The sequence below is a fragment of the Callorhinchus milii genome, unplaced genomic scaffold (genome assembly GCF_018977255.1).
Source record: "Callorhinchus milii isolate IMCB2004 unplaced genomic scaffold, IMCB_Cmil_1.0 Scaffold5, whole genome shotgun sequence".
Lineage (NCBI taxonomy): Eukaryota > Metazoa > Chordata > Chondrichthyes > Chimaeriformes > Callorhinchidae > Callorhinchus > Callorhinchus milii.
In genome coordinates, this window is record NW_024704746.1 from 14,003,669 (window position 1) to 14,075,757 (window position 72,089).

A 72,089-nucleotide genomic window follows, 5' to 3' on the forward strand; every position below is an offset into this window, starting at 1 on the left:
ACCAAGAAGAAACCTAGAAGTTCAACAAAGTTTCAAAAACATTTTTTTAAAAAGCAAATGTGTCATCAAATATCACAAATTCAGATGTAAACTGTACATTGCTAAGTTTAGTGACTGCCAGTTTGTCAATGCTGTATACTAAGAGTCCATTATTACTACTACACCATATTAAAGCTGGCTGAATCAGCAAATGTTCATTTACTATTAATATGGTTTTGTGAGGGTCCTTTGGCTAACTTTATGTCCTAAAAATCTGCTGGAAACCCACAGCAGATCATTTTATATTTGAAAGAGAAATGTATGTGGTCCTGTATCAGAAATGGCCTTATTTCATGTAATAATAATAATAATAATAATAATAATAATAATAATAATAATAATCCTTGCATTTGATATAGCGCTTTTCACGTCGGGAGGACGTTCCAAAGCGCTTCACAGAACACACTGTAAAGTGAATTGACTGTATATTTGTGGGCGAACGCGGCAGCCAATTGCGCACAGCAATGTCCCACAAACAGTCGTAATTGAAAATGAGCAATTTAATTATTGTTTTTTTTTTTTGGAGGGATTATTATTAGGCGTGTGGAGTAAGGAAACTTGCCCAAGGTTTCGCCCTGCCTGGAATTGAACTCAGGTCTCTAGCTTGCAAAGCGAGTGCTCAACCACTGAGCTACAGGACTCCAATTAATGTAATTATTAATTCAAAATATCATTCAATCTGATGTAATCTATGTTTAGATGCATTCTGTAGTTATTGCAATGAGTAGCTGCAAAACGATGTGTGTTTGGGAACAGCACAATATGCATCTGAATCCATAAGCTCATAACAGCTGAAAATGATAAGTGATAGTCATAAAATCTTCTCTCGAGTGTAAAAATGTCTTTATTTTATTTGTTTCCCCCTTGTAGACTTCCTGCTCTAATGTAACATATCTGAATAAGTGCTAACCTCGCTGTGTGAGAGACCATTGTGACTGATCTCGGATTTTGCATTTCTCTGGGGAAGCATTGAACTTGAGTTCATTCAACTGTGTGGATGAGATCGCTTTGCTTGTTTACAGCTGTGTACCACAGAGCATGTTCATCAGTCCGGAGAAAGACCAGTTTTTGGCCCTGATAAATTATTCACTGTATTTAAAACTAAATCTAATATCCTATCTTTATTTACAGGATACATATTTCTGCATTGTTATCAGATTTTCAACTGGAGATTGATGGTCATGCAACAGGAGCATGAAGGACCTTGGCCCCCATGTGACTGAGCTTTTGCTGAAATTACTGCATATCTAAATGTTAACAACCATCTAGTGATCCAGCAGAGCTGACAGTACAGTTGGTCTGGGACTTCTGATTCATAATGAGCTTGCGTAAGAATTCACTTTTATGGCGACTCAGTTCTTACTTTGATAGCATGAATTATAGTGCATCTGCCAGAGGAACACTTTGTCAGCAGTCAGGATTATTTCAAGATTATCTCAGACATTGAGAAGCAAAATGACAGCTTTCTTGAAAATGCAGAAAATCTACCTCTATCACAGTTCATAGTTACAATGGGGTGAAGTTATTTCCCATTCTTCCTCCCACTCATGCACAACCTTTGCCCCGTCCCACTTAGAAAAGAAGAAGTACAGACGGTGGAAATCTGCAAATCAGCATCTGAAAGCAAAAGATGAGCCGATGTGATTGAGTGTGCTTCTTCATCGGAATGTAAGGGAGTGTCGATGGTCAAATCCATTCGAAGATGTAAATTGTGTCAACAGATGTAAATCGAGAGTGGTTGGGTTGAAAGGTTGATGGCAAGGAAATTGGATCTAGATACTCGAGCTAGTCAAGTTGGAGAAGGAATTTGTACACAGGTATGCACACTCTGTATTTGCCATTAAAGGCAGAAAAGTTAGGACACCTATCACCATTGTCATTCCATTTCATTTTCTCCATTATCATGACAATCAAGCTAATGATTTCTGTCCAATAATTGCTTTATGTGGATGAACAATATGAGGTTACTGTGATAAACTGGCTTACAATAAAAGGCAATGTAAATAGATTTACATTTGCAGTTAAAAATAAAAGAGTTCAAAGACTGACTGCCTGACTGACTCCACATGTTACATTATGTGATTGATAAATAAGCCTCAAATTTACTTATACTTGTGTAGGATCTGTAAAACTGGGCTTGAGTCTTAAGTCAAGTTTTGCATGTGTCCAGTGGACTATGATTAATGAGTCAAAAGCCCCAACTCCTGCCCAAAGCTGCAGAACGTCTTAGACTTGAAATTCAACCTAGTCTTAGCCTTTAAGACCAAATGTAAGATGATGGCAAATTCTTAAATTCAGTTTAATTGAAAAGCTGATTTACTGCTTTTCAATTAAAAGAACAAGCCTTTAAATCAAGTCTGAATTTAAGAATAATTCTGTGCCATCTTAAATTGATCTTACAGGTTAAAACCCCGAAGGAATTTTGGCCTCTTGTCTCTAAACATGATCATGTCTTCTCAGTGCTCATTGGCCAGAGTCCATTAGGCCAAATAATTACAGCTTTCAATGATCAAAAGACAAATCTCAACTATAAGATGCCTGAAAGAATCTGACACAAATTACATTCTGCACCTCCAGAGGCTGACCTTTTTTATCCACGACTGAAGATTCCCTGCCATTGATAGGTTTCCAGATCCTTATTCATTTAGATTATCCGATGTTACTGCTTGCTGGTTCATACTATTTTCTTTCCTTGGTCCAGGCGTCTGATTGCATTTGTGATTCTCAGCTAAACAATGAAAAGATTTGCTCTTCATGACTGTTAATCCAATGATGGATAAGAGTCAATCGGAGACGAGAAATTTGAGCTTGGAAGTAACTTTGAGCCATTTTACTGGACAGTGCACAAAATCTTGCCCGGTCCCAAAAGGAAATTTATCATATTGCTTCTCCTCATATGCAAGGTGATTTGTCAGAAGAATCTGTCATTGAAGCCCTTGTGGTGAAGTAGGATGAAAGGTCCAGCAGACATCAACCATCCTTCCAACTGTAGCAACCATAGGATTTACAGTTATAGCTTCCAGCTGCTTCTTACCGTTCTTAAGGGAATGAAACAAATAGGATAGACCTGGACCTGTTACTGCTGATGGCCCCAAGCATCATGTGTATATTAAATGAAATCCGAATAGATGAGATTCTTCCCCCAGTAATTCTGATGTCTTTTCAAGGGATCTGAGACAATATCTGCTCTGAACACAAGTCAATAGTGCTTTAGGAGTTTATGTAAATGTTCTCTAAATGAAATGGTAACATAGGAAACCAGATGAAACTGTGTGTTGCATTTGTTGATAGGTTCAGGCAAGTTCTGGCTCTCTGTCTACTTTATAGTGAATAAATTAACTTTGAAAAAGTTGAACAGCCTGATGTAAATTCATCTATAAGCATGGCAAACACACATCCTAAGATGATAATAATAATAATAATAATCCTTGCATTTGATATAGCGCTTTTCACATCGGGAGGACGTCCCAAAGCGCTTCACAGAACCCACTGTAAAGTGAATTGACCGTATATTTGTGGGCGAACGCGGCAGCCAATTGCGCACAGCAATGTCCCACAAACAGTCATGGATTGAAAATGACCAATTTATTATTGTTTTGTTTTTTTTGGAGGGATTATTATTAGGCTGTGTGGAGTAAGGAAACGTGCCCAAGGTTTCGCCCTGCCTGGAATTGAACTCAGGTCTCTCGCTTGCAAAGCGAGTGCTCTAACCACTGAGCTACAGGACTCCTGATACTATAGGCAGTTTGTTCAATTTTAATTTTTACAGGGATTTTTACAACCCAAAAGGAGGAATAAATGAATCATTGTATTCCTTACTGTATTACAATCTCTGTGGGTTTCTGCCTTTAACTGATTCATGTTTTCTAAGTGGAGATTGTGTTATTGACATTGACACTTTACAGGAAATCTTCAAGTGTCCGTTAAGCTTTTGCTTTGTATCCTTGTGATTTTTTCCATCTTTTTATTTTCTTTCATAATTTTAATCTTAGTCTAGTTGGATTTACTCTCCCTGCTTTGGTATACCAGTACCTTTATTCTTAATCCAAGCACTAGCTTCCCTGCTGGATGCAAAGACAGCTTTTACTCTTTGCTTCGCACCCATGAGGCCCTTTCTTTTAGTAAGATGGGTAATGTGTGAAATATGAGGATACTAGTTAAGGTTGAGAAAACTGATGGACTGCATCAACAAGCTGGGGGAAAATACAATCTAGGGATATTTTGCCATCAGCTATGTGTCTATATCTTTACAACTAGCACCAAAGTATTACAACTGTAATATCTTTCTTTCCCAAAGCAATAAAAAATTTCTTCAAGCAATGCTCCAGAAAATAGCTGCTTGCAAGTAAAAGATGACATTATAGAGCATTCGGAAAATGTGTTTACAACAAAGCAATTGTTAATCATAAAGAGATTGATTTCTTGCATAATCCATGATCTGCATTATTCCACCAGCAAAATAAAGCAGGTTTTCTTGAAACAAGCTGCTTATAGAATGGCAACTGCGAAGAAATAATCAAAATAATTCACTTACCTCTCAATGTTATTTATTTATCCAATAGGGACAATATTTTCTGGTTAGCAGAAGATTGAATTCTTGCAAGAGCAGAGAAATTCTCATACCAGCATCTTAAAGGGACATCGGTATCAATCAGGCTGCGTGATATGAAGAACAGAAACCCCTTACTATATATTAATTTAACCAGTTTGTGTGTGGAGTATGGTGGTTGCCTAGTACCTGGCCCACTGTGATCTTTGTTAATCTATTAAATTGTAACAATTTGCAAAGTGTCATTTTCAAATCAGATTCACTAAATAGATGTGAAGCAGACATGCCATCAGAAACACACGGGTACTTTTATCTACTGAGACATGGAAGAGGCAACTTATGTCAGAAATGATTGTGGTAATAATCTATTTGCTGTCTGATAATAAAGAGTATGAAATTAGGTATGGCTATCACGAGAAACTATTGCACAGTTTTTCCTGCAGNCCTTCTTTAATTCTGCATCTCAATTTTATGATTTACATTATTCTCAGTTACAGATTATCAAGGTACATTTCATAAATCAGGAAGACAACACATTGTCCCTGTGATGTATAGTTCCAAACAATCACAGTGTAAATTATAACTAAATGATGACTTTGGATAATAAACCCAAGAAGAAATTGTATGATTAATCTGTTACCAATGATACTTTTTTAAAATTAATTTACTATATTGAGGCTCCAGTCGATATTGAAATTCTTCAATGTATTCCATGCAATATTTAAGATTCTTTAAATTTCAGCTCCTTTATAATAGAATTATAATAGTAGTGTCATTATTTTGGTGAGATGGACATCAGCTTGGTGGCCCCTTCAAGGATACTATGAAAGAACTAGGATTATTAAGATGCCATACCATTAAGCAATCGATAAAGATTTCAAATCGGACTAGTGCAGAGCCTCTGTGCCCGCTATAGCACGGATTAAGAATAAAAAAAGGTATAACTGAGATGTAAGATGCTTTTGAGGTAATTAAATGTTCCTTATGGAAGAATAAATTACCCTGTTTAACTAGCAACAGAGTCCCTCTTCTGCACTGTACCTCATGCTAAGTGTCTGCAGCAGATTGCAAAGTTGCCAAAAGGGCACGAGGATTCCTGTTCAGATATTCATTCATATAAACCCACATGGCATAAATATTAGGCATTGTGGTGTGTGTAATTATCTATGTTACTAGTAACAAGGGATGATACTAACAGGAAGAACTGGATTGGGGTTTGTCATTGTTCCAGTGTTTGGGGAAATATATTTGCATCAGTGCGTGGCTGAGGTGTATGCATTGTTGCTGTGACACCAAGCCGGACATACAGACCTGTATAATCCCTAGAGTCAGCACTTAACATGATATTCACTGCTTAAATTGTTAATGTGCGGAGGAAAGAACTCACTGTCCTGTAAGGTTCATTTTCCAAAATAGTTAAGAGAATCTTTGTCGGCAAAGTATCAGACAGGTGGCAAATGTAATAAAAGATGCCTAAATATTCATTTTAGCTTCTAGCTGAAGGAAATTAATGAAAAATATCTTTTTGACAAATGTTTGCTCCAAATAAAATTTCATTGTGGAGAGATTGCCATTCTAATGAGTTTCCTGTCTAGAAGTCACTGTTCCTTTTATTTGTTTTGCAGGATTTACCTTATTCTCTCAAATCTCCATGTAAGATTCTGTTGTTGCTCCATTACCTCCAAAAATCCATGTTTCACACCTGGATTAGAAGACATGAAGCTGTTACTAGGGTCACTTAATTACTTCAATATTGAAGTTGTCCATAATCGCAAATTCAGACAGTCGCACACATAACGTAACACAAAATTGGGGTCTCGCTTGCCTTTAAAATCTATCAAAAGTAGCTTTACCCACATTTTAACTGAGAGTAGAACATCTTTGTAAGCTCTCTTAGATCTAGTGATAAAACACCTCAGAAAGAAGCACTCACCAAACATCCAAATGAGGACAACTCTTACCAATAAAAAGATTTGGAAATGTAGGAACAAAGGTCAGATTTTGGAATTCGATGAATAGAAATGTAAAATAAAATGGCAAAATAGTGTAATGAAAATACTGGAGAATAAATTGTAAAGTCCCACATTGGTGAGAACTGACTTTTAAAAATAGCTCTACTTTGTAAATGTCAGTAATACTGAGCTCATTGTCACTTAATATCTGAGCAGCTTCTCACTGAAGCATTGATTTTAGTTTTACGGTAACTGTCTGAAGCAGTAATAAATTAATAGATAAAGGCCACCATACACTTCAGTCTGAGATATAGTGACTACAGGAATATTTAATTACGAGGAAAGCTTTGTTTAGAAATTAACTGGAGTGAGACTTGGAGAACAAATCATTAGATCTGCTACTTTTGATCAGGATTCAGTGAAATAACAATTACTAAAGAAATCAACCCAATCCCAGGCTTAGGCTAAAAGATGGGATGAGTTGCATTAGTAGAAGAGAGCTGATTTCTCCTCTCAGTCCAGCTTTGCCTCACACTTCCAACATGAATTCATATAATGCGTACACTTAAAAAATACTCTTGTCAAATAAAATCCCATTAGAGGAACATTTTTTGTGAAGAGACTGTTTCTATTGACTACAATTGTGATCCTTGACTAATGTGTAGGACCTTTTAAAGTTGCTATTTCAGACTAACATTATAAAATGAATATAGCATGAATTAATTAACATAGGAAGAAATCTTCTCGGTTATGTTACCCAGATTTTCTCACATTCTTGTTGACTAACTTGATAATATGATTGAATGGAGTGGAATGTGCATTCGGACAGTCACCATTTGCCTATCTACACTTGCAGTGTATTCAGCCTCAAAAAAAACAAAAAGGTAGATTCAAGCACATGCACATTTTCCTTCCCCTCAATCTTTTATTTGACACCAGAGGAAATTCAGGTTTTAAAAAGAGTAATTTGCATTTTGCAGGTTTCTTCACTTTTTTTTTAACTGCTCAAGTTAAGGACAAGGAGCCACATGAGGTTATCTGCGTAGTGGATGACACAAGGAGCAGCATGCAAAGACTAGCTCTGAGAAAATACCTGCGGGCTGTAGAAACACAGAAAGACGTGACTGAGAGAGTTTGGACCTTTCAGAGGCTGACAAAAATCGAAAATGGTCAGTGAAAGTAATGATGAGGTACGGGCTCTGTGGTATTTTTCAAGAAGTACAAATGCTGCTCAGCATTTCAGAGCTGTCAGTGAAATGGGACTTTTCTGACTTGATCGTTGCTATTTTAGTACCATTGCAGTGATCAAAATAGCGAGGTGAATATTTCTTTCTGTTCTTTTAATAGAACTTGAATAGCCACAATCTTACTTTGTTTAAAAAATATATCTCATCATTGTTATATCAAGTGTTTAGTTTCCTTTTTATTTCCATTGCAGTCATTAGCATATTACTAAACAGCAGAGAAAGGTATTGGGTGCTTTAAAGGTTTGGTGATTATTTCTCACTTCGGTGGCTATCCTACTTGACACACACCGTTTAGCTGAGATGTGTGGGGAAATATTTGTGAAAGTCTTTCTGTACTTTCCTCAAATTTATCCTTTGTGCCTTAGTTTCACTTTTCACTTTCAATAGTGGCCCTTGTTTTTAGCTTTGCTCAGTCAGATAATATCAATGGATATTTGTTGGAATGCTACTCTTCTCTGTGGCAAGCCAGCAGACGAGAACAAGTAAATGGGGATCATTTCCAGATTGTAGTCTAGGCAGAGACCCAAAGTACAGTTTCCATAGGATTTCAGCACAGTCTCTTTTCATGGTGTCGACAGCAACTTTCACCCTGGAAATAGAATGGTCTGGTACCAAGCTGATGTTTAATGGCATGGTGGAGTATTCTGTCACACTAGGACTAAGTCTGTGCTGAATTTACTGCAGATAAGTGTTATTTTCCATCTCTACTTATGTGTCCAGATATCACATCGTTATGTTTTCTACAATACAGCGACATTCTGATGAATTGCACTTCAGTAAAAATAAAAATATCTTTTTCAGGATTTTCAGGAAACTGTGTACTCTGTACTGCAAGGAAAAGAGACATCAGACCTGCTGGGTTTGAGCTTTTGATGTGAGCAGATGCAAGGTGATGAAATGCCACTTTAATCAGCAATAATTAGGCCTGGGTAAGAACATCGCTCAGCCTTCCTTTTCTGTTAATTAAACTGTTTCATAGCCAAAGGCAGTCAAAAATGAAAGATTCCCCTAGGAATGTAGCCAGGGGGAGCCTGTTATAAAAACCTAAATGCACTGCAGGTTTCTGAAATTACAAAGATGTTTCTGCTGCCAATTTAACACAAAGATGGTTCATCGTCTCTGGATATTTGTTCACCATGAATTTCTAGTGGAAAAATTGTTAGGGAAAATAGCTCAGATTAAGCAGGCTGAGCTAGTATTTCACCTTGGGTTCAACAGACTCTTGATAGGTAGAGCTCGCATTATGGTAGTTGCAGAGCTGCACTGTTAAGTGACAAACGTGATGTGTGATATGATGTAGCCCTGTACTAAAAGGTGCACGGTTAGATAGAACTCATCACATTAGAATTAACAGCCATTTTTTATGTGTGTCCAGCTGGACACTACCTGAAATAGCATTCAACACAGTTTAAAAGGCTGCATTCTGATGTTCCCTGAAGATTGCACAAGTAATAAATAATAAGAACTTCACTCAAAAATACACAGTCAATTCACTTTATACTATATCCTGTGAAGCAGTTGGAGCCATCTCAAAGACATGATAAAGTGTTACATCAAATGCAAAGGATTATTATTTTAGAAAAATCCTAGCATTTGATATAGCATTTTACCAAACTATTGACGCAACTGAAAGTGCTCCCCAGTAGTTACTGTAAAGTGCAGTTACTGTGTACTTATAGGCAAACATAGCAGCCAATTTGTGCACAGCAAGATCCCACAAACAGCCAGGAGATAAATTTATAAATTTTGAGTCTGAGGTATTGTTGGCAATAACACTGGGAAAAAATGCCTCTTCTTATTACTGTCTGCAATATTTTTTAAATTGGAAATTGCTTTTATTTATTAAGCAAGGAAGAAATCTATTGTCCTATGTAACTGTATGCCCTCTTTAAATTAATCTTTAGATTTTAATAATCTTTATTTTAAATATCCATTTTTATTTTTAGCCAATTCAGGTTATGAAGTGAAATTCCTAAACACCAATTGAAAATATTCAGTTGAAACTAAATTATATGGCTTTAAATTTCATTAATATAATGTATAAATCACATCTCAAGTGCTAGACAATACTGTATATCCAAACAATATACTAATTTATAGTAAAATAGTCAGGCAACCATTCAGTTAAAGGAATACTGGAGAAAGCATATTATAAATTAAACAAGATTTGCAAGTTAATTCAAAAGAGCCCTTTAAATTTCCCTGATGCGTATTTCCCCATTCTGCAAGTCGAAAATACTTTAGGATACTTCATAAAATATCAATAATTATAATAATACTTATGTTTGCTATATTGCCTTTCACATTGGAAAGATGTCTCCATGCACTTCAGAGGATATCCTATAAACTTTAATGACTGCACTGTGTTTCTAGGCAAACACGAAAACTTTGTCACTTAAAATGTAGTTTCCATAATCATGGTTATTAGCTATAAACCAAAATTAAAACAAACTATATGTGGAGTCCTGTAGCTCAGTGGTTAGAGCACTCGCTTTGCAAGTGAGAGACCTGAGTTCAATTCCAGGCAGGGCAAAACCTTGGGCAAGTTTCCTTACTCCACACGCCTAATAATAATCCCTCCAAAAACCAAAAACAATAATAAATTGGTCATTTTCAATCTACGATTGTTTGTGGGACATTGCTGTGCGCAATTGGCTGCCGCGTTCGCCCACAAATATACAGTCAATTCACTTTACAATGTGTTCTGTGAAGCGCTTTGGGACGTCCTCCCGACGTGAAAAGCGCTATATCAAATGCAAGGATTATTATTATTATTATTATATCCTACGGGCACTTCTGTATATCATGTTCAGACTTTGTGGCTTTGTGGCTCCACGAAGTGGCTTTGTGGAGTCCTGTAGCTCAATGGTTAGAGCACTCACTTTGCAAGTGAGAGACCTGAGTTCAATTCCAGGCAGGGCGAAACCTTGGGCAAGTTTCCTTACTCCACACAGAGCCTAATAATAATCCCTCCAAAAACAAAACAATAATAAATTGGTCATTTTCAATCTACGACTGTTTGTGGGACACTGCTGTGCGCAATTGGCTGCCGCGTTCGCCCACAAATATACAGTCAATTCTCTTTACAGTGTGTTCTGTGAAGCGCTTTGGGACGTCCTCCCGACGTGAAAAGCACTATATCAAATGCAAGGATTATTATTATTATTATTTAGATTTGTTGAGGTTGGACGTAATTAACAGTCAGTGTTACCAGCTCATCACTTGGCACAAATGGTGCTATTGACTCAGTGTTAATAAAGCATGCATCAAACTATTTAAAACAATCCATTATGTCTGACTATTTTTACTGGTAAAATCTCTATTTCCTGTATTACAGACTGATAATATTTCCTCACAGATTTGCTATTTCTCAGTTGTAATCGATGTTTACTAAAATCACACATATCATGTCATGGTTAATTATGTAGGAGACTTTGTTAAGTTGTATTTCATGATAAGAAAATTGACAGTTTTACCGTTAATAATTACTAACCAAACTCTAAAGTCATGAAGAAACGTATGCACTGCTGTAATAATTAGAGGAAAATTCATATTCCAAATTAATGAAGCTTGGAAACCCAGTTAACCATGAAGAGCAGCGACAAATTAGATATTTCAATGAACTGGAGTCAGGAAGTGTCAATGAGAATTACGTCTTTAACAGACATTAGTAAATAAGAGTCATGTAGAATAGCCACATGTAATGGTGGAAGCAGAGGTTCCTGAAACTGAAAAAGACTCTTAAAAAGGTACTTCCAAAATCATTGCCTTCACACAACTTAATTGAGGAAAGCTACAGTGAAATTCAATCAACGGTAGCCAAAAAGGTTAGTTTATACAACTCTGCTCAACAAGCAAAAACATCCGTCAAGAAATCAGCCTTCATCGAAAGGCACTTAGCAAAATCCAATGATTGGAATTACAAAAAAAACAGATGAAACACAATTTTTTTAATTTATGGAAGCTGCCTCACTAAAAGACATAGCAGAATCATACTGACGAACAGGGATCATTTTCTAAAGTGTCTTCTTGAGAATTTGGACAAACTTCTTAATAGACCTTCAACTATGATGTCAAATCCAACTTTGAATATCATTCAGTAAAAGTGGCTAACACGTCACCTAATCTGAAAGAACTTCATAAACCAATCACTTAGATAGTGTTTTACCACAAACGCTATTCGAAAAGAGATGGGAATTTCTCCTGGTGTCCTGGCCAGAGATTCCCCTAATAAAATTAATCATTTACTTAATGACTGTTTGCAGGATATTGCTGGGCGCAAATTAACAATATATTTGTTTACAAATGCATAGTAATTTCACAGAAACTTTTGTGAAGTACTTTGGGACAAATTTATCTCTCTTAATGCCAGATTGCTATAATCTACCAGAGAGAAGAGGAAAAATCAGGGTCTGTTTTCTGTCGAGGAATCTCTCTTGTGACTCTAAAATCCTAGCCAAAATAATTGTGAACAATTTACTAATGTCAAGAATGTGAGTTCTTTCAGAACTGCAGTGCGGTGTGCATCAGAGGAATCTGTCTGTCTGTCTTCACCAATGCATTTGACATTATAGATAAAGGTCTATGGAAACTGTTCAAGATACTGAGAAAGTCGGGAAAACCTATCAGATGGCACTGTAATAATAATATTGATATTCAGATTATGGATGTCTATGCAAGGATAAAAAAAAATTTCACCATCAATAATGATGTAAAGCAAGGACACATATTTGCTCCTCTTTTTTTTAGCCATGCTTAAACTTGGAATATTTTCTAGGCACTTGCATTTGAATAAGACCTGACTATATGTTTACAAGTAAAACTCAGAGGACAGGCATTCCGGTGTGAGGGTTTCTTTCACCTGAATAAAGTGCATTTTTGATACCTATAGAAGCTGAGTGACAGCATATCAAAGTCTGCTTCTCCACAAGATCTGCCGCATGAATTTAGCTATCTGATGCAGAGAAGCAATAGGACACTATTCTGGGGATAAAGTCTTACCTCAATGTGTTTCTGATCAATAGTAGTTTCATTACTAACGCCATCTTATGCACAGCACACTTTTAAAAGCTTAACATTTCTTATGTAGTCCATTGAGCACATAATAATTTTAATACTGGAAAAACTTGGAGGGTCTGCTGGCTCTTTAACTTGAACTTACATTGAGGACCCAATTAACAAAGTACATGCACAGAACTCTGCTTCAGTTGCTCTGAGACAAGAGAAACCCAACTGCCTTAAAGATATTCATCCCTCGGCCAACACATTGCTGGTGCAGCAAAGCAAGACATGTCATGCCAAAAAAAAATCCCTGTCTAACTCCAAGTATGCATGATCTTATCTACTGCCTTCGCTTCACAATATTTCATCAAAGTATTAATCTGCCTCAGTGGTTAATGTTGTAACTAAATATCACACTGTTAAGATTAATATTCCACAATTTCATCTTGAATTAGTAAATCAAAACTATTTATCAGTAATAATATTCCACAATTGAACACAGATGTAGCAGTGTGCTATTTAAAAACAAATCAGGCTTAGACTCCTCATTGACTTTCTCTCATATGTTCCATGGCAGCACATCTCAGTCATGTAGTGCCAGACAGTGACATCAATGTGATCCAGATCTGGATATTCCCAAAAGCAGTTTCACTACAGAGAATTGTGTCTAGTCTTGGACTTATTCAGTTCTTTTCAATTATCTCTCACTTTGGAGTACTGTGAATAGAGAGCTGCAGGGTACCCTTAACAATAGGCAGAAGTAAATGTTTCCTAAGGGATCTTATAAAAGCAATGGACTGCAACATCTCCAATCAGCGAAAGCAATATTGTTGGCCTTAACTGTGCATAAAGGCTCTTGTGACAACAGGTTTCTCAATTTATGTATTTATACTTGGTGCTATTGTGCAGGAGGGCTGAGAAGAGTTGGTTGCTACTAGCTGACGTGCAGTGTTTTTCCAGCTGTCATTTCCATAGCACCATTTAAATATCATATACATTATGAAATGCACAATTTTCTTACAAGAGCAAAGTCCAATTATAACATAATTAGTTTATAATTTTTGGATAGAGCACTAGGATTCATTTGCAACACTCCTGTTTGTGGGGCTGCCCACAATCAGGCTTTTCTGGCCAGTACATCACATCACACTAGGTCCCAGTGATCTTCAGGGCTGTGAAGGTTGCTAGGCACTATGCAAGTCAGTGCCATCCAATGCTTACTTAAAACAATGCCAGTCTGTTATTCAGTGAACCACCTCAATGACAGCAATCTGACATTGAAAGTAGCTGAGAATTTATGTTTGCACAGTAGATGGTTATTAAATTTTTATACTTACTGTTAAGCTTGTTTATTTATAACGGGTTCCTCTAGCTGTGAATGTTTGCCTTGAGGAATTTTAATCATATATTAAGCTACAAATAGCAAATCAGCACCAAAACATGATGAAGAATTAATGAGCACATAGCACACTAAACTACACAAAGAATATTATGCTGAAATTAGATATTTTCTCTTAATTATCCTGCTTTTATTTTTCTATCACCATACACAAATTCCTCGTTTGTGACAGGAATATTAAGTTATTATTCCCTATTTAAATAGGAAAGAGAAATTGGACATGTGTGCATTGTCTGCACGTGTCTCATTGACGATGTCTTGGCTCACCTTTTATCAAATTGTATCCCTCCCTCCCTCCCCCCCTCCCTCACTCACTCACTCACTCAATCAGCATTTTGATTTCCAGTTTATTAATGATTCTCTACTTTTTGGGCAAAACTGAACTCAGGCAGCATTACTTAATGGTTTGTCAATTAATTTACAGCTGATGTCCATCTTAGTTAACTGAGTGGACATTATGCCCCACTCAGGCAAAAGGCTGAAGCTAAAGTTTTTCAAAAATAGTTTAATTCATCTTCACCAAATGTTCTCAGGGAAAGGCTACAATGAGCTCACAATGAGACTGCCTTACTCTGATGTGATGCTCATGTGTCAAGCCAATGGCATTGTGCTTTGTGACACAGCTTGTTTCCATTGTACAACACATACCCACCTTCTTGTGAAAATGCACATCTCAGGTTATAGCTGCAACATCAAGGGTAAATACAATGGCTTAGGGAGAAAAAAAGATTTTATGATACAACCATCTTCCTTACCATCATGTAGGCAATCAATAAGCATTGGACTCATTTGACTGACTGTGCATACTTTAATGAACAACATATTTTTAAAAATACAGAATTCATGTTGATTGGTCAGGGATGGTTTGAGAAGATGCTACTTGATGGCTGAGGAGGGTTTAATTTTTGTCCTGAGCTCTTCCCATTATCCAGCTTTTAGTTTAAAAAACAGCTTGATGATGCGATGGTAGGTACAGTAGGGTGTACATTTTGGAAGGATGAGGGCCCAAATCAATCTTGTGATCTTATGTCAAGGAGGAGAAAATGAAAAGAACTAAAAGAAGGAATTTCAATAAGTATAATTAAAAGTTTATAGGCCATAATTAAATTGTGACTGTCAGAATGTAAAATATCCATGACAGAAACAAAGGTACTCAATTCTACGTTCAACGTCAGAATTACTTTATGTAAATCACAATACTTTACTCAATATTTACTTTATCCTTTCAAGCACCTTGCCTACTCTTCATAATGAATCCAACTAATTTTGGAATAAATTTAGCAAAATAGTGTTGATACTCTTTGAGATCTGTGCCTAAGTTCCAAGATGCTATTTTATTGTCCAGTCTATTATCCTCACTCTTCTAAAGTGAAAATCTATGCGTGTGGGGAGATATTTTGCTACGCAAGTTTGTTTTCTCCCCTATGGCTTTGACAGACAGCCAACTGGGAGAAGCTACATATAGATTTGGCCCCTGGGAAAACACAGATGATTTATAAAATTGCAAATTTCCTGTGTGAGGTTAGCAATTTCTTCTGTAGCTAAAGCCTTCAAGCACTATTTAGTGAATTTAGTCAATCCTAATGTAAAACAAATGAACTTTATATAGTACTCTTTGCATTATTAGCATTGAATTTCTATATTTACTTTCAGTGGACTATTCCTGTTGAGTAAATTGTAGTCATTTTGATAACATTTATACTACAGTTCTGTTTGAAAAAAATAATAAACCACAAGATACATTAGTATTCATTTAGAAATAAACTGCAGAAACCTATTTAAAATGGGGCTATTTATCATTAAAATATGTGTCTAATCATTAGAAAAGTAATAACCATTTTTTATGCATTTATATATGGATACAAATTGTATTCATTCAAAAGGAATCCTAAACTGTGCCACTATATCTGTGTTCTATGTTAAATCAATGCTGGCATTTTCAAGTTCAATTGCCTCAATTTGTTGCCCACAATTTCATACTCCATCAGGTTTTAGCAAATGAATGCTACCTTCATCTAACACTGTAACTTCTCAAAGCAGCTATGTTAACAGTGGCAAGACAGGTGTTTAGTAGTGTCACAAGAGGTCTCTTTTATGATGATATGAGGTTGCAGGAATGTGAAGTAAATTGAAATGAAACTCCTCAATTGGACTATTGTTTTGCAATTCACTGGTCATCTGTAACCTTTATAAAGTGCATTGCATTCTATTCATGGGCATCAGTAATTCATCTAGTAATTCATTCAAACAGGTGGACTGGTAGCAATGTCTGTCTCAGCAGTTGGATGCCATTCAGGTTATAACACAGGAAATCTAGTAGCGACAAACTCAACTATTCTTTGTGTGGCTGGTGCAACATTTAAACATTATATATATTAAAAAAAAAGCTGTGTATTTTTTTAATCAAGACGGTAGAGCATACCTAATGATCTTAAACAAGTCCGATACACTGTACACTCAGGTGCTCCTAGACAAGTTCAGTGAATTGGATTTTTTAGATGGTGTTAGTACAGTACATATTTAATAGCACTGAGTGCTGTGTAACTGACAAGAGCCGATTTCATTCCATGTTCTATTTAATTGTAACTCAACCGAACCATGTCATACAAATAATCTAATGTTTAGCTGATTGTTCCTCTGATATCAAGTTGACAGTGATGCTTGAAACAAACTGCAACACAGTCAGTTGGTCCAGCTAGACATTCTTTTGGGAGTTTATATGCACTACCAATAAAACAATAGAATCACACAGTAGTACATTAAGTTGCAGCAAGGAAACAGGCCATTGAGCCAAACGAGTCAATGCCAGTGTTTATACTCAACCTGACCCTACACCTCTCCTAATCCCGTCACCCGCAACCGTCTATTTCCTTTTCCCTCATGTATGCATCCTGCTTCCTCTTAAATACGTTAATATTTTGTACTCCAACCCAAGCATCCGGGAGTGAGTTCCACATTTTCATTTCATCACACTGTCCTCATGTGAAAAGCAGTTTGATGCTGTGATGGGAAGATGGTAGAGTGGATATTCTGGAAGGATGAGATTATCCAAACTAATCTTGTGATCTTTTAATGGTGTTGGGACAAAACTGTTGTTCGCCCACAAATATACAGTCAATTCACTTTACAGTGTGTTCTGTGAAGCGCTTTGGGACGTCCTCCCGACGTGAAAAGCGCTATATCAAATGCAAGGATTATTATTATTATTGTGCAGACATGGAAAATAGTCACATTCTTACACAATCAGATTTTGTTCTTTGTGTATCTGCTACTGCCCAGGACAATAAAAATCTATTGCTCTGTCTAGTCTGATAACATGCATTTATTTTTATGTGGCCTGGTTGTTCCCATTGCATTAAAGAGGTTTTTTTTTTACAATCACAGCTGCAATAAAGACTTTTTTTATTTGATTTATGGCATTCATTAAAAGTCAATGTATAGCCCAAGCTTGTATGATTATCATGTTTGCATTGTAGATATGTCCAGTTCAATTGGATCATGACAATTGCATCAAACCAAGGCAGTGAGATAATGCTGAGAAGTAACCTGCTCACAGTCTTTGTGACTCCATAGTTCCCTGATGAATAAACTCAAGTGTGGTACTCAATGCTGCTGATTAAATGAAATGCCAATGTGGGTGCAGTGAGTTGCTATACTCACATGCTGTGCCTCTCTTTAAAACAAGACGGGATCATGTTTGCTATTCTTCAAATAGATGAGTTACTAATCTCTCACAGGTCATCGGAAGACGTATCATTTAGTGGTGATTTATTTTCCCAGTGGGAGGGAGGAAGAAATAGAAAAAAAAACAGTTTATTCTTTTTTCAGAAGAACTATTAGCTGCAGAGTGGATTTATAACACACCATTGATTCCACCTATAGCTTTTCAAATACTCTGCCCTATGCTATTCCTATATGCTGGAACCTCAATTCATTGAAATTAAGACTTATTGCTCCTTTGCCAACTCATTCTTTCCAGCTTCTCAAGACTTGAAGCTCTTTTCTTCCCTTAGCATTTGCTTCATCTTAAAATTGACATGCTTTTAAAGGTGAACTAGCTGTCACCTAAACAATACTTTTTTGACTGATCATGTTTTCTGCCCATTGATGGTGCCTGGATTGTGACCCTGAACCTTCATTTTTCAAATTTAAAAGAGCATTTGAGCTTGTAGGATGGTCTGGAAATAAAGTTGGAACTGTCCATTGTGCTGTCCTGTCCTGTTTGGCACTGATGTGGCTGGGATGCAGAGATGTATGCATTTGAGATGATTGATAGGAGCCAAAATAATCTCACAATTTCTCAAGAAATAAAATGACTGGACTGGGGAAATCAATCCATGTGGCTGGGGAAGTGAACTGGGACCTGGACAAAATGATTTTTATATAGCGGTGGAAGAAAGATGACCAGCCTTTGTAAGACCAAATCTCATTCCTAACCTTGTGTACAAAATAGTGTTGTTGTCATGGAAGGAATTATAGTTTTTATCTTCAATTCTCCAAATTAGATGATAGAAGTTTAAAATCTTTGCATTTTCTTTATACAGCAATCAAATTGTGTGAATAATACATTCACAGGCACAACACAAAGCTTTAAAATGCTCAGTTATTACAACAACAACAACAACAACAAGGTTTCATTTATAGAGTGCCTTTCACGTCGGGAGGATGTCCCAAGGCGCTGGACAGTTGAGTCGAGCAGGGGGGGAAATGGTCAGGGTGAGGGGAGGGAAGAGAGGGAGCGAGGAGTGGGTAGAGGGTCGAGATGGGAGCTGAAAGCACGGTCGAAGAGAAAGGTCTTGAGACCGGCCTTGAAGGAGGAAAGGGAGGAAGCAAGGCGAAGGCACTGGGGGATGGAGTTCCAGAGCCTAGGGGCTGAGAGACTGAAGGCCCGGCCACCGATGGTAGGGCGGTTGGAGCGGGGGATGTGGAGCAGACCAGAGCCAGAGGAACGGAGGGTAAGGGGCAGGTAAGTAGGGGGATAGTAGGTCAGAGAGGTAGGAGGGAGCAAGGCTGTGAATGGCCTTGTAGGTGAGGATGAGGATCTTCAATTCGAATTAGCCCATTTAATGGATTTGGTGGGCTTACTTTCTGTATTTAGTATTTATGTTTCCCATAATCTGTTCCCCAGGTTTAAAAGGAATGCATTACACAGGCAATGGGAACACACACATATCCGTTGTTCCTTACCAAGCAGACTTGCTGTTTGGTCCTCCTGGGTTCCTATGCATTTAGTTGATTACGCATGTTCATTACATTGAGGCTCGACTATGCAAACTCATTGCTTGTTGGCCTCCCCAACTCATCCCTCCACAGGCTGCAGATCATCCAGAACTCTGCAGCCCGTGTCCTCTCCTGCACCAGGCTCCGCGACCCTATCGCCCCCATCCTTGTCCAACTCCACTGGCTTCCCATCACACAGAGGATACAGTTCAAGATCCTGGTCCTCACCTTCAAAGCCCTCCACGGTCTTGCTTCCCCCTCTCCGACCTCCTAACCCCCTAACACCCTGTTCACTCCCTCCGCTCAGCAGGCTCTGGCCTGCTTCACGTCCCCTGCCTTGCTCGCCCAACTATTAGTGGGCGGGCCTTCTTCCTCTCTGCACCCACCCACCGGAACTCCATCCAGCAGTCCCTCCATCTCACCCCCTCCCTCGCCACTTCAAGACCCACCTCAAGACCCTCCTCTTCAACTGTGCTTTTGATCTCCCTGCTTCCCCCCTCTGCCCTCCCCCACCCCGACCCTCAGCTCGTGTCCATAACTCTGTCTGTCCTGCGCCTTGGGACGTCCTCCGGACGTGAAAGGCGCTATACAAATGTAATTTTGTTGTTGTTGACTTCCACAGGTAGATAGCAAGCTCATAAAATCTAAATATCTTAATGTTGTCCCTCAAATCAATTTGTTACCGACCAATGAACCCACCTTTGTCATTACCTTCTAATACTCTGCAATTATTGACCTAAGATCAGACTAATGCCTCATATTTATATGTAATTATTTATAATTCATATATGGTATCAAATTATAGAATCATAGAATCATACAGCGCTGACGGAGGCCATTCGTGTCTGTGCTGGCTCTTTGAAGACAGTTTTCCAAATCAATCCCATTCCCCTGCATTCTCCCATACTCCTCCAAACTTGTTCTCCCCAAATTATTATCTAATGATCTAATGAACTACTTCACGTCCTCCCGACGTGAAAGGCGCTCTATAAATGGAATCTTGTTGTTGTTGTTGTTGTTTTATTAGTTCTGTAGTCCTATTGGGGAAAAGGCTGGTAAATGGGACTGAAAGGATTGCTCCTTAAAAGAACCAGCACAAACAGGATTAGCCAAATGACCTTCTTATGTGTTGTAAATTTCTATGATTCTGTTTTCTATGAAAATCTAAAACTTTTCCTGAAGCTATTGAAATTAATGGTGTAATGATATGCAGTAAGCATTAATGTAGTATGTTAATTAAGCCTAATTAACAAATTATATTAAAAATTGCCCAGAACTCAAAAATGTGAACACTTTGATTTTGACTACATTAAGAAATGTAAAACCACAACGCCAGTGGGATATTACATGCATAATTTTCAGTGTGACCAGTGGATTTGTCTCCAATAATTGATAAAAACTAATGATTTTAGTCATTCATCATTCAAGGTTTCATGCGTGCCAGCAAGCTAGTGTAAAATTGTTGCCAGTATTATTGATGGAATATTACTCCATACAGGCTTGATGAGTTCAATGACCTTTTTTCATTCCATACTATCTTATGATCTAAGGCTTATAGGAATCCTAAGTGGTTCTTGGAGGCTTTAGATGCTAAGGTAGAGCTCGGGACTGATTTGGAGTCAACTTGTGACTTTTCCTCATTCGGGAAAGACATTACCCTGCATGAAGGCATGAAGGGCGCTATATAAATACAAGTTGTTTTCCCCAGTCTAAGAGTGCAACTAAGTATGAATTATACCTTACTCCTGCGTAATTATAAAGTTATAAATGGAACTGGATGCTGACTAAGGTTTGGGACTGGAAATAATAGCAAACATATAAGACCAGTTGCAAACTATGGAATAAAATGTATGTAAGAATAACAACAACAAATTGCATTTTTACTGCAATAACTACAAATTTGGTCCGTAATTGGAAAAAGCATCAAGGCTCCCTCACTTACCTCAGTACTCAATGTACTGCTCCTATTAACTGTTCCATGTAGCTTCCTGTTCAACTGCCATCAGTTGTGTTTATTTCTGGTGTGAAAAACACAAAAACCATTAAAGTGGGAAAGCTAGTTCTAGTTTACTATATGTACCGTGCACACTGGGATTCTTGTAGAAGGAAAACATAAAGGAATACGACAGATTTTGCTGCTAAAATTCAAAATGGATATTATCTGTGGATACAGTATGGGCTAAGCAATGAAGAAGAGTGTGAAAAGTTCTCATTTAATTATCTTGATTACATTTCTCTTGATATCTGAACATCTAATTCAGTATATTTTCAATTAAATAACAGGTATGCTGAATTACTTTCAGAAACTGAAAAATATTAGCAGATATCTTAAACAGAGTTTAACATTTCTTAAATGTAATTAAAGATTTGAGAGATTCCACTTCTAAGTGAGATATCTGAAGATTATAGATTCTCAAATCATATCCGTAGCCTTTGTGTTTTTTAATATGTTTAAATAATGCAATATAAAATATCTATAATTCAGTTCAGGAGACCTCATAAATGTTAACTTGTAACATTTTTGCAATTTTATTTTGCAGCTCTATAGTATAGAATACCTCCAGTTTCAGTATTCATAATAACAGTAATTAAACTGTAATTCTATCTTATTTTAAAGCATTGTTTAATATGTTGCACTCACATCTTTAACCTTATCAAAGTTAATTTCCTTTTACTGTTTTAAAGCACTAATGCTTTATTGCTCGATTGGTGAAACAGGCACTTTTTTCTGCAAGCTAAATATGGTTTCACATTCAAATGTCACAAGTCATACACATTCAGGGTAGCTGTAAATCAGATTTTTTTTGTTGAGATTCATTTAAGACATAAAATAATTTCAAGATCTCTAAATGCCAATTTGGGCAACCTTGTAAGTAAAACAACATTTACAGAGATCTGGAAATCATTTAGTGTCATCTCAAATACAGTTACAGATAACCCTGAAATGATATATAGATATCCAGAAATGAAATATATTGCTGTGTTACTAAACTAATTACAGAGTTTGTAAATGTCTGCTTACAATGTTACCTAACCTGACAATAAGATAAACTAAAATATTTTATGGATATCTCAACCTCAGATGAGACACTTACACAATTTGACCGACAGTCAAAGTTAAATTGGATTGTTAATATATAATTGTTCTGAACTTTAAAATTGTAATAAAGTCAAATAGTCATAATATATATTATTATTGTATTATAATCATCTTAATATTTCTGATGTAAATCATTCATTTCAAGATATTTCATTCAATTTATGATTTCTGGCAACAATTGCATTTGAACAAGTCTGCAACTCATTTTTTTTAGATCCTGAACTTCGTACAAAGAAATCTCCACTATCTATTCAAATTGAATATTCAGATGTTAAACTGACTAAAAAGAAAGACAGCAAATGTACTCTCATTTTATGCAATTTTCTTTCTTGTTGGCTGCTGCTGACGTGAAGACAAGATAATCTTGTGAAAGCCAGCAAGGTGCATTAAAGATCGTTGTAACTTATTTGAGTTTATCCTTTAGCACCATATGTTTTGTATAGACCATATGCTGTGTTTATTGTTTCTTCTTCTACGACTGTAATTTCAAGAGAATGTCATTTTTTTGCATGCCTAAATGCAAAGCTAATGAGAATGTTCAGCAAATTCTCTTGAAGGAGATGTTAAATTGCTCACAATTAGTAAAGCAATCACAGGGGCTAGAGTTTTCAGCAGCAAATACAGGAAAGCCAGAGATACTGATTGCAGACTTAATTTTCTGGAAACTAACACTTATTTTTAATTTATAAAAGCCATCCTACAGAATAGGCAATTTGAGCATTTTTTGTAAATCAATGTATATATTGGAAACTGTTGGTTGGGCTCAATTCTAGAATTCACAGAAACGGGAATAGGCCATTCAGCCCCTCGAACCTGTTCCACCTGATTCGTTAAAATCTTGTTCACCCATGGGAACTATGTTCCAAAAGAGGCCATACCTTCACGACTCATATTCTGCATGAAGGAACAAAAACAGAAGTCGCTGGGAAAGTCACAAGATGATGGGTTAAATCTATCCCTAGTAGATAGATGAGGTGCTGTTCCTCCAGCTTGCATTATTAACATCTTTTTCCCCCTGTTTTGTTGCAATTCCCCCTTTTGTTTTGCCTCACTAACACCTCTTTAACTCACCATCCCCTGTCCTTTATCCCATGTTCTACTGTCTCCCTCCCAACAAGCCCCAGTTTTGATGAAGGGTCGTGGACCCGAAACGTTGACTCAGTTTCCTTTCTCCATAGATGCTACCTGACCTGCTGAGTGTTCTCAGTGACTTCTGCTTTTGTTTCAGATTTCCGGCAGCTGCAATATGTATATGCTTGTGGCAAAATCAGTACATGGGAGAAAATTGCCACAACTCTGCTCAAAGCATTTCTTTACGACATTGATTAGCTGAAATCTATGCAACACCTCAGGCTCTTTTTGGCATTCAGTTGCGTTTTATAGAATCCAAGCAAGTAACTATTCCACCTTTTGCTAAACTAAAATGTGAAGGTTGCTTCTCCTACTCAAAGTATCTGATTTCTGTGTTACTCTTGGTACTGTCCCACATGGCTTTGTGATTAAACAGGGTTAGCTGAGAAACAAAACAATTAAGTAATAGGATCAACTATGCCAACTCCCTGCTTGTCAGCCCTTCCAAATTGTCGCTCCACAAGCAGCAGATCATCGAGAACTCTGCAGCTCATGTCCTCCCCGGCACACACCAGGCTCCGTGACCCTACCACTCTCACCCTCACCTGGCTCCATTATCCAGCGCCTTGGGACATCCTCCCAATGTGAAAGGTGCTATACAAATGCAATTTGTTGTTGTTGCATATTTTCTCTCAGCTTTTTGTTCATCTTTCTTTATTTCTTTGTTGAACCTGATTCTTGGTTGGACAATCTTACTCTATGTCCTTACTCAAGTCCATTCCTCTTAGCTTTATTTATTTCTTATTAAAAGAGGAACAGTTCAGCAGAAAAGGTGAAATAGGAAAATGTTATTTCAATTTGAAACATTCCTACTTGCTAAATGGTGAAGCACTTATGAGACGTTCATACAGTACTTAAATGGAAGGGAAAATTGTAGGGACATTCAGATTACATTTTGTTTCCCTATGGTCTCAATAAAGCAAAGCAGTTTTTTTTCAAGATGGAAAAAGGAGACTTATCAGCAGCAGTTATTCTCACATCGAGTTAGGAATCAATTTTGGCTTACAGTGGGCGATGAAATACCCTGAAACAGAGCAGACCTAAGCTGTGCAGGGATATCACAGATAGGTCACAGTAAGTGACCTTCTAAAGGTCACAGAACATGTAACCTTTGTAGGTGACTATTTTGCTCATCAGACCCTGGGCAGCTAATCATTGTAGCTTGTGTATTAATCAATAATGAAACAGTGCAGAGAGCAGATTTTACTGAACTGACGAGGCACGGAGTGCACTTTCAAAATAAGGCTCAGGCTGTGCAAGAAAAGATGTCTAAATGTCACTTTCAGCAGAGCTCTTTTGTAACACTCTTGTGTTTTCATCAGTCACTTGGCGCTCCTATGTCCTCTCACGACTGTTCGGAAGTTTGTGATGCCACTTAACTAACGTGGAAGAGCCAAGATTTTTTCAGTAATATCATCTTTTTCCCATCACTGATTTCATGTTGAATATTGGTATCCTGGGAGACATCAATGCACCCAACCATAAGCACCATGTCACCTCAATAAACTTACTGATTTGAAACTCGTCTTGGTGAGGAATGTGCTTTCAGCACACTGGATTCATTTCGAAATGGGCAATGTGGAAATCGTTAACTAAATGTGTGTCCATAAACAATGAATTATCACCTTAATATTTTCAAAAATATTCTTTAAAAGTATGATAGGGTGGAACTTTTAGTTCGCACATTGTTCCAAGAATATAATTAGTATCAACCTGGTAGCACTCTCGCCTCCCACTTCCACCTCCAAAAAAAAAGTGGGGCGAAGGATTTAAACTGTTGTAGATTTTCAGAAGGAGCTGTCAACTAGAAATTATCAATGAAACATTTCAAACGTTTGATGAGTTTTTCTGGAATTGGCAGACATCCCAGAACTAAATGGGGATTGACTTGAATTTAATCAGTTCGGATAACCAATTTATTGTAGAATGTCATTTTGTTGCTTATTTTGATTAAGAAAAGCATGATTTCAATTTGGCTCCAAGCTTGATGCAGTTAGCTCAAATCAAATTGACTTCAAGTATTTGAAACAAGAGCAACCGGCCCAGTCTTCAGCTGAATGTTCACTTTCTACTAATGTCTATAAATGCAGATGTAACGAAAACTGATAAGAAAGTAGTAATTATTTTTGCTATTCAGAACATATCAACGGTGTAATATTTGCTTTAACATTATTTCAAACTGAAAATAATAGTGAAAATTGTTTGTAATTAAGACATAAATTTGCCTCTGTGTATTGCAGTTTTTCTTGTGCTGTGTTAGCTTACAAATCTTTAAACTGTAGCCTGAATATTTGCAATAAAACAACGCTAACCTATTGTGATAAGATTTGTATTTTTTCCTTTCCAAAAAATAATGTGGAACCTCAATCTGAAAAAAACAACCATGAAAATACTGACAATTATTTAAACAAACTGACTGTGTTGGGTCATATATACATAGATGCTGCTGAGCTAATGATTTTGTTACAGCTCTTTCCTGGAACATGTCTGGCTGTTATTGATCACATTATAATACATTAAAATAAATGCTAAGAAATTATATCACTTTCAAACAAACTAAGACAGACAAGCACGCAAAGATGTTATGTGAACCCACAAACACACAGGAACCCAAGTAATAACTATCAGTTGAAATTAGTTTAAAAACCTTTCAATGAACCAATCGCCTCAATATTTTAATAGTGAACATAAATATTTTAACCCGTTGATTTTTTACAAGTTTGCACACTACTGTGTGCAATTGGCTGCCACCTTTGACCCATAAAATATACAGTCAATTCACTTTACAGTATATTCTTTGAAGCGCTTTGAGACACCTTGAAGACGTGATAAGGCGCTATATCAAATGAAAAGAATATTATTATTATAAATTCTACATACCCTCATTTAAGTTGGTCTATGCACTTCTTAACATGAAGGCTAATATTTTGGTTATATGTTTTGTCTTCACTATAACTTTATCAAATATGTATGTAGTGACTAGCCTCAGTCAACATTGGGCATTTTGTGGGATACTGTATGCAAAATTGACTGCCTTATTTGCCAACAAAATACAGTCACTACACTTTATAGTATATCCTGTGAAAGGCTTTATGAAATGTAAGGATTATTATTATTGTTGTCATAACATTGCCTCAATGTCGTTTCGCCCACAAAATATACAGTCACTGCACTCTACAATATATTCTGTGAAGCGCTTAGAGATGTCTCAAAGACGTGATGAGACACAATATTAAGTGCAACGATTATTATTATTCATCCAGCTGATCCTTATTTGAAAAGCCGAACTGCTCAGACCAGCTTCAATATTGGCCACCGGTGGTCCACCAGTTTAGATGCTTTGTAGTGACACCAGATTTGGAATAGATGATTAAGGTGTACAAGGTCAGTATTAGACATGATCTGTCTGCCCATGTAATCTACGTAATGCCGGTTGAGCTCTAAGATAATTCATCAAAAGTCTTCAGCTTATATATTTTTTATTTAATATTTTTTCTCTTCCTGATTTATCTTATTTCTTCTAAAATGAGGGACGACCTGCCAGGCAGATTACCTAATCCTCTCCAGAATATAATCTTGTTCGGGTTTTTGACTCTTATCCCTGCATTTTGAATAATAGAATGCACACAAGGAAGCAAGGGCATATCTTCTAGGATTGGGATCTATGTACAGTTCTAATGCGTTTCAATCTGTATTTAGTGTCAGATTTCATTAAATAATTTATGAAAAATGTTAGGAGCAAGTGATAAAATCGTTTGATGTAATCTTTAATTTTTAATTATGTTTCTGGCGAACATGCATAACTTGTTTATTTTAAATAAACAGCCTTGTATTGCTTAACTGCTTTAAGCATTCTCATTTATGTGCCTTCTCTCTTTGCCCTTATTCAAAGCTTCATGTCTCCGCCTGCAGCTCTTCCCCTTCATCCCCACTGCCTTCTGATAGAAGTGGGATTTGTATTTTTTACTCATTTTGCCAGAAGATTATCTTGACACACAAGATTCAACTTGAATGAAAGTATTCTGTGCAGAATTGTATAAAGCTAGCTGCTGAGCCTAGTCCAATTAAAATTGACAACCATTTCAACCAATTTTGTGCAAAATATTATCGTAAAATGTTTTTAATGAAATTCTTCTTAATAGGAATTGAGTTTTACAATGAAATTGAACTAAAAAAGATGATAGGAAAAGCTTTTTTATTTTAGTGTGAGATGTTTTCCTGATAATACAGCTACGTAAAATATGGTTTCCAGTGAATTAGGTTGTTTCAGATTGGAGAGAATGAAACCGAGAATCTGATCATTTCTGGGTCTGAAAGACCAGGATGAAATTCCTGGCAAATGCAATCACCAAAGAAAAGGGTTCATCTGCATTCAGATCACTACTATTAAGGGTTTCCGACAATATTAACTGAACTTTGCCTCCACTTCTGTGCAGCTCGCATCACTCAACATCATTTTTCACCTCCATTATTCCAATGCTTCTGTTGCTTGTTTTAATACATACAATATTATAATTCTGTCATCAATTTTCTCTAAAGATTTTACAATGTCTCAAAGCTGGTAACAAAAGGGATTTGATTCTCTGAAGGTACGGCTTTTTTTTTTCTGTTTCCTAATTTGCGATGCCTCAACCAGTCCCTAAATCCCTTCCTCCTTTGAACAAAGGATTGCACATTACTCTGATGAAGCCAGACTAAAATCTCTTGTCAGAACAATAAGGATAATGTGTTGTAACTTTTTGGTGCCCTCAAACTGCATGCTGCGACTTGAGATCCCTAAAGCAAATTTACCTGGTGCTGGTGGCATGTTTCTAGAATACAGGTAAATTTTGAGGATGCTCATTGCATTAAGTAAAACTATACAATGCAATAGAAATTTACCATTTATATAATGTCTTTCATGTCAAGGGAACGCCCCAAGGCACATAACAATATCGGCTTGGCACTACACTTCAAAAAGAGATAAAATGCACATTCAAAACTTAATACTTTCTCAAGAAGCATTTAGCAACTTTCCATTTTTATTCTTGAGTATTACCAGTGATTATGTCGAACAGGTCTCATGACTGTATAATCACCTATATAATCACTGCCTACCACCACCACCGCAACATTGCCGGACTCCACCACTGCCTCACCCCTCAGGCTGCTGAAACCCTCATCCACACATTCGTCACCTCAAGGCTTGATTATGGGAACTCCCTCCTCATTGGCCTTCCAAACGCTTCTCTTCATAAGCTGCAGATCATCCAAAATCTACAGCTCATGTACTCTCACGCACCAGGCTCCGCGACCCCATCACTCCCACCCTCACCCGACTCCACTGGCTCCCCATCCCCCAGAGGATCGAGTTCAAGATGCTTGTCCTCACCTTTAAGGCCATCCATGGCCTTGCCCCGTCCTACCTCCCTGACCTACCAACCTGCCCGCTCCATGTCTCCCGCCCGACTGCCCTACCGCCTCTGCCCCCACACTCTGGAACTCCATCCCACGGTCCCTTTGCCTCGCGTCCGCCCTTGCCTCCTTCAAGGCCGGTCTCAAGACCCTTCTCTTCAACTGTGCCTTTGGTCTCCCTCCCACCTCTCTGCCTTCCCTCACCCCTACACCACCCCTCCCCCATACTTGGGCCGCGACAGCTGACTGTTCAGCGCTTTGGGACGTCCTCCCGACATGAAAAGCGCTCTATAAATGTAATTTTGTTGTTGTATATGCAAACTTTTTTTTGTGTGTGTATAAGTCGTTAATGTTTCTTTCTAGCTTAATTGCAAGGAACAATTCTTAAAAAAAAAATTCTTGAATTGTTGGTTTGACATAAATACTAGGCTGAATGCCAAGTGACCCAAGTGAATGGAGTAATGTTACAACTTTAACTGACATTGAGAAACTCAGGGAGAAGCTCAGAAAGGCAGGGATCAGCCACAATACACATCTGAAGCGCGTTGACACAGAGGGTAGGCAGGAATTAATGGTTTAGTTTTTTTCTGTTAGTAACTTCAAAAGGAAGCCAGTGCATGTATGAAGATAATAATTCATTATACATAATTGTATCTATAGTCGTACAGCACGATGAATGTAGTGGAATATTCAGCAGAGACTCTTCCAGTAATAGTGGATTACATAAATCCTTATGTATGATAAAGCACATCATTATTCTCCTGAAATTGAAGCTCATATAGAATATTACATTTCTTTTCATACAGCCTGAAACATCCATTTCAAATGAAGGCTGTCCGTCCAAAGGCTCGTGTAATGTTTCCCTCTAGAGGAAGCTGGTATGTTATTTCAGTGTCTGCTGAGCAGTTTTCTGAAAGCTAGTCTGCAGTCTCCAGCATTAACAGGGCTGGAAAATTCAGAACTTTTAAATCTAATTGGGAAAGCACAGAGCAAAGGCACTACTGCAAGGAGATGAAGCCACACTGCTGTCGGGATACACACAAAGGTGGATTCCTTGTTTAACCAGCCACTCAATTGCACTGTCAAGGCATGATGATTTTATGAATCCCAATTCTAGAGGGGTAAAGGCCAAATGATCTTACTGGGATTGTCTCAGGAATGGAGTTCCCCTACTGGATTATAAGGATTTCAATTCTTTAAGATTTAGACTTTGCTTATTGATTACAACTGCCTTACAAGAAGAAGGTTTGAATCTGAATTTAAGTTGAAAGAAAAGGAAAACAACAGTACAGCAGAGAAACATTTGTACATCATCAGAGGAAGCATCATGTAGGGAATGTGTTTATCCCTTTCATTTTGGCTGAATTCATGTGAAACCTGGGTTGAAATTAAGGTTGGAGAAGCCGAATGAGAATCTATTCTGCCTCAGGATCTAATGTGAAATGAGTTTGCCCCAAATGCCTTTGGTGGCCTTGGGAGCTTGGCATAACACTGGGGATAATGATGCACAAATTGGTATAATACTAATACTAATTAGTATAAGACTAATACTAGGGCTTACCAAAGCCACAGAAGTGGATAGTATGTCAAGTGGAAAAATTCACACTGTACAGTAGAGAGTGCTCTTCAGAAGCTGGCCATAGCAGGAAGACTGGAAGGTTTAACCTCATTGTACCTCATTGTCAGTGCCCCAAAATGGTAAAACTTTACTCTTCAACACTGACATCCTTCACGCTGACTAGCATAAAAAGTTCACTGCAAATTGTGGGATGGTTTTCATGTTCCAAACACGAGATGGAAATGTTGACCTTTCTGTGTGAATGCTACAGCAATACATGATCCAGAAATATTGAGTTTTAAGGAAGAATGATGAAAAGACCTTGTTCTGAATTCTCCCATACGTTATTGTGAAGTTTCTCCAGTGTTAGAAGTTATTAAAACCATGAACTTTCTTTGAAATGTGAAGAAAGCCTTGTTTAATACCCATGAGAATGGAACAATGAGGACATCCCATCAGTTTAGTTATTTGTACTGAAGCAACTGAGAAAGCTGAACAGGTTCCAATTTGAATCCAGCAGAATTGTACCAGAAACTAAATCAACAAAACGTCATGATTATTTCCTTAATTCTTAAAAACACAATTTCACCCTTGGAAGAGAGGTGTGCTGAATAATATATTATAATGTGGAGTCCTTAGCTCAGTGGTTAGAGCACTCGCCTAACAAGGGTTCAATTCCTGGCAGGGTGAAACCTTGGGCAAGTTTCCTTACTCCACATGCCTGATGATGATCCCACAAGAAAACAAGAATAATATTGCTAGAATATGACATATGTAACTAAAGGCTTTTAGGCAGGGCTGCTTAAAATTGTAAACGTTAAGTTGTTAATCTTGTTTATATGAATCAAAATGGCGGATAACACCATTTTGTACTCGAACCATCACTCAACATCTGTTAATAACATAAGTTGTTTTTGTCTGGTTAAGAAGAAATGGTCAACATGAAATGTTGAAGTAAGACAACCATTGGCCTTGGGAGGATACAGCTGTTTTGTGGTCAAATCGCCCGGTTCTTGGGATAAACAGAAGTAACAAAGCGCTTGACTCTTTGCCCAGTTGCGAAAGGCCTACGTGCCTGACAATTGATTGGATGAACAAAAAGGTATAATGCTGAAAGGTTGTTGACATAAAGCAGCAGAATCAGCAGGGAACCCAGGCATGCAGAGGCGGAGGGCCAAAGCACCCTGACTGCTCCAGAACCGGGTAGTATATGTTTTATGTATTCTTGCTGTGCTTATATTTGAATAAACTGAGTTAGCCACAAAACTTTGTTGTCTGGTCTTTTGACTCGAACACTGGGAGTTGAGATCCCAACAATATCAATCCACGACTGTTTGTGGGACACTGCTGTGCGCAACTGCCGCGTTTCGCCCACAAATATAAAGTCAATTCACTTTACAGTATACTCTGTGAAGAATTTTGAGACATCTAGAAGATGTGAAAAGCGCTATATCAAATGCAAGGATTATTATTTATTATTATAATTGTTTTATCGGAGCTTAAAGGCTCTCCATTAGTTTAGGCGTACCTTATTCTTTAGACTAGTGCAGTTCACCTGTTGGCATAGTAACCAAGGCTATTCTATTAACTACTCTCTTTTAAGCTGCGTTTTTTCTGCAATGCTCACTGCACTACTCCGATCGACCTTTCAAAGATTAGTTTCTAATGCCAATCCATTGGAATTTTTCGCCACCTATCAGCTCCATGACCTGGGTTTAATTTTGACCACATTAATTGCATTGAAAGCCCAACACTGTTCCTCATTTTCATGCTGAACCACATTTCCATCCAGTATCTGATCTGATAATTTGCATCTCTTTCCTTAGCATTTATTGCAACCGCTTTTATTCAGCTTGCTTATGTCTCCCATTACACACAAGTGACTGTTCTGATCCTCTTGCATGTTTCATGGTCATCTCATTAGTTGCTATCACACCATCATTAGGCTTCAGGTCTATAGTCTTTTTTCTTAGATGCAAGGCCACATGCTCAATGCTTACTGCTTTGCTTTCAAAATCCAAGTCACTGCTGTTTTCCTCAGCTGAATTGGCAAGAATTATAATTCTAGGCTACTCTCTGTATTGTGACTCAAAGACAATCAATCATTTACAGCATATTGGTACACTTCTAGCAACAATCTGACACAAACTATTCTGATAATGCAGTATAAAAGTTCGTAGGATTGGTCTTCCACATGGATACCTCTTCACAAGAAGGTTTCATTAGCAAATTAATTTGTGGTGCTGCCTCATGATGCTGTGGCTTGACAACTACATCATCATTTATTAATTTAATACAAAGAATGTTACCTTGAAAATTACAGCATGTAATTGCAAAAATTGGCAAGCCTAAAATTGCAGTTGAACTAGTAACTAAAGTTTATTCACAGGTCTGAAAACCCTTCCTGTTAGCACATTGTTTAGACCTGAAGTGAAGTTCAGCCACCATTGAAGTTATTAGCTGCAGAGCACAGCATTCAATGCTCAGGATAAGAGCGGTTTAATTTAGCAATATGCTCAAAAAAAATCTAAATCTTGTCATTTTTACAATCAAGTTCAATGCTGTAAATACCATTTACGCTCTTCCATGTCTATTGCACCTCTCCCTCGATTTTGTTTTGCCCCTTTATTATTCTCTGGAACACGCTTTCAAACCTATAAAAAAATTGCCTCTATTCAGTTTTCACCTCTCTTCCATAGAATTATACAGCACAGAAGGAGGCCATTTGGCTCCTCGTGTCTGTGCTGGCTCTTTGAAAAGAGCTATCCAATTCAATCCCACTCCCCCACTCCCTCCCTATAGCCCTGCAAACTTGTCCTCCCCAAATAATTCTCTCTTAAATGTTGTTATTGAATCGGCTTCCATCATCCTTTCAGGCAATGCATTCCAGCATTCGTATGTTAGCCTCTCTGGCTTGTTCTTACAGTGCCAGCTGCCATGGTTTCTTCTGCCTCGCTTTCACAGCTCAAAATTGTAATCCTAAATAAATGATCACATTTCTGCTCATGAAATCCCAATCAATGAGTGCCATCCACTCTTTCAACAACCTTGCATGAAAATCTCAAGGTCACTCAAATATCTAACATGCTGAATTTCATCTGCCGTTAATCCTTAATGATTATTTCACTTCTGTCAGCATTCATGATAACATATGTCAATAGACCTCTGTATTCTTCAAGTAGAGATTAACAATTTTTACTTCAACTAAAATTAAGATTTTATACCTGAACTCCTCAGTGTTTGCCCTATAGAATCTAGCCCCCATCTTGCAGCACTGCAAACCATGTATCTTTCAATGGCATCCGTCACCTTTGAGGTGCAGTTCAATTACACAATTTAGCTTCTGATACACCCCAAGTTACTGATAAATTACACAGTGCTTCACTGATCGATTAAGTGGTGCACTACTGATCAATTATACAGTGCAGTTACTGATCAATTACCAAGTGTGCGCTACTGGTCAATTATACAATGTGCTGAGACTTGATCGACTCTCTCCAAATTGTATTTAGTATTAGTGTCAGAGGAATTCAGAGTCCACTAGAACGGATCCATATGACCCTCCTGTCATAAGCAAGTTTTGTTTAATGTCCCTCTCTTGTAGCAAAGGCTTGAGCAATAGCAATGCAATGATGCAAAGGTTATTCCAAATACAACATCCATCTTACAGAAGGACTAATGACCTAACAAATCCCCCACCTCTCTGGAGCCGAATACTTTACACCTTTAAAACTAAATTATTTAACAGTAATAGAATTGGTACAACTCAAAATTATTGCTAACAACCACACATAGAATTTACTTCCACTTATTATTTCATAAGACTATAACATGTCGTAACCAAATAACTTCCAAATACACTTTTGGGGGAAAAAAATGTTCATCAATTGACACAAATTTGTTCAACGTGGGACAAAGGTTTTAGCCACCCTCCTACCCCTACCCTCCCTGCCCTCCGCCTCTCCTGATCCTAATCCCCAGCTCGTGTCCTGTCTGTCCAGTGCTTTGAGACATCCTCCCGACATGAAAGGCGCTGTACAAATGTAATTTGTTGATGTTGTTTAGCAGTGGATAAAGGTAAATTTCTTCTTGCTGCTGGGTTGCAATTGATCATGTGATCTTATTAAAAAATTCCCACCGTAAATTGTCAGTCACTAGTTTTATCATCAAGAGTAATCTCTCTGCCAACAGGCATAAGAGTGACAGCTGGACTGTATGCAAGTGTCAGCAGAGCTCCCAACGTTTGACTGGCTACTATAAACTCACTTCTCTTTGTAATATTTGTGAATTATAAATGTCTAATATGTTAGACCATTATGCAGCAGGAGTACCTAATGGAATTGATGGAAGAAGGAAGCAACATAGAACTGAATGTGTACAGCATCATATGATCTATCAGCTCCTATGTTACAATACTCTGCATTGAGTGTATTACTGGAAATAAAACTACACATTACCGATGAAATCCTATACCTCTCAGCATCTTACATTTTCACTCTAGGTATTATATCAGTGGTTTGAATGCAAAATATTTCTGTGCACTCGAGCATTTTGTCCATACAAACACTGATCTGCTGTTTTAAGAAAAGTGTAGTTTAAAGAATCGATATTCTGCATTATTACTGACATTGCTTGAAGTTTGTGCAGATAACAGCACAAAGAATATTGGTTCTTAATTGTTTCACCAATTTCTCTATTGACAGTTATTGGCGGTACATTTTTGGTTTTCTAGCAGAAAGTGAAATGTCATTCAGGTTTACTGCCAGTGCATTATCTGAATAGGTTACCTGTGACATTTACTGTTTTCAGAGATTTAGAATTAATAAACAAATGCTTCATGACCTGCTTGTGAAAGGGGGACTTTGGAGTATCAGACTCACAAGCGATATGGGCTGCTAAGGAAGGGATCATACTCACCCTCAGTGCTCCAAGAGCTTTCTAAACCTTGGTCAGAGCACTGAGAATCATGGAGACTACCTCGATGTTCAATGGGCATACTCACACATTTCAGAATCTCTCACTATTTCCCAGATCTATTTCTATTGTTACACAGAGTGATACGGCACTGAAACTGATCATTTTAATCAACGAGCCCATGTCTGTGTTTATATGCCCCACAAAGCACCTACCCTTCCTATCCCCCTCAATTATACCCCTCAATTCCCTTCTTTGTGTGCCAAATGTGCTTTCCCTGAACTGTATTACTCTCATTACAGCCAGAGAATGTTGCTGGTTTTAGTGGAGGTAAACATAGGGTACCTGATATCACATTGTTGCCCCCACCCCTCCCCCAACCCACCCCCATAAGTGACTCTTTAGTCATTTCCGTACCGGTTGGCTTTTCTCTAACAGCTGCATTTACTGTCCTTGTGTTTGTTATGTAGCTTATTAAAATTGCACCTCTATTACTAGGAAAACAAAACGGTCATAGTTCAGCAATGTAAGCTTTTAATAGGCTGCGCTTGAGCCTAGTATAGGTAAAATATTATCTTGTTCAACAGCGCAAAACAGGGAACACATTCCTTATCAGCAAGGCACTGTGCATCCGGATTATACTCAATGTGTCTTATTTGTAGTGCATTCTTGCCCATTGGAATAGAGTTTAATTTTAGTCTGGTTTATTAGTTTACTATTCTAGTAAAAGATTCAGTGTGATAATTATCACCTCAAATAATAATAAATATCTAATAGATTGTGAGGACGTGATCATCTAAAGTGCTTCACAGAATATATGGTAAAATGCAGTGTTTGTGTGGTGGGGAAACGGTGTTCTTAAACAATGCAGTGATGTATTTATTCATTCCAAAGAAAGTTAACCTTCATATTGTATCAAACAGCTCAGATTGGTAAAGCTAGCACGATGTTCAGTTGTCATCAGTCACATCATATTCTGTAGGACGTTTATGACTGTATTGTACTTGTTTTTTTTACACAAATTCATACAAGCAAGGGCAGTTAGAGTTCACAAATGGGAAAAATAAATGTCTAAGGTAGGCTTGGTGCTAAAATATTAACTGAAATGTAGATCAGCATTAGGCACTTCACTACTTTGTGTGTCTGAATGTCAAAAATCATCAGCTACTCCGGATGATTTTTTACATATTTAATACTGTCCAGTGTTTTTAAGTTGGAAGCAGTTCAGTCAAGCATATGGAAGGTTACTACTACTTAAAATGCTGTGTTTTATTATAGATTATTTATTATGCTTGGAAGCTGAGTTCCTGTTTATATAAGTATTCCTCACTCTGGCCTGATCCAATTTCACATTTTACTATGGCCTCCATTTACCCATACTGTAGGAAATAGTACAACAGCACCATCCTGCAATGGTCTGGTCAGGTTGCATGTAGAGCGCTATATGCACTTCTGGCCACTGTCACATCAGCAACTGCCCAGCCCTTAGAAGAAGAGAGAAGAGTGATGAGGATGATTCCCTGCACTAAAGCAATGAGCTATGAGAATCGAGTGAACAAGTTAGGGCTCTTGAAATAAGACATTTCAGAGGGGACCTTTTTTAAGGAACAAAACTTTCGAAATGGGATTGAGAAAATAATTCAAGAACAATACTTTCACATGCACTGAGAAAGTACAACAAGAGAATTAGGATTGCACAGAGCAATTTCAGGACAGACACCAGGAAGTATTTCTATACCCAGATCATAATTAACAACTGGACCAGGTTACCAGGATATGTGGTTAAGGTAAGGATGTTGGATTCATTAAAAGAAACACAGCTTGATGGTGGGTAGCACTGGGTATTCTGAAAAGATTGGATCAAAAGAGGCAATTTTTTCTTGTGATCTCTTGTATGATCTAATTCTCCAAAACCAGCTTTTTATTACAGTTTGGCCCAGGAAACACAATCAAATGGGAATAAAGTAATAATAGAAAAAAAGAAGGCATTTACAATCTTGTTCAGGTTTTCTCGGTAACCATAGCATTTGCAAAGCCTTCTCTCTATCAACTTCCTTAACATCTGCTTTCCTTCTCTCTCATGATTCCAGCTAAATATCTATTCAGGCCTATTTTTCATTTGGCTGTTGTTTGTACTCTTCCTATGGGGCTTCCTCTCCATTCACCCACCACTACCTCAAAGATTGTCAAGACATAAAAAAATGTTAAATTTCACTCCCTCCTCGGTCACATTACCAGATAACATCTAACCTTTAAAATGTGAATGGATTATACATCACCTGATCTGTTAGCAATACATTCCAGCTTGGTAACATTTCTAATATGTATTTCTAGGAAATTGTAAGGCCCATTCAAAGTATACATAGAGGTATATAAAGCGCAATTTTACTCCTGTCGCTTAAGGTTTTATCTCGGACTAATAGGGAAAAGCATCAAAAGATCATCAATAGAATCAACAGTTCTTTCCTGGTTTACTATCCTCACAAACTTGCATGTGCTCACACAATCTGTGGAATCCTCAAGGATTAGAGTTCTGAAGAAATGGAATTGAGCTCACGTCTATGATAATTGTTTTCAATGTTGGCTTACATACAGTTGGACTGAATGTTAGTGTGGTGGTTGGGCTCAATAAACAGACCCCACGTTGCAATGGGTCGTGCTGCAGTGCAGCTACCAGTCAGCACATCTGGGTTATCTGATTACTAATGACATCAGTGGGCCTCACTTTGTGTATCCTCACAATGTAAGCACGAGCAATTGCTGCAGACAGGAGTGATGCCAGGAGGCCTTCCATGTGTTGGAAACCAGTCGACATTGGAGGCTGGAAGGTATTAGACTTCCTTATACTCTGGGCCTATATTGTGTCTGATCAAAACACACAGTCAATCCACTTTCCAATATATTCTGTGAAGCACTTTGAGATATCTGAATGATGTGATAAGGCGCTATATCAAATGCAAGGATTATTATTATTATAAATTCACAGTATACTGAAGACTAGTATAAAGGAGCTGTTTGTTATCTTTTATGGGGATGAAGCTACATTCTCTAGATCGTTTTTTGGAGTTTGCATTTGAGCTACCTATGATTTGCGTTTTATCTTTATACCAGTGGCAATTCATAACTTAAACTGAATTAATACTTTATTTGGAAGCATGTTGTTTATAAACAACCAACACATGCATTATTTTACCTCCATTACAAAATGCGATTTCCTTTTAATTGTATTATCTTGCAGTTGGTTTTAATAAGCTTAAGCCATATAAATGAGCACAAGAAAATCCCGCCTACAGATGCATCTGGACAATACAGGGTACATTACAATATTTCCAACAGCTGTGACCATGAAAAGAAAAACAAGGAGGAGGTTGCATCCTTGCAGTGTGTTAATCAGCCCATTGTCATTTGCTGGCTCTTCTACATGCCAGATGTAGCTTTAGTCCAGGCAAACAAATGATAATTTATGTACTGAGTTTCAGGAGGTTTTAGAATCACATTTAATAATTAGTAACAGACACGGCTGTCATGACATTGACTGAAACGCATCACTTTGATCATGCTGCATTGTCAGCTTTCAGATGAGGTGTTAAACAAAGGATCTGTCTTCCTGTTTTCAGGTAGCTCTAAAAGTCCATTTATTTAGAAACAACCAACATATATATTATTTTACGTCCATTACACAATGTTATTTCCTTTTAATCGTATGATCTTATAGTTAGTTTTAATAAAGCTTAAGCCATATAAATGAGCGCAAGAAAATCCCACCTATACATCGGGACACTACAGGACCCATTCCAATATTGTAATGTATTGCATTAGATACATTATAATATGTATGACAAATATGTATGGAACAAAGATCTCATGACACTGTTCGAAAAGAGAGGGAGTTTCTGCCCGTGTCCTCGCCAACAATCCTCCCTAATTAATTGGTCATCTGTCTTACAGCTGTTTATGGACTATGCTGCTTACCAAACCAGTCACTACACATCCCAGTTGCTCTCAAAATGCTTTAAGACATTTGAACTTAATAGAGTGCCTATAAAATTGGAAGTTCCTTCCTTACTTCCTGGCTCTTAATCATTCAGCCTTCCATCTAGATGAATGACGTAAATTTAGGTCAAGATGTCCGGTCGCTATCACCATTCCTATACCCACAAACATCACAAACAAAAGCAGTAAAACTCTGTGCCACTCATTTTCTTTTATTCCTTGATGCCAAAATATATATGAAACACAAATAGTGTTTACCAAAATTTTTTACAAAACACACATATGTTCCTTTCCTCCAAGTGTTAAATCAGGTCCCATCAACTAGATTACTTTTGTCAAGAGGTTTACATTTTTTCCCAAGCAGTTAAAGTTTTGTAAAGTCAATAAGACTTTCCAACAAAAACATTGAAGACTTTCACGATATTCATTGAATCTCAGGAACTTCCCAGAATCAAACACTTCACATGAAATATATACACTTAATTCAAAGGATATTATTTAACAGTTATGTTTGTCTGACTGATTTTCTCAGCTCTATTTGAGTGCACAAGTATTCTTTACTTGAAATATATATACTTGGGGTGCATTTAGAGTTATACTTTCCCTTGTATGAGGGCTTACCTTCAGTGGCGGAATTTAATGAGGCCATATTTATTACATAACAACGTATTTTCTTTGTATAACAACTTTCACAAGAAAGAAACATCTCATACCAACTGAAGCTTAACTACCTTTTCAATGAGAGTAAAGAATACTTGTGCACTCAAATAGAGCTGAGAAAATCAGTCAGACAAAAATAACTGTTAAATAATATCCTTTGAATCAACGCTACTTAGTTCAAGTGGCATCTTGCTACATAAGTCCTAAAACATCCCTGAAGATACTCACGTGTTTTGCCGCTGTCTTGGATTCCATCAATTGTACCCATACTGAGAATAAGCACCTCTTCCTCACTAGGAAAGCTGCCATTGTGTGAAGGGGCATTCTTGCCAATGCAGGAATAATCCGAAGGGTTCTACAAGTAGAAAATCAACACAGAAATATGCGCCAATTACCCTGATCTGCATCAGGGCACTTGCCAAATCAGGATTAATCAGGTTTACATGAGGAGAATGTCATCACCAGCGTAAGATGCCAATCAGTCAGATATAAGCGCTCCAAGATGCCGTCCAGCGTGAGGGCACTATATAAATGCAAGTTGTTGTTATTATTATAAAGCATCAACTTAATATCTGCTGTTTATAATTGACACATTATTCTATGTGAAGGGCGATATATAAACGTGAGTTGTTGCTATTTCAGGAAGAGGCAGGAGGCGTCTGCAAGATGATGGCTTCCAGGCTTGGCATTAAGCTACTAATCTAAATTCTTCCATTGTAATTAAAGCCAGTCTCTTTCACAAGTGTCAGAGGCTGATGAACTGTTAGAGTTTATGAAGAAAGGGCTTTTGTCTTCAGCTGAAAGGGAGATTTTTGTGGAACTAATAGTCTTTCACAGTTGTGGTCCTGCAATACAACATTGATGTTAAGTATATATACACTGGATAGTGTAACCAATGGTCTAATGTGGTCCAGCAGATGCAGTGGTTCTGGAGTAAAACTGGATGCCGAAGATTTGAGAGGGAATATTTCCCGTCATCAGTCTGCAGCAGCTAATAATCAATTCAAGCCAACTCATCCTGAACCTTACTGCTTCAAAACACCACATTGCGTGTGGCGTTCCTTCACCTCCCTCTACATTTCATTTCAATGTGTGACCATCTCTACCCAGAATTGTTTTTTCCACACTTTGTTTTTAACATTCTGGTTGTCTATATCAAATATCCTGGCTTTGTGTCTCATGACTTCAGCCATGAGGAACTCTAAATCCTGTTCGCTAAATTGAGCCTTCCTTCTGTTTGAAGGCTTACTCACACTGCTGCTGGAGCTTCTCCACTTTTTTAATAAAAGGAAAACCAGAATACATTAAAATGTAATTTGCGCCTCAGTTAAAGCCTCACATAGAATTAACAAGCACAAAAATGATCCATTATAACATTTTGCCAAACCGGGGAATAGTTTACCAAATTTGTATCAGTATCACAAGAAATGAACATACTGCATGCAGGAGATGGGAAGCGACTGCAGTACCTTTTCAGAAAATGTTCATTCTGTTTCATTCCTGAATTGTTGAAGGCCTGAAAAGAGACAATATAGATTGTTGAGTCGTGTAGCGTATGGTTAGAGCAATCACTCCGCAAGCAATATGACCTGGGTTCAATCCCCAGGCAGAGTGAAACCTTAGGTACGTTTCCTTACTCCACACACCTCTGTTTACCTGCAGTAAGTAGAAATTTGGTTGTTAGTCGATTGGCGGATTGCTTTCTGGGGGTAATAAACCTGCAAAAAAATAATAATAATAATTTTGTCATTCAATCCATGACTATCTGTAGGATACTGCTGTTTGCAATTGGTTGCCTTGTTTTGCCCACAAAACATACAATCAATTCACTTTACTGTATATTCTCTGAAGTGCTTTGAGACGTCTCAATGATATGATAAAGCACGTTATCAAATGCAGAGATTATTACTATTATAGATTAAATCCTTATTCCTTATTCTTTGCAAGAGACAAAGGATTATTTCCCGTCACAGTCAACCAGAAACAAGATTAAAATTAATAACCCTCAACTTTAATAGTTGAGTTAAGACTGTATTGGGTAAACCTGTACCTAACTGCCATTATTCGTGGAGTGGCAAGTTCAATGGCTGCCTCACCAGTAATGTCAAGTAGCTACAGACCCAACCATTTTGATAAGGTTGCGAGGGAGAGTGCAGAGCAAATGGTGAAACGCTAACAAATTGACAACATCATCAATGATAATTATCACATCAAGGTTGCAATTTTTCATCCAAACCCCCCTGCTTCTCAGGCTACCGAAACACTCACTCACACATTCGTCACCTAAAGGCTTGATTACGGGAACTCCCTCCTCATCGGCCTCCCCAATCTTCCCTTCACAAGCTGCAGCTCATCCAAAACTCAGCAGCTCGTATACTCTCATGCACCGGGCTCTGTGACCCATCACTCCCACCCTCGCCCAACTCCACTGGCTCCCCATCCCCCAGAGGATCGAGTTCAAGATCCTCGTCCTCACCTTTAAGGCCATCCATGGCCTTGCCCCCTCCTACCTCTCTGATCTGCTGACTTCCTACCAACCTGCCCGCTCCCTCCATTCATCGGGCTTCGGTCTGCTCCATGTCTCCCACCCAACCCGCCCTACCATCGGTGGTCGGGCTTTCAGCCTCTCTGCCCCCAAACTCTGGAACTCCATCCCACGGTCCCCTCACCTCACTTCCTCCCTTGCCTCCTTCAAGGCCGGTCTCAAGACCCTTCTCTTCGACCATGCCTTTGGTTTCCCTCCCACCTCTCTGCCTTCCCTCAACCCTACCCCACCCCTCCCCCATGCTCAGGTCCCGACACCTGACTGTTCAGCCCTTTGGGACGTCCTCCCGACGTGAAAGGCGCTCTATAAGTGTAATTTTGTTGTTGTTGTTGTTCTCTTCTGCAACATTAACCTCAATTATTTCTGAAAATAATGCAAAGTACATTACTCTAACTCTCAGTATAAGATCTGTAATGACATCCAGAGAAAGCCTATGAATAAAACCTTTTAGGATAAAAGAACTACTTTAAAAGGCAGGTTTTCTACATAATGAAAAGCTGAAATACTAAAGGCCACATCATAAATCTGAAGTATTACTGTCTCTTCAGATGAACTGTTAAAACCATGAAGAATGTGAGAAGGAGCCTATGCTCATTCAATCATGCCTGAACAAGTGCATTTTTCTTCAGCACTTTAAGAGTTAAAAGCGTGTCAGAATTACAGAATCAAAAATGCCAGAAACAGGAGCCTGAAAAAAAAGACTCAGAATAGAGATAAGAGAGGAAGCTGAAATGTGTATCTCAATTCAGGGGAAGGATTTGACTGTCTGTTACGAAAAGCAATTTAGAGAGTGAATCAGAACTGTGCAATGGAGTTCGGATTTGACAATGCATTGGAAGAAAGGATTTGAATATATTTTTGAATTAAGAGGAAATATTGGAATTGAAATGGAGAAAACTGGGTTAATCTGAATGTGGAAAGTGCAGAATTGCACTATTACCATAAGAAGTGCATTACCACTGATTCACTCTAAGTGGCAAGCACAGAGTTACATTACAACACAGAGGATAAGCCCCTCACATCACTTTATTTTATAGCATATGATACATTGTAATATTAGTGGTCGAGTTAAAAGTGGATAACTACCCACGATTTGTGTTCTCCAGACGTGGACAAGTGGGATATATACCCCCTGGGGAGTAATTGCACTCTGCAATACTGACAAACAGACCCCTGCTTCTGTGAATCCTCAGGGACTGGAACTGGAGATTTGGTAAGGGGTTTTGCTACATGTCAGACACTTGAGAAAAACAATACAGAAACAATGCACTTTAAAACATCCACAGATGCATGATTTTTGCGTCTTTTGAATTATACATCTCTGAATACATTATTCAGATACTCGTTTGTTTTCACTATTGATTGCACAATGTAAGACCATCTTATGCCAGCTGCATCACTACAATATCTTAAGTACTAAGCTTTAAGGAACATGACAAAAGAGTTTATAACAAATTTATCTTAAAATCTTTGATCCTTCAACCCACTTTCTTATGTTTATGATGCTAAAAGCATGTCCTCTATAAAGATATAGGATACTGATGCAAACAGAATACAACCAAATGACTTGAGTCATTCTATGCAAGGATCGACTCTCTGAATCTGCATAAAGTGGCAATTTTCAAAAGTATAAATATTTCACAAATTGGACACACAGGGGGATGTCTCTCAGCTAGATTAAATGTTGACTTGCAGTGTCCAGCGAGCTATATGGTTGGTTTAATTTGAATGGCATACCTGTGATCCATTAAAGTACAATTCCAATTAAATACAGAGTTCAAAAAGCATAAATTTAATATTTTTGACTACAGTCATATGCTCAAACATCAGGAAAAAAACACAAATATAGAAATTTTCCTGTAATAGGAAACCAGTGATATGATCACAGGAAATTGTATAGTATACAGTGTAATGAGGTTTAATTCACACTATTTAACAAACCCCCTTAGAATTCCTGTCAACCAGCAGGAACCCTGTTATGCAGCAGATCGCATCGAGCTGAGTTCCAGTGGGTTGTCAGTGTTGACAATTTGCATGATTGATTCTTTCTTAAGAAATTTTGTTTAAGAATACTACAAATTAGACTGAGTGAGTCCGTACAGCATATTAGAAGTATCAAGTTACTACCCTGCAATGCCTAACCAGCAATAGTGCCATCTCACCCAATTTTGCCCTTTAAATAGTTTGGAAAAATAAGAAAAACATCCCTTCCAAGAAAGATTGAATTGAGATGGCCAGGAATTCTACAGAAATATCTCTGGCAACGGGCTTTTTACTGGATATTTTCAACCCGGGTTTCTCAGATACAAGGACGCCTTTATTAGTGTTCACTTACAAATACACACAGTCACTACACTTTGCAGCAGATCCTGTGAAGTGATTTGAGGCATCTTGCTGACATGACATGAAAGGCATCTTGCTTACTGACATGAAAGGCGCTCTATTGAATGCTGTACCAAATGCTATCAAAATCATTAACCCTAAATATTTAAACATATAACATATAGTACAGTTACAAATAAAGGTTCTCTAGTGGCCTCATAGGTAAAGGTTGGTTGTGGTACAAAGCCAAAAAAAACAGTAAGGTCACAAGTCTAATTTCATGAACATGCTGAGGTGCCTGATTTCCACTGGGTCACATCAGAAGATACAATCGGGTGTGTACAGATATATTCATACACGTATATATTTATAAAAAGAGGAAAATGTATTTTATTGTGATATATTTCTATCCAATAGATCTGTATTTAATATCATAGAAGCAGACATCTGAAGGTATGTCATTGTTCAATGCATCATTTAATTGACGAAGCAATGAAGCCAGGCTTTCTGTGTGAGAAATTCAATTCTGCACAATGTCTGGAATTATGGTTTTAATTTCCTTTCCAGCTGACTAGAGACAACCTCTCTGCCATTAGAATGTGACTAAGGTAACAGAGAGTGACACTTCCATTCTGACGCACGGTTGGATCCAGAAAACATAGTTGGTGCATGAAGCAAAATAGCACTTTTGGTAAGTGGCATGCAGCAGGAGGATGTCAAAACACACAGAAAATTCTGATTCAGCATTAACATACAACTTAGTAGGAATCTTGTAAAATCTCTGCCTGCAATGAACAAATTGCAGATGTGTGTGCAGAGTCAGCAAGAGCTCAGAGTTTGAAGGGGCAGGGTCTGAGGTTGCATGCAAATTTCAATTACTCTGTTACACAAACTCTGCAAAATGTAAAGAATACCTTTAAAAGAATATTCTGGCACCGAATAAAAACATTGCGTTTATTTCTAAGCTTTCTTTTTTTGTAAGCTAATGCTTCTTATGTTTCTCTCTACTTTGGGGCATCAGCACATTTGAGAATAATTTGTGAATGTTACACACATAAATCATGTGTAACCTGCCAGCCAGGATATTCAGCACTCAAGCATCATGTCTCAGAACACAGATCAGAATTGGTAGCAGCCAATGGAGCCAGATTATTGAATTTGGGTGCATGATATTTCAAATGAATTTAGTTTTGTAAATCAAATGCAACTGTAACTGAATCATAATTCTATTCAGTTTGTTGTTATAAAAATATCATTTTGAGTGGAGTTCTTTGAGTGAAAGTTAAACAAGGAAGAAATAAGGATTATTATATTCCATACTCAAATATATCAAATGGCCTTGCCGACAGTCGTTTAAGAATGTACAGATATCGGATGTGACGTTAATTTTCCCTTTACGCACACAATTGTACAGAAGTCGCAATCTCTATGATTCATCCCCTTAGTAAGGCATGTGGCTTCTTCCTTTTAGGGTACAGCTCCAAAAGGACCTCATCCACATGAACTGCATTTATGTATTCATTCATTTATCAGTATTCATTCATTTAGCAGGCAGATGTGTGCGTTCTTAAAGTGAATTTGGTGGACTATTCCTACAGGGGCATGGTCCAAATACCTGTGAAAATCCCTTTAATTAATCATTGAATGGGGAAGATAGGAGGATGTAAGATGCTTGACCCTTTCCACGTCCACTTTGAGATGTGTACATGAGAAAATGAACCAGATTTGAAGATCTTTCTTTGTATTCACTGCTGGAATTCAAATGACCCCCAGGGTACCTGTGAGTATTGATTGCTTGACATATTGATCTACTGGGGTCCTGCTTGAATCTATAGTGGCTTAACCTTGGTGATGTGCATAAGTATCCACATAGGCAAGCATATTGATAAGATGAAACGTTCTGTTTCAAACCATGTCAGTAATTGAAAATATAAGTATGTGAACCAGTTTCATGAGAAATAATCAGCTTTAGAAGACCATTATTTTCTGCAGAAAAAGAGAAAAGTCACTATTTTCTATGAATTTCACAGCGATGAATTGAATCTTTGGCAAGCAAAGGAATGCCAAATATTTGGGGAATATAATCGTGTCCCTTTCGTGTAGCCATAGAAGTTTACAGTGCAGATGGAGGCCATTCGGCCCATTGATCTCTATAGGCTCTCAGAGCAAAATGTTCATTCAATCCCATTGCCCTGCCTTATCCATATAAGAAGATTACTTTTAAAAAGGTTACTTGTCTGACGTGTTGTCCAGGGAATTCAAATGGAAAATGTTTAAAATAGCGACATATAGGGCTTTCGGATACGGCCCTTTTTTTAAGGATTTCACTTTTATGTACAATTATATGAGGTGATGTTACACACATTAGAATGCAGCAGGTGATATTTGTTGAACCCTATATTCTAACTGTCTTCACGTGCATGTGAATTGCAATAGATTGCAATAGATCAATCAATCGAATGACATTTTTGCCACCGTGGGAGTCTGAAGGCATCATTTGGCTCTAAGATCATGTTCACAAAGGGAAAACCACTGTATTTGAACCAAGGAGGAAGAAGAAAGGGTAAGGATAGGGGAAAACAGTTATAGTGCTGTTCCCCCAACCTGGCAGAGCACTGCCTCGCTTGCGTTTGGTCTACTGTGTGGATCTGCTCTAATCAGAAGCACAGTACCCTGGCTTCCGGCACTGACTAGTCGACTTCTTGTGCTAAAAATGGCCAATATCCAGGGCATCAAGTTGCCACTGATATCACTTCCAAAGTGTTATGCATATGCATGTTATGCTGTGTCTCTGCCTGCATGTTGCACATGTGTACTATGTACAAGACGGCTATGGACACTTCTTTATGTTGTGCATCTGTGCTATGTGCAGGAAACACTATTGGCATCACTTCACGAAGGAAGCAACATCAACGGGGCTTCCTAAGCACAGTGCACATGCTCAGCACTCAGGAAATTATGTTTGTGGCCATCTGATTCATTTGAATTACATTCTCTGTGTTACTACTCTCAGAGACCACAGTATAACAAGGTTCGCCTGTATTGGAAGTTGATGACACTTCTCCCCTTTGAATTGGTTGAAAATATTAATATTATTAAATAATTGTGATTTGTGATCTTGTAATTTTGGTGCTTTCAAAATAAACATATGACAAGTTTAAACAAAATTGCAATGATACTGTACTGAACTTTCCTTTTGCTACAGCAGTTGCAGAGAGCTTTAAAAAAAATTGAAAAGCACTTATTGCTAGAAACACATTCCAGGTAACTCAGCCAATTGTGCGCTGGGACATGGAACTGAACATTTCTGTGTTTGAATCTCAGTGGGCCCACTCAGCCCTTTCAAGGTTGATAAATTATCTTGTCATCCTGGTTCAGTTGGTAGCACTCTCGCCTCCAAACCAGAAGGTTGTGGGTTCAAGCCCCACATTGATACTTGCAACTCACATTCTAGGCTGACACTCAAGTACTGTGTTGGAGAGTGCTGCATTGATGGAGGGGCCATCCTTAAGATGAAAAGCAATATCCAGAGTCCATCTGCCTGCTCACTGAGCAGGCGTTAAAGGTTCCTATTCAAAAAGGAACTATTCAAAAAGAGAAAGAAGTTTCTCCCAGCGTCCTGGCCAATAATCCCCAGCTAAAATTGTTCACTCACTTCATGGCTATTTGTAGGGCACCCATTTGTGCAAATTAACTACCGCATTCAACCACAAATATGCAGGGATTCCACTTCCATATAAAATCCTGTGAAGTACTTCGGCACCAGTTAATGAAATGATAAGGCATTGTTTCAAATCAAAGGATTTCATGAAATAATCTTTAGAGGTGATTGTGAGGGATGGAAGGACAAAGGCAGTACCTGAGGCTGAATTGGGTGAGGATACGCATGCTGAGCTGGTCTGAGGTAATTCGAGGCAGATTGAGAGGTGCAGACAGGACCTCAACCCTGCAAACAGAAGTTGTAATGGATAGAATGGTACTGGTACTTGTATTTATTACAACAACAACAACAAGATTTCATTTATAGAGCGCCTTTCACGTCGGGAGGACGTGAATCATAGGATCTATGATGTGGAGTTACAGTATATGGCCTCAAACTCAAAATTGCCCACAAGTGTTCCCAGACCTGGTATTTACCAATCTTTTAGGAAGGTAACAGTGTTTAAGACAGAACTCATTTTTTCAATCAGTACTGAGCGCTTTGAGACGTTCTCCCAAAGTGAAAGGCGTTATTTAAGTGTAAATTGTATTGTAACTTGCATTGAAACATTGTACTGTAAATACCCATGATGTGAATGTTTAATATATTCAGAGGTTTGCTGGCCAGGCCATCAGAAGAAATATCCTTCTATTTTCAAATAGTGCCATGATAATGTTTACCTGAATAAGCAGCATTTAGGTATAATTAAGTATTGCATGTCCCAATAGATATAAATTTCTATGGATTCTCTTTGGCTGTTAACCTCTTTGCTTCATTCCTGAAAGCAGGGTGGCATTAGCATAATGAAGTGGACTGACAAATGAAAAGGAAAGTAGACGATGACATTCCCATCAGGAACTGGGCAACAGAAATCTCTGTGGAGAGAAGGGACAGCTGGCAAGACAGTACTTGACATCCTCTGTGTAATTGCTTTTGAATGGTTGACAGATTTTTGTAATGTGACAGAGGTAATCTGAGAGACGGGTGGCTGCTGGGAATAGATTAAGTGTGATCTCTTTTCTCCCAGTCACTCTTATATCGAGATTCCTTAAGAGTTCCTTCAATGTTAATAGCATTTTAAGAGAAACAACAGCCTGTTGCTGTGTTGGAATATGGTCCATTGTTGTTTTGAGCATCTCTTTTTGTTCACTGTTTTGTTTGTTAAACATGCCTAGAGCCAACATACTAACCAGAGCTGAAGGAGCTTGTCAGATACTCTGCTTCCAACCTGGATAGAAAAAATTCAAAAATTGTGTAGAGTGAACCTTAATAATTCATAAAACACAAATTACTGCAGATGCTGGAAATCTGAAACAAAAACAGAAGTCGTTTTTGTCAGATTCTGACAAAATGTTGGCCCGAAATGTTGACTCACTTTCCTTTCTCCATAGATGCTGCCTGACCTGCTGAGTGTTCCCAGCGACTTCTGTTTTTGTTTCTTAATAATTCATACGAAGACAAAGTGAACATCACTGTGTTTTTTGTTAAACTTAGCTATTTCCTTTGGAGTTTACTTCTACTCCAAGAGGATTCGAACTTTGATAAAGAAAGAAATTCTGTTTAGAAATCATCTCAACAAGCATCAGAAACATGTCACAGATAATTACTATCAAATATAGAGACTATTTTGGCTGGCTGACACACCAGTGAGATCCCACATACTGCCACAAGGGGAAAGATCGATTTAATTTGCAAATTGTTGGCAGGGTCACAAGGAAAGTGTTCCTTCTCTTTTCAAATCGTGTCAAGGCATCTATAACATTCACCCAAACAGGCAAGTGATCACATCTAAAGTATGGCACAATGTGTCACAATAATGTGGCATTTGTCAATGCTACATTGGAGTGCGAATCTAGGCTATTATGAGTTCAAATCTTAATGTAGGGTTTGAGCCTACAACCTTCTGAACAAGAATACGTAGGGATCTTTACAGAAGAATTTGAGTAATTTGTAACGATCACGGATCAAAGTAGGGCAATAACATGTCCTGAGACTGCAGATGAACACAATCAACTCAGAATCCTGAAAGAAAAAGGCCTTCAGTCCTCTGGGATGCTATCCTACATGAGGGGTGCTACATAAGTGCAAGTTGTTGTTGCACTTATGTAAAATGACAAGATTTTCAGACTAATTCAAATATGTATAATCTGCCACGATTAAGATGTCTCTTGCTATATTCTTAAAAATTGAAATGACACAGATTCATGGACTCCAGCTCCCCGTTATTCTATTTATTTCTTGGGCTTTTATTGAACAGAAAATTAAAATTCCCGCAGTGTTTCATGAGGGGTGAGCTGAACTGTTAACTTACCTTTCAACATTCAGTATTTTTATCATCATCTTTATTTATGAATATAATAGATTTTTTTCTTTTTAAAAGCAAGTTTTTAATAAAATAATAATATAATCAAATGTGTACATATGTCATAAGACTGCTGCCACCTGAATGGAGCATTCTGTATTCATTCAATATTTTCATGTTTCAATAAAATTGATACGCAGGAGCGAAGTTGATTTAAGTTGCACCAATACCTTTTGTTAATGTTAAATAAGTCTCTGATGTTCTGACAGTTAATCATTCACAGAAGGATTTTTTTCTAACTCTTTGGAAACTCTGCTGTAGTTGCTGTCGTCTAATTCTGAATGTAAGATTTAATACCCCATTTACAGAATATTAAATGTGTTCTTCTTGTGATGCTTCACAGCCATCTTCTTACCCTGGAAAATGTATACTCTGGATTCTGCTAGGCCAGATTCAGTTCATGCATTTTGTTGCTAGCTGAAATTAATATTTTTTNAAAGTAGTTTTAATATTAGATTTAATATTATGAGATTTTTGATTGTAAGGCTAAGGAAAGTCTAAGTGCTCAATCCCATACTAAATCAAACAGCTTATTGTTCATGTTATTTTTCAGCATTAAGTAATAATAATAATAATAATCCTTGCATTTGATATAGCGCTTTTCACGTCGGGAGGACGTCCCAAAGCGCTTCACAGAACACACTGTAAAGTGAATTGACTGTATTTTTGTGGGCGAACGCGGCAGCCAATTGCGCACAGCAATGTCCCACAAACAGTCGTAGATTGAAAATGACCAATTTATTATTGTTTGGGGTTTTTGGAGGGATTATGATCAGGCGTGTGGAGTAAGGAAACTTGCCCAAGGTTTCGCCCTGCCTGGAATTCAACTCAGGTCTCTCTCTTGCAAAACGAGTGCTCTAACCACTGAGCTACAGGACTCCACATTATGCATTATGTTTCACTTGTCATTTTCCTGTTCTTATTGTCACTAAACAAGAAGAGGAAAAGAAACTCAGACCAGGTTTTAAATCTCTTGAAAAATGACACTAGAGAGTCTCGCACATAAAATACAGTCACACCGAATATCCTGCACAGCGCTTTGAGACACACTGGTGATGTGGAAAATGCTATGTGAAATGCGAAGATTATTGTTTTTATTAATACAGCTAAAAAAAAGTAAAACTATGAAAATGTAAAATTTATAGACAATGCCTGAATATGCTATGAGATATTAATTTCTATTTAATAAAAACAATCAAGAACAAGCTACATTCAGCTTTATGAATAGGAAAAAATTCACAGCTAGCTGTGACTTTAAACAAAACTCATATCATTTTAATTATTCTTCATTCTAGTTGGTAGTACTATGAGGAAAATAAACCTTTATTAATCCCCTTATGAAATCAGGCACTCTTTCTTGGGATGGAGATGCTTGTTGAGATTATGCTTAGCGGGGATGACTGCAAAACTCCACAGTGCCAGTACAGGAATGAATATCGAATACAAGATACACAGTTGTAAAATATAGTCCTTGAGTCCACCATGATTAGTTGAAAGAAATTATAAAATACAATATTTAACATTGAAATGGTGCACCACATGCAGTGAAATATATTGTCAAATGTTAAAGTTATTTGTTATTTCAGGAATATGAAATAAAATATATGTGAAGACCCAACAGAGTATACAAAGAAATCTTTCCGATGAAGCAACATTTTAACTTTTCTTAAATCTCCCAAACCTGATGGTTCACCTCAACCAGACTTAAGCTAGATGCAGAAACCCTACACAGAGGAAATGGACTCTGGTAGACAGTCAAACTATGGCATGGATGCGTTATGATGGGATGCCTTGCTTTTTCATCATTTATCTTAACCACGCTATGCTATGTCTGAATTAAGGGGGTGTACACTTTAAATGCATCGATGTAAATACCAAGGATGAGTGCAGCAAAGCCTCTTTGTGAGCATTAGAGGTGGCATCTCTTGTTTTGAAGGGGTTATGAAATGTAAATATTGTTGCCTTTTGCCATAAGAAAACCTGCACTCCAGTAGAGATATACTAGTTCTATGTAAAACTGAATCAGATAATAATGATAAAAGAAATTTTAAATTCAACGAGTCTTTTCCTTTTTCCATTGAGTGTGAACTTGCATGGCTTGCAATTAGTCAGATACTCAAGTGTACACTTGAAACAGAAAGCTTATTGAAACAATGAAGTTCTAAAGTGAATGTACCTGCTGCCAGGGAATCCCCAAAAGATAACACACCAGCCACTGAATGAAAAGTGAATAGCAATCATGAAAGTAGTTTGCATTCTGTGAATTTCATCAGCTCTGGTTTCACTCAATTGGAGGTCAATGGCCCACTTGAAAGATGCTTCAGGATATACTGTGCCACAGATCAAACTCAGCAATTTGATTGTCGCAAACTTGAGTTAAATGCAGACCTACTCTGATAGAAAGCCAGTCATTTGTCAGTGTTAGGTGGTTTCATTAAAGGTTTTGACTTTAAAAATCTTCCTGGGCTGTTCAATGTGGAGGAAATTCTAATTATTCACCATTACAACATCATCAAGTAGGTCAAATCATAAAATTCAAACAAAAAGGGTCAGGCTGTTTTCACAGGTCAGTGAAAAATTGCTGCCTTATAAATCCGGTTTTATGTGTTTTATTGCCATGCAGTACTCATTGTAAAATCTATAGTTACTCCTTTAAACCATTCAAGAATGCAGGTCTGAATCGTCCAGAACATTAGCTTAGACCACTCCATGTATATTTCTTTCCAAGAAGGCAACATCACCCTTCATCTTTGAAGGCGACCTTATCCTTGTAGATATTTTCATCTCATATCTGCAATATATTTATTTAAACATCTAGAAGGATTTTTTTTTTTGGTTTTCAGTACCAGACAAAATAGAGTCATCACATAATCATTGAAAAACATGTTCTGTTTAATATTGTTGCCCTAGAAGCTGCTAACATTTGTGAAAATGTGCTTCCACAGCCACAAACTGCCCTCTCGTACCTTGTCCAATCTTCATACCTGAGTATATGCAGTAGATGTCAGTCAGCTATTCACACCCCCGGAGAAATGAGGCAATCACAACTGAATCCAATCCTCTTTTACACAATATTCACAGACCCAGTTTCCAGCACAGCATGTCTTGATAGCAACAAAGAGAAGAAACGCTGGCTGATATTTCCATTCCTTAATCTAGGAAATGCTGAGAATTCTGCACAAACTGCGATCAGCAATTAAGTGCAAATGTTTTATTATTATTAGCTCAGCATGTGGTTTAGTGTTTTTGTTGTCTTTGGTGACCAATGTGCAACCAAGCATGGAATTTTGGGCCCATATTTGTCATGCTTAGTTTTGCTGAACTAAAATTATGCAGGAGAAAAATCACTGCATTCAACTATCTTCAGGCCTAAATAATGCATCAATTAGGTGCATAACCAATAACATTGCACCATGTCATATGCAAATTGTGACTGATCAGACTTGATAGAACCAGGTCTTAAACGTTAGCAATACATAAATAACTATACGGCAGCACTGATACTGAGCAACAGAGAAGAGGGAAACCTTTTTTTTCCCCCTTTAATGTGACAGAAAGGCAGGCCAAAAATCCAATCCAAGAATTCACAGGACAAAGCAAAAAGTGGGAGATGGAGGTAGGGATATCTTTCAATGCATATTCTGTGCCATACAGTCCTAATTATATATCCTGCTCTGACAGGCAATGGCTTCAGAGATCTTGGTTGTCATAGCAAGCAGTTATTGACCTCTATTAGGATTTGAAGGCCAATTTAGAAACTGATTCCATCACGAATATATAGCTTTTCTATTAACAAAGGTGACAGTAGCTCTCACTTTTATGCTTTGAGATCTTTCATGCTCCTGTAGATGATATTTCATGTCCCATCCAATCCACAATATCTAACTGCTAATTGTGGAAGCCATGTTGACAATCACTTGAAGATCGTCAGATCTGGTTTGGAAAAGCAATGATTGATAAATATGGAGGCCAAAAATACCACAGCCGACCCTGGGAATAATATACTCCAACCATATTGAAGTACTTGGATTCTGACAAAATCAGGAGGTTTTATGTTAAAAAAAATTGTCTGTACCAGCAATTTGCTTGTGGATTCGGATTCTTTGTCAATTTGCCAAATATGTCATAGTGCATTGTAATCGGGTACTTTGATTGATGACAGACTGCAAGAGTTGGCTGTTGGAGAATAGCAATAGTTTTATACGAATCAATGCATCCAAATGTAATGTAAATGGAATCCTATCCAAAGTGATATGGATTAAAACGAGAGTGGATGATTCTGGATCCACATAATCCTATATATAGACAGAGAGGCCCAGCATGTCAGAAAGGCATTCTGGAATAAACAGGCATCCTCAAGATAATAATTGTTCTGTTTTCATGACAGTTCGAATGACGTTTCACAATATTTTTATCACACATGGATTATTAACAGATTCAAGAAAGGTAGTGGAGCAGAAACAAGAGAAGCAAGATGTAAATGGGGAGGGGTGTATTTTCAGGTGATACCAAAAAGGAGGAAGAGAAACCATGAAATCTGAGAATGAAGCCGAGATTCTTACAAAAATACTCTACCAGGGTTTATCATTTGCAAATGAAGTTCAATAAGGAGAACTGCAAGGTGCTGCACGTAGGAAGAAAAGTAAGACACGTATTGCATGGATGGAAGAGAACTTGCCTGAGGGGAAAATTGAAAGGTATTGTTAGCTGATGCCTTATACTCAGCAGGTGTTTTGAAAACAGCTTACACACTCAGAAACTCGGCTGTAAAGAGCTGGACCGAGAATCAATTATTATCTCTTGTGGTGTGAAGGAAGTGTTTGAAATTGTTGAATTTCTCCTTGACACATTGGCTAATGCACACATTACTTTACCAGGGCTCTTAGGCCCTTTTTACCTCAGAAATACCACTTCAATTTTGTTCTCCTGCAGGAAAAATTTCCTTGGTGTTGGATGGTTTTCCATAACTAAAATGTTTCTTCAAAATGTTATTTGTTCCTCCAAATAAGCCAAACCATTTCTCCTCAGTGAATGATTTTCTAAATCTCCTTTTGTTTATATATTACAGAAACAATTTTATTAAAATGATATAATCTGATTCCTGTTTTCCCACATTCACACATTATCTTTGCAGACAAATCTATGATGTTCAATGTTTATAGCCCAGCCCGCGAATTAACTCATAAGCATGGAATATCATTAATTTTGACGTAAGAATGTTTTTAAGGCACAAACTCAAATTAAGATTCTTTTTAAGTGTAATTTTCAATAAATCTCTCTAATAAAAGTATTATTATTAATAATAAAGTCTCCAACATGGGTTGTGAACCCACAACCTTATGACCCGACCAAGCCAATACAGTATCAAATAAAACAGAATAATGGCAACAAGAGTCTGTAAAATAGTCCTCTGTAATTCCAGCATTACATTTGCATGTTTGCACATTGTCAAATTGGAGTCTCTTATACCTTCTTTTGTCTTGTAATAATGTTGGACTTGTAGCTCAGTAACCTGTGGAAATCTACTGGAACCTGACCCGCCTCTAACCTGACGGTTATCGATGAAAAGAAACCATTTGCTTTTAACTAAGTTGTATTTACCTTGGAGGGGATAATAATGTAAACTAAAGATTCATTCAGTTAAATTATTCCAATCCATGCTGCAACATGAATTCGCACTTCTTTAGCGTAGGGTTCCACTTTTATGTCTTACCTTCCCATTGTATTTTTTCCTTGTCATTTTTATTTTCAATGCAGCAGGCAAATTAATATTTAATCACCTTCCTCCCTCCAGTGTTACACTTTTCTTGTACTTCAGCACCTTGTCGATTCTGACAGAATTCCCCTTCATCAACCATGACAATTTGAAAGAAAAAGCCCAGTTTCAACTAGTGCCAGCGCTGTGCAATGACCTTGCCAGTAGCTAACAGGCATCACATGTCACCAATGCTTAGACACAGCCCATAAGATGGTTTTCCCCATCAGTGCAGTTCTCTTATGTGTTCAGCAGTTATAGGGTACTACACTTTAATCTGCACATTGACCCATTCGTGAGCAATACAACATGTAATTGGGTATGTCCTTTATCAATGGAAACTGATCTTTTATATAAAAATATTCAACAGAGGCACTAAAATACTAAATGTTCTTCATTAATAACAAACAGTATGCTTTTACTAATTGCAGCAGATGTGAGTGGTGGAGTGTGACTGAAGTATCCGTAAAACACAATCATTCTGCAGGTTATTCAAACCATCCTTTCAGACACTCCTATTATTGGCCTATTATTAAACTTGCATCGGGATATTAGACTGCTAACAACAACAACAACAACAAGAAGATTCCATTTATAGAGCGCCTTTCACGTCGGGAGGATGTCCCAAGGCGCTTTACAGTTGGGTCAAGACCCGAGCAGGGGAGAAATGGTCAGGGGGAGGGAAGGGAGGGAGCGAGGAGGGGGTAGAGAGTCGAGAGGGGAGCTGAAGGCACGGTCAAAGAGAAAGGTCTTGAGACCGGCCTTGAAAGAGGAAAGGGAGGAGGCAAGGCGAAGGCACTGGGGGATAGAGTTCCAGAGCCTAGGGGCTGAGAGCCCGGCCACCGATGATAGGGCGGTTGGGGCGGGGGATGTGGAGCAGACCGGAGCCAGAGGAACGGAGGAAAGCATACGGGCAGGTAGGTAGGGGAATAGTAGGTCGGAGAGGTAGGAGGGAGCAACGCTGTGAATGGCCTGGCAGGTGAGGATGAGGATCTTGAATTCGATCCTCTGGGGGATGGGGAGCCAGTGGAGGTGAGCGAGGGTGGGAGTAATTTGGTCCCGAAGCCTGGTGCGGGACAGTACATGAGATGCAGAGTTCTGAATGACCTGCAGCTTGTAGAGGAGGTGCCGGGAAGGCCGGCGAAGAGAGAATTCCCATTGTCCAGCCTTGAGGTGATAAAGGCGTGGACCAGAGTTTCAGGAGCGTGAGGGGTGAGGTAATGCCATAGTCTGGCGATATTCCGGAGTTGATGGAAGGCGGTGCCAGTTTGTGGCGCGGATATGAGGGAGGAAGGACATCTTAGGGTCGAACAGAACACCGAGGTTCCTGACTGGCTTTGAGAGGTGGAGAGTGCAGCCTTGGATGCTAATGCTGTCAGCGCCTGAGGATAGGGTTAGGGTTAGGGTTAACCTAACCCTAATAAGTAGTCATACACAATATCTTCTGCAAGTTTGATGCACAGATTGCATATGCCCTCCCAATTGGGATCAGGAGGGGTGAAGTACAGGAAGGGTAGTAGGAGGGTGGCCGAAGGCACAGTCGAAGAGGAGGGTCTTGAGATGTGCCTTGAAGGAGGTAAGGGAAGGAGCAAAGTGAAGGAACTGTGGGATGGAGTTCCAAAGGGTGGGGGCAAAGAGGCTGAAGGTCCGACCACCGATGGTGGGGTGGGCCGGGCAGGGGACATGGAGTAGGCTAGAGCCTGCTGAGCAAAGGAAGTGGCTTAGGAAAGGCAAAGGAAGGCTGATTATGGGGTTAGCAGGTCACAGAGGGAGGAAGAAGCAAGAGCTTTGTGGAGATGGTGTGAAAGTTAGGATCTGAACCATTTAGGACAGGACCATGAAGGTTGATGTGAGAAGAGAGGCAGTGGAGGACAATAAAATGGTCAACAGTGTTGCTTTCTGGCAGCAGAAAGGTCAAGCAGGACAGGAGGCAGAGGGAGATCTGGCCACAGATGGACAAAATGTAATTTATATCAAATGTCAATTAACTCCTGTTAACCCTATAATTCAAAACCCAAGCTCAAATCTCAGAGTAGGGTGGTCCTAGCTGAACAAGCAATTTGCCAAGCATTGCTTTCAATGGCAAGCTATGGAGTTCTAACTGGTCAAACACCAACAGAACCGCAAAGCACATTCTGGGGTTACGAAGCTTTGGTTCTTACCAACCCTAAGCCTGATACTCTCCAGAATTAAGTAAAAAGGGGCATATCTCTGAGGAGAGAGTCTGCATTCCATTTCAGATTTTGAAATTTACTACTAAAAAAAATGCCTTTGAAAGCCACTTCAAAGATATATTTTTAATAAAACTAAATATTGAGTTACTGTAGTGTGCAATAAAATCAAATCTATACTAAAGTTCCACAGTCTCTCTATGCATAGTCATTATGGCCCATCTCTGATCAAACCATGTCCAATTTGTAACCTATTCTGATCTGTTTTGGTACATCTGTATCGGGTCATATTTCTCAACATTGGGTATCAGCATGACCTAGCATAGAGCAATACAGTTATAGTATTGGACCCAATTTTAATGTGGTGTACATGAAAGCTCTCTTTGGCAAAATTAAACAACACAGAAAATGAAACAAACTCCTTCATTGCTCCATTGCTCTTGCTTAGTGGATTCGAGTTTGTAAGGTTTGGATATATTGAGTGCTTATCTTTTGTAGACTGTAAGCAATAGCTAAGTCAAAATAGTGTTGGTGTGACACATTTAATTAACATGTTGGCCGCTGTATTACAAATAACTAACTGTCTCAATGCTATTGTGTTTAAATGATTGATATTTTTCATGTGCAATTCTCTGATACTGTCATTGCTTGGGATGTTACAGCCTTCCCAAATCAAGGCTCCTTTATTTAGACTTTTCTAATTGTATATTCTTAGGCTTTCAGTTCACTCGCAAGCAGATAATGGTCATTCTACACACTAAATGTTTCTCTATACATTTAACCTAATTTAACATTTGAACCATTGAAAGACTGTGCTGTGTATTTCTCTTGGTGTAAATCTGAAAAATCAGCCTGTAATATTAAATCTTTGTTTAGGTATCATCTTCTAAAATTATATTGAATAAATGTTCTGGACTATTGTGATTTCAGCTGCTAAATAATATATTATGGCCCTATAATATATTATAGAAAGTATAATTGTATATTATTACAATTATGCTTTCTACAATTGTATCCAACAGTGTCAGTAACTAATATATTTTTACTGTAGTTTGCCCTGACCTTGGCAAAGGACTATAATTCTAATGTCATTATTGCAATGCAGTAGTGGTAGCTTTGACAACCATAAGTTAAGCTGTCTAGAGTTCAGGACAGACAATCTGTGCATAGTTTAATCTTTTCAGTATGCTATAGTAAATCCTTTTCTTAATCCAGGATACTGCATAATTTTTATCCATTTGCTTCTGACTAATAAAATGCTCATTTATTTTAACTTTATGCTAACAATTAAACTTAGAAACAAATCCCAAACCATATTACTCCATACATTCATAGTCCAAGTTTTCCAGTCTGTCAGCATTTTGTTCTCACAAAGAAACTGACAGTGGAATATGTTGATAATCGATCATGATATAATAATAATCCTTGCATTTCATATGAAGTCTCAATGTGCTTCACAGAATATACTGCAAAGTGAATTGACTGTATATTTTGTAGGCAAAACCCAGCAGTGTCCCACAAACAGTCATGGATTGAGTAACCAAATGATTTTTTTAAAAAGGGATTATTACCCCCGGAAAAGCGGTCCGCCAATTGACTAACAACCAGCTTTCTACTTACTGCTAGGTAAACAGAGGAGTGTGGAGTAAGGTAACTTGCCCAACATTTTGTTCTGGCGGGAATCAATCCCAAGTCCTTTTGCTTTTGAGGCAAGTGCTCTAACCACTATGTTACCGGACTCCATCCTTAGGAAGTAAATTATGGATCACTTTTTCTGATGATTAGATGACGTTACAGCACTAAAAAGAATGAACTGATGCACTCTTGACCAGAAATATGACAAATTGTGGAGTCACAGCAGTACTTCAGCTCCTTTGCTGAGAGAAGATAGATATTTCCTGTGGTTGAATGAGACCAAAATGCACTAGAGATAGTAATAAACATACTTCAATGAACTGCCAAGTAGCCTCTGGCTGTTGCCTTCTCAATATAAGAATATTGAGCTATCTTAGTTTAACCTTGAGTGGATCACATAACAGGGATCGCACAGCCAAACTGGATTGAATCAATCAGTCTTAAACCTGGAAACTTGTGCATATGGGACAGAGGCCAAATTTCTTTTAACTTGGGGGAAAATAAAGAGTGCTTTATAAGTTGTTTGGTTATAGATCATATTCAAGCAAATGAATAATTGTTATACTCCCTTGGGAATTCTCTGCAGGGAGAGGTTTTGAAAACATAAAACAAATTGGAACAGTGTCAAACACCATCATCATATATTCACTGTCTGACTAGTTCCAATATTAACTCTAGTATACATGTGCCTTTCTGCTCTTTCCTCATAAGCATAATCCTGCTGGGGGTCACGATCATATAAAAAGCAGATTTCTTATCAAAGACTTCTCCAATAGAGAAATTTTAAAGCAGAGTACACATCCCCCTTTTGGGATTACCTAAATTCTACATCAATCTGCTTGATTAACCTAAGGCAATGGAGTTCACTAGGCATTTCTTTTTGTGAACCCATTTTCATCAGTGTCACTTTGATTTTTCTAATCTCGGCATGCGATTGTTTCCACATTATTTTAGCTAAGTATTTTCCCTATTCAAAATAAGTGGTCAGAGGATTTGTAAACTTGGAATCCTGCCATATACATATGGGACAGTATAAGATTATCCTGTCAGGAGCTTCCCATATCAGGAAAATTAATAACAAAAGCTTTTTAAATCCCAAGTCTAATGCTGATGTCTAAAGTTCTTTAAAAATGCACCTACATGTTCATTAATGAAATTGGTCCACATTCTATTTTCCCAGGAATTCATCTTTAATCTTCAAATGTCACAGCGGGGAAACTTGGATAAAGAGATATTCTGCTTTTTAGACATGAACACGAGAAGATTTCATCATAAATGGGTTCAAGGTGCATTTTGTGCATCCGTTAGATGTGAAAATAATAAAACCACTAGTTGATGTGGTTTGCAGAATAATAGAAGGATAGAAGCAGATGTTTCAGAGGGCTGCTTTACAAAGCAAAAGAAGGTTAAATGACAACCGTAACCCAGGAGAGCAAGCAAGCTATTTATAAAGCTATCCAGACAATTGAACATGTGTCACACGTTTGCATCCACAGCTATGCTTTTTTATAATATATTCACTATCCCACCTTAGTCAGTTTCAGAGCTTTTATCAATCAGGTTCAGATCTTCAGCTCCTGACACTATTATGGCAGCTGAATATTTTCTGTACTGCTTTTTGTGCAATAGGAAAGGGGGATTAAATTCAAAATTATGACAGAGCACTGGGACTGGAAACAAAATCTGTGCTTCTATTGCAACATAAGAAGGTTTTACTGGGAGGAAAAAATCACACTAAGATAGAACACTATCACACAGCATTTTACATCTGAACATTCTTTACATACTTCAGATACCGGACATTAAACAATAATATCTAAAACTCCCAGTTTACCAGACTCTGAGAATCCATAATTCGTACCTAGCCGAACTGGGACCGAAATGGAATTAAAAAAATTGGGGGGCCCAGGTGAAGACTCTCACCAAACTTTCCTAATTCTTGACCCCACCTCACCATGCCTGCTGACCTTCAGTGGCAAGGGATATCGACTTTGACGCAGTTTGAATCACGCGAGCAGAAGGTAATTTATTCTATCTTCTATAATAATCCTTGCATTTGATTTAGGGTCTTATCATGTCATTGAACGTCTCAAAGGGCTTCATAGGATACATTATAGAGTGTAGTGATGTATACTTTGTGGGCGAAAAGCAGCAGCCAATTGTGCAATCTTCTGTTCACGGGATTCAAACAATTACCATTCAGATAGCGGCATTTACCAGCATTGAAAAAAAGGAAAACCAACAGAAATGCTCAGTTACAATACATGCATAATTGATTTGATATTATTCTGATTTAAGTGGAAAAATTAGAAGCTTGTCCTGTAATATTGTCCATGGGTCACTGAATTTATCAAGCCTTGCTATGTATAAGAATACATTGAATGCAGTCTGTTGTCAGCTTATGCTTGAAATTTGCTTTTATTTGTATCAATATTTTTGCGAGCCTTCAGTGAGTTGCATTTGTTCCGCCCAGGCCTTACTCATCAATTGATACAAATAATTGAATTTTTATTGATTGCTCAAAAAGAAAAGTGGTCGCACAAACTAAAATCTAAGCTTGTGTTGTCCTGAGGCATTTTTTTCCCCCTCAAACCTTATCTGTAGATTTCTATCAGTGAGAGAATAAATTGTTCAAAAAGAAAGGCAAAGAGATATGCATAGAACAAACACACTTCTATGTGTTTTAGCAATCTCAGGCTTCTAATGACCATGTTGACTTTGACAACCTGTTGATGCTGCAGATTTGTTAAGTATCATTCTATATAAATCACAAAAGGCCTTTCTTTTGTGAGTGGAGTAACCGAGTAGCGGATGCACATAGCATCAAGAGGTTACTTGTTCAGCAGCAATATTTCACTTCAAAGGGATTTTTAGCGTAGGTTTTGGTTTGATAATAATACTTAGTTAAAGTGCTACAGTCTGTATTTACACTTCAAAGGGTATGTTATTTATTAATTCACATTTTTATTCACAGCTGTGGCTTTTTTGCCCCACAGATGACATCATTACAGTTTGAAATGGATTTTTAGTAAATAATGCATAGGTTTTAAAAGGTATCTGAAATGAATGTGCTTTTGACCCTTCGACCTGCCTAACTGTTGTGCCACAGGAAAGAAATAAGACTGCAATAAAATTCAGGAATCAGATATTGTTCTTTCAACTATTTATCAGTAAATCCCCCCAAAATACAGCAAAGTCAAAATTAAGCAAAGAAACGTGGTTGCAACGCTTACTGGTGATCCTGACATCATCTCACTAAAGAATTCATGAAAAATTGCACCTAAATTTCAGGACTGAAATTAGATTCATTGCAGTGAGGAAATTGCATACTAGCCTGCATCTATGTGTAGGCTTTCTTTGAAAAGCATGTTTTGCCTTGAGAAAAGTTATCATTAATCTGTTCTTTAATGAGACAGGGGTCATGAGCAATTCAAGTTATTTTGATGATTTCTGTACATCAGTAATAACCAAAGGCAACCATGCATGCACTGGTGTAATAAGCTCAGTGGAACGTATTGAAATGCAAACAGTTCAGATAGGAATTTGACTGCGGAGAAGGCTGGTTCTGTGTCAGTATCAATTGCATTGTGTCAGTGTGGCAATATATGGCACTGTATAAATTCCATGTTAATGATATGCAATATTTTTTCAATGTCATCAGGAAAGCAAAATAAGATCAGTACAGCAGACCATCCAGTAGAAAACTCAGAGCTGATGACTAATTTTATTCATAACAACATATGTCAAACGAAGATATATGTTGTTGCTTTATGTATCAAAGAATTAAAAGTCACATGATGAAGACAATTATTTTCTATGAAACAGTTTTTCTTTGAGTTGCTATGAATGGGGAAGGTGGTGGACGGGAAGACATTACACCAAAACATGTTGCTTCCTGTTATATGAATAATTTATATTCTAGGAAATGTTCCTGAGAGGGCCTAATCATCCTGTCTACAATAACAGCTGGGTTTGCAGTACTACAAGCCATTGTAGATGATGGACCATCCAGCCCAGCTTGTTGGCAGGAATTGGAGAAGTAGACTAGTCGCTAGCTACTGGGATTCTTCTCATACAGCACCTAAAAGCCAAAGCCCCAATAATTAGGGTGATTCTAGTTGGATAAGCAGCAGAAAGCTTGCCATGTGATCATAATGGCAACCTGAAGGGTTTTAGCTGTTTAAACTCCAGCGGTGACTCAATGCATGTTCTGGTATCCCCAAGCACTAGCTCTTGCAAAGGTGTGCCCACTAGGTGAGATAAGGTGTCAGATTGTAAAATGCAGTACATAGAGGTTTATGCTACTCGAGAGGAAAAACGTAAAAGAAAAAAAGGAATTTTGTTGATATGTTACATTATCTCTGTTTAGTGTTTTAAACCTGCTCATCGGTGGCTAAGAACATATGTTTTGTGGAGAATTCTCTTGATATTCAACTCTTATATCTTCAGTTGTGAAGAGATGGGCTCCAAGCCAGAACTTCTTGTTTAGGATTTCCTCAGTGCTATGCTTAGGAACACAGAGTTTCTTTATTTAAAAAAAGAAAAAATGTTTTTGTAATCTGAATACAGCAAACATGCACAGATCATCAGAAATGGAAGAAACAGAAGGACTGTAAATGTTACCATATCATACCATGTGTGTAATATTGTACTGTACCTTATTAATATCAACTCCCTTGATTTCCCTCACGTTACCCCCATCAGATGTATGGTGTGATATTTATAAGTTATCATTCTGCATTATTCACATCAATGTCCTTTTGTTTCAGGGACCAGGAAAGCAAATGCAGTGTATTCAACATAAGGCAGAGCATTCAAGTTTCTAAAAATGGCAATGAAAGCGTTTGGATCAAGTGGAATCACCACAGTGCTGACCACAGTGTGTGCGCGCATGAAGCCATCAGTACTTCTTTAGGTCTAAGAAATAGCTCCAACCGAAAGGCAGATGAAGTGGACTCAACTGGAGCAAGTCTGGTTTACTGGTAGAAAAGAATAAATTATTACATTAAAACAGCAACTGAGGCCTACATTTTTGTGAACAAGCTTCTTGAGGTCTTAGCTGTGATAAATCCTAAAGGGATGGAAAACAATCCTTTATTATACATGTACTCAGTGGGTTTCACTGGTGTTTAGAGAGACATGAAAGCAAGGTGTTACTTGAACAACCATGATTTATTGACAGTCTGACAGTCACTCCTTAAATAAGCCTTCACAGAAATTATCCTTGCTTCTCTGATACTAGTCAGATAATAATGTGAAAGTCTAAACACAGAACAGAGACTGGTCAATTTGTAAAACTTTTTTAAATGTCCTGTCTTCTGAAGGTGACTGACGTTTTGCTGGGTACATATCCATGAACATTAGTACATTATCTTGCACAAGTTGCCATTTGTCACAGGCAAGCCTTGACATTAAACATTGGGAAGCTATTCAACCAGAGTGGGCATTACAGCTGAGCCTAAACCCATACTCGCCTGCTAAAATCTACTCTTTGCAGCAAGGATCACTTGATAATTTTCCTTCCCACTTCCAGAGTGGATGGCAGCCCAACAAATGCTGCCCAGCTGAGATAAGCTAATGGAATACAGTTTTGAATTCAAATCTATGACCTTATCCTCTGTATGGCCGAGAAAATGCCAACAATCCTCTCCATAAAATAATCACTCACTTCACTACTGTTTGTGGAACCTTGCTATGTACAAATTGACTGTGACATTTGCCTGCAAATACAGTCAGAACACTTGACAGTCAGCAATTATCCGTGAAGCCTTTTCAGATGTTTCAACATTTTTAGCAGCCACATAAAGTACAAGAATAATAATTATTATATACTGCATTGAATGTTGCCTTTATCCAGTTTTATAGCAGTTGCTTATTGTAGAAGGTTCAATAGTATTGGCTTAGAATGTTAAAGAGATCAATAATTCAATCAATGGGATGGCCTTTCTTTTTGCAGAACAATTACCTATTTTGATGATATTTTGTTAGTTTCTTTTGTAAATAATAGTAATTATTTGACATTTTAGAGCAGTGCTCCACAGAAACAGCTGTTATTTTTGAGATGCAAGTTTCAAACTGAAGGATAAGATCTCTTGTTTCTAGAAATCATAAAAGAATCATAAATTGAATGTCCTCATTTGAAAGCATTCTTCATTGAATTGAAACCACAACTCATCTGCTTTATTTTCCATGTGAGAATTCTGTTATCTAGACACCAAACATTTCTGTTTGCACTACATTAAGTACAGAAGATCACAATATTATAAATGGCCCCAAATTCTACCCATGTGGTGCTTATCCTTAACTATCAGCGGTTTGAAATTCAATTTGGGTCCAGATTGATTCTATTTATGTAGGTATTTAGAGTGTCCAGAATGTGGAAAATTGTTGAATTTGGTTTTGAAGTTGGTTTTCTGTGGTCCTTAAAAGAATGTAGAGAAAACTGGCTTCTAATTTAAGATTGTATTTAAACATTTGCCAAAGTCTGGATGCTCTGAAATCAGACACAAGCCTTGAATAACTCTAGACACAGGTGGAATTTCTACCCCCACATACAAGATAGAGTTTACCATGTCTAGCTACAGAGTTTATACACCATACTGTAAGCTACCTGGGTGTGCTTAATGCTGAGATTACAGTGAAAGTTAAAACATATTCAATTCTCCAACACTCTGACCTCTCACCTTAATGTTCACAAACAACTTTGCTCGATTAGAAAAAGTAAAATGTAACACACAGTATGAAGCCCATTGATACAAGAACAAGTTTGAGTGAACTTTGGAATCCTTGTTGTGGTACTTTTAATTCAACACTATTTGCAGTGGGCTTGAGTCAAATAACTACATAAAGATTCAAAGATTCAAGGGAGCTCCTGAAATCAAAATCCATTGGAATACAAAAATTCTATACTACAAGTTGCCAACCACATGGGAAAATTAAGTGAGTCTGACAATTATTTTAAGCTGATGTTATGCGATAACATTCATAAAAATAAAATGCTTAGTTTTCAAATGGCATTAGGCTTTCATCACTTTAAAGGATCATTCAATTAAATCCAAGCCCTCCTCTCACCTAATATGTTTTCCTTCAGGTACCCAATTATCACAAGTGTGATTTGGCTTCATGCTGGGCTTTCACATGGCAAAAATCTCTCATATGTTGGAAGATCTGTAATTTGTGCTGGATCATTAATGGAAAATTCATGAAGACAGTTCAGGTAACTTTTTGGAGTAACAAAAGCACACTGAATGATATGGTAAACTGCATGATTAAATCTATAGTTGGGGGGGGGGGGAGAATACTTGTACAGATAAAGGAAGTGAATGTGAACTGGTGATATCTGATGAGAATGACCCTTGTGTATTGAATGTCCTTGATAACTTTCAAAATGCATATTTCTTTTTAATGATGTAGTGCCTGCAACAATTAGTTTGTGTGTATTGACAGAGTGACATCGCCAGCACCTGTGGTGAAGCCCGGGTACAGAATCTTTGACCTTCCTAGCTGGAGAAAGGTACACTGTAGCAAACATACTGTCAGATAGAAAGCCCGGGGGGGCAGGGAGGGGACAAGAGTGTGGAATCTGAATTTAAAGTCCCAGATATAAGGGACAAGCTATAGCACATTTCACATTTATTGTCCAGTATCCCACCATTATTGTGGATCATTTAAATGTCAGACATGACATTTACATCATGTTGTTATAGGAATACTCAATAGCAATTACCTGTGAAGCACTTTGAGACGCCATAGGTAGCTGGATTCTCCTCCGAATACAAGAGAAACTCCCTTCTCTTTTCCAATATGATCTTTAAAATAAACAGACAAACAGGACCTACGTTTAACATTTCATTCAAAATACGGCACGTCCAACATGGAAATTTTATGGAAATATTTGATTTACTTTTACCAAGGCTTTGAGAACTCCATTTACTGTCCAGGTGTTTTCCAATGTTGTAATTTGCTGTTCTATGATTCAAGGCCTAGGTAGTTTGTTAAACAGCATTACTGGTTTGTAGAACACTGCTGATACTGTTTTGCAGAAATGTGTAACTTTGCATTGAAATGATAATAAGCAATGCTTTCTAATGATTTTGCATACAATAACGTGACAAAGAGATTGAAGGCATAAAACAAAAAATGGGTTGTCATCCAGCAGACTGTCTGACACCTTGATCTACTGGCTAGACTTGAATTGAGTTTCTGACAGTGCTTGACACTGCTGCTGAGGGAATGCCTCAAAGCACTGAAGTACTTCAACTCTGGGAGAAGAACAACAGATGTAGGATGTTTTAAAGCTGCATTAGTATTGTTATTGAGAAGTCACAGCTCCTTTCCTTTCTTAGACCTCTTAGCTGAAGGAGACTGTATGGAGTTAAATTGAGATTAGGGAAACAATCATCCAGCATTAAGAGAATACCAAATAGATGGTTACATGATATAGGCACAAATGAGGTGGAAATTCTGTTTGCTGTTATACCTAGTGACTTTAGTAATGCATGATTCTAATGCAGAAATTCCAATTATATGGCTGATATCATCAATGCCACTGCATATAGCGTGACCAGAATTTTACCCTAAAAGGATGGCAGAAGAGGTTGGCTTATTGAAAATGTTAGTGTTGTTGGAAAATATAGTAAGTAGAGCATGTTTTATACTTTAATAACAGAATTATAAGCAAAGGCATACTGTCTATCAAGTTTCTACAATCAAATTCCTCCCCAAAATAGATGTTTGTCCTCTGTGTGTGTGTGTCCATGTATTTTATTTTTACAAAATATAGTTCATGTTTGGAAATGAAATGTCATGGATAGAGAAATGTATCCAAAAACACAATTAAAATGAAAGGTCTCTCAGGGTTAAACATCCAACCAATTAAAATGTACTGTGTTTAAAATGATCAAATTCGAGCCTCAACTCTTTGACCAATAAATGAAACAAAAATTACAAGAACAACAAGGAGTTGATCGCTAGAGCAACAGAGTCTCTGTTTTCTAACATTTTTCTGTAATTCGAGGATAATGCCCAATGTGCACGCTGTTCCACGCGCTTATAGAATCGAGAATGTAATAAGGAGCTCCTAACCAATAGAGTTGGAGTGAAGTGCCACAATGCTGGTTGGGATTCTTTTGTATTTTTCTGGCGCTCTTTTTGGAGGTTCTGTTAGCTGTAATTGCTTGAGGCAGGTCTCGCTTGAAACTCTACTATGCTCTCTGAACAATCTGAATGTCCCCAGTTCAAACGGCTATTTTCACCGGAGAGGCAGCACAGGGCACTTTCACAAAGTAATAAGTAATAAGTAATACTTATTTTTGTGAACTTCCTCAAGCGACTCTTCTGCTAGCCGTCCCTTCTGATTCTCCCACTTCCTAGGATATGGACCTTCTCCTTAGGGTCCTGTGCCCATCTGTTTATGCTATTCCTCATCTTGACAGAATAGCAGCCACAACAGAAGGAAATTCCACATTTCTCCTTTCTTGCTGGGTTTCATGCAGAGTTTATCCTGTCTGCAGTTTTGACTGGACTTCTCGGTTACAAGACTATAGTGCCCCTTAAGTAACAAAGACCAATGTGTCCTGCTATAATTGGACCTATCCACATTTGATTAGCTTAATTGGGATTTTGCCAACAGCTGTAGTAACTTGGAAATAGGTGTCAGAAACTGGTAAAACTCTATCACAAATGGTTGATAGTGTTGAATCATGCAGCATTCATATTCATGGGGACATCATTGTATATTTGACATCTAGTAGTATTATTGGATTTAATTTGATAAGCAATATGTAATTCTTTGTTACATTCATACAGGATTGTGGTAATAAAATTGATGGATTTGAGAAATTTACTCAGATACTATCTTAATTTCAAAGTGATTGAATATTTGTCCAGAAACCAATATTTTCCTGTTGTCTGCCTTATAAAATGAGTCCCATTTAAACATTGAACAGTCTCCAATTTCTAGGAAAAATAATGGAAGTCCTATGATTTTGATGCTAATCACATCACAGGATATGTATTATTCATGTTCAAAAACAATGAACTGGCAATAGTGTAGCTTAGAAGGAATTTTTAATATGAGTTGAAGCAATAATTATTTTTGGATTAACTGACCAGACAGAATTTAAATGCCCACAGCCACAGTCAATAAATAACTGATTAATATTGCTGAGACATCTCTGTTCTGGCTACCACACCAGCTACAACGATTAGATGATTTAAGTCAAACAAACATTGTAAAATTGCTTTGAAGAAAAATCAAACAATATCTCAGGTAATTTAGCATTTAAAGAGCAGAAATGGAACAACTGCTATATATTGCTATTGAATATTGACACGGTATGAATAAATTGCTATATATATATAGATATGAGGCATATTTGCTTTCAGCTTCTGAAGTAGTTGCTCAAATCAAAAACATCTCTTCTGGTTCAGAATCAAAATAGCACAACCATCACCTCCATAAATTGTTACTCTACTGAACCAACTTCATAAAGGGTGAGTTCCATGAGTAAACAGTACCATAAATGGAACAACTGCTATATATTGCTACCGAATATTGACACGGTATGAATAAATTGCTTTATATATATATGTATATATATATATAAGGCATATTTGCTTTCAGCTTCAGAAGTAGTTGCTCAAATCAAAAACATCTCTTCTGGTTCAGAATCAAAATAGCACAACCGTCACCTCCATAAATTGTTACTCTACTGAAGCAACTTCATAAAAGGTGAGTTCCATTAGTAAACAGTACCATACCATGACTTTGAGTTATCCGGGTGGTAGATCTTTCATAATTTGATTGATGCAGTGAATATATGCAAAGCATTAGTCTGTGACATGGCATCATATTCAGCCTCTATTTACACATCTTTGGCTTTTCTTTTTCTTTAAAAAAATCTGTCTTAAAAAAGGATTTCTTAACCATTGCTGGAGTAAAAAGGATGATCTCAATCTCATGTTATATTATATATAATAATATATATAATCTATATAATAGCTGCTTAGGTTAGAGATTTGTTTGAAGAAATGCAATGGTGATCAGGTCAGTATGACAGAAAATTGCTACTTTATCTTGATCTATAAACGATTAGGAATGATTCATTCTCCCCAATGCAGGTAACATGCAGAAGTCCTTGAAATACCAAGATAGATTGTTATTTGAAGCAAATAGTAAGAATTATGATATTGAACTTACACATTGTTTAATATTTTATGAAGCTATTCTTTTGCAGGGACTTGTTGGGCTTCATAAATCAGTCCAAAGTTTTGTATTTTGAACATTTTTTAAAAAAGTAAGTGTTTAAACACTAATCCTATATATTACTCTTAATGTTGGTACAACCAAAACACAAACAAAAATGCCTGAAATTGTAGTTACTGATCCTCTGATACACAAGTCTCTTAATTTATATTTCACACCATCAATTCACTTTACAG

The 72,089-nt window shown here is 37.7% G+C and overlaps 1 long non-coding RNA gene across 1 annotated transcript; it reads right to left on the reverse strand.

Annotated features, from left to right (window-relative positions):
* Positions 1-6,228: 6,228 nt before the first annotated feature.
* Positions 6,229-40,487, reverse strand: LOC103174752. Its single transcript, XR_487378.2, has 3 exons — positions 40,386-40,487; positions 21,350-21,425; positions 6,229-6,290 (listed from the first exon to the last, which is right to left on the reverse strand). It is a non-coding gene; the product is annotated as an uncharacterized LOC103174752 (long non-coding RNA).
* Between the last annotated feature and the right edge of the window lie 31,602 nt (positions 40,488-72,089).